Consider the following 71,605-nt stretch of genomic DNA (forward strand, 5'->3'; position numbering starts at 1 on the left):
TCCTTCCCCTCGAGGGCCTCGTCCATTTCCCGGAGGGTGCCGGTGAGCGCAGCCATGGCCACCTCCTTGTGGAGGAGCTCGGTCTTTTGCTGCTCGAGCGATGTGTCGAGGCGCTGTAGCTCGGCGCTCTGCGCCTCGGCTTCCCGAGTCTTCTCCTCGAGCGCCGTCCGGAGCTGTTGCAGCTTAGCAGCTTGCGCCTCGGCCTCCCGGGCCTTCTGCTCCGCCGCCGCCTTCTGGACGTCCCGCTTACCGGTCACCCGTGCCAGTTCCTCCTCCAGCGCCTGCTGACGCGCCTCCAGATCCACCATTTTCGTGTTGGCGTCGATGTTCTTGAGCACCAGCTCGGCGTTAAGTTGCCCGAGCTGGCTCATCTGGGAGTACATCTGGGTCATCTCGGCGCTCTTTTCGCGCGAGATGTCCCTCAGCCGCTGCAGGTGGGAGGCGGGGGTAAAAACATGTTAAGGACGAATTGAATCCGAGCAATTTTCAGGGGAAAGCATTTACCTGGCTGACCTAGTAATCCGCCCCTTGATGGAGCTGGAACGCGCGGTCGAGAGCTTGTAGGATCTCGCGGCCGATGCCAAGCTGCGTGTTCCAGGCCTCCTCCTGCTCTTGCTCCTTGTGGAGGAACTCCGAGGGGAGCCCGGACGGGACGATCGCCCCGAGATGACGCCCCTCGGACGTCCCGCCTCGAGCACGCCCGCGCTGGCCGACGCGAACTCGGCAATTTGCGCGGCGGCGCTAGCCGCAACAGTGAGGTCGATGTCCATCGAATCCCCGTACTCCTCGCTGCTGTCTGGCAGCTCCACCACCGCAGCGCTCCCTTGCGCCGTTGGCACGGGCACCACCGCGATGATACCCTCGTCCCGAGTCTCGGTGGGCTCCGAGACGGGGGGCCCTTCCACCCCCGGTGCCCCTTGCGACGTCTCTTCCTCTACGACGCCCTCGCCCTCAGCCCTCAGGGGCTCGAGGACGAGGGCCTCCTCCTCCACATGGTCGGCGGGGCGCTCCTGCGCCCCCACCCATTTCTCCTCCTGTATCCGGCCGGGCGGCGCTAGCCACGCTGCCCTGGCCGGCCTCAACTTCACTGACTGCCCGGGCGGCGCCGTCCGCGCCGCCTCGGCCGGTCTCCTCGGCGCCGTCGGCATCAGCGGCTGCTTCGGCACCGCTCTGGCCGGCGTCGCCCTCCTCCCCTTGTGCGCGAGCTTCCTGGGCCGCCTGAGTCCCTCGAGCCATGGCCTCCCGTAGCTTCGCGGCCGCCACCACGAGGTCCACGGCAGGCAGGGGCTGCGGTGGCGTGTGCGACATGCTGCGGGCCCCGGTCTTGAGGGCCTTAGCCGGGGCAAGCTGCACCACATCCTTGGCGACGACCCCGGGGCTGGCAATCGAGGAACAACAGTTGAGGACAACGGGATCGAGAAATCAATCAAACACGCAACGGAAACGAAACCCAAGTTTACTTACCCGGATCGAGCACTCATGCTCCGCTTCCTCATGGCGCTTCTTCGAGCCCGCGGCACCATGCCGCCCCTCGAAGATTGCCCCGAGGGCGCACCCCTCGTGTCGGCCTGGTGACTCGAGGCTACCAGCACGGACGACTCCGTGCCTGTCACAGACTCATTGCCTCGAACCAGCACTTGGGGCGCGGGCGTCTCCTCGCCGGCTGTCGGATGGGACGACTCCCGCTCCGCACCCACGAGGGACGTACCCGCCGATGGCTCCGCCACGACCCCTGTCTCTTCCGGCGCCTCCAGCACCCCCTCGTCATCCTCCCACTGGTAGGTCTGCGGGGGGCTCGCACCCGCAGCCGCCCCATCGCCCCTCAGAGCGTGGTCCTCGGCATCCGAGGCCTCCTCCTCCTCCTCCTCCGAGGACTCGAGCGTGGCGGGCCACGGTTTCACCTCCGCGCGAGCAAGCTTGCACGCTTTGTCGTGCTTCGCCTTCCTCTTCCTCTTCCTCTCGGCCTTTGCTTCCGCCGCGTCCTTCTGCCTTTTCATCTTCTCTGCGTGGAGGCAGTTGATCTGGCGTTGTTCCGGGACCGGGGGCTTCGAGGTGCCGCACCTCAATCCCTGCAAAGCACGCACGAGATGGAGTCAGGAAAAGGGAGCCGCGCAAGACACAGCGGGTTCGGAATCAAAACTTACCAGCAAAATGTACCCCGGCTCGGGGCGCATCTTGATCCTCCAAAGATCCTCGGGATCGCGGGGGAACTCTGCCACCGCATACTTTGCCCTCCGGGCGGCGGCGGTGCAGGAAAGCAGCTTGTACGACATCCTCGAGCCTTCAACCTGGCTCCCAGGGGTGAGCTGGTAGATCGGCAGGGCCCTTTCCACGAGAGGGATCACCCTCTGCCGGTGGAAGTTCGCGATGACGGCCGCCGCCGTCAACCCCTTCCTCGTCAGATGCGCTAGCGCGTCGGTGAGGACTTCGAGCTTCTCTTGTTGTGCTGGGCGTGACACCCCCCAATCCCACTTCGGTGGTCGCTCCCGGAGCACCCTGTTGGTGAATGCCGGGAGTGCGCCGCTGTAGTTCTGAAGATAGAACCACCCTCGGCTCCACCCGGCTTTGTTTGTCATCATCTTGCTATGGATGTAGAGGTTCCTCCGGGAGTGACACACGTGGAACGTCAGGCCGCCGGCGCGCGCGAACCACCTCGGTTGGCCCCGCCCGCTCTCGACGAAGAGTTCACCGCGGAACAGGTGGATCCAGAGATCCCAGTGCACCTCTATCCCAAGGTACCCCTCGCAGACGGCGACGAAGACCGCCGCCTGCGAGATGGCATTGGGGCTGAAGTTGTGCAGTTCTGCTCCGTAATAGTCGCACAACGCCCACATAAACTGGCTGATGGGGACGTCGAAGCCTTGCTCGTGGAGGCGCATGAAGCTCACGACGTAGCCTTGCGGGGGCTTCGGCTCGGTCTCGTCCGGGTGCGGGGAAATCCACGCCGGCGCCCCTGAGTCGGAGATCCGCGGCAGCAGCCGGTCGGCGACCAGCTGCTCCTGAACCTCCACGGTGGCGGAGGACTTCCCCCACGGCAACGGCTCCTAGATGTCCGACATCTCTGCGAGTCGAGGGGGATGCGGGAGTAAAGATTCCAAAATGGCTAAGGTGCTCTTTCTCTCTCTCTCTCTCTCTCTCTCTCTCTCTCTCTCTCTCTCTCTCTCTCTCTCCCCCCCCCCCTCTTCCTCCTTCCGCTCTTGGCTGCGGGCTCAGGATGCAGGGGAGGCGGAGAAGGCGTAGTAGGATGAGGGCAAATGGCCAGGTGAGCCCAAACACCCCCTTTCTCTTCGTTTTTATTCACCATGACGGGCGCAGCCGCAGCCACAGCCCGAATCTACCACATTGAATGTGGTAAATTTCGCGGTCACTGATGGCTGGGCACCACGACCGCGGAGTCTCCCACGCGCACATGCAGCAATAACTGCGACACTGTTGACGCTCCTTAGCGCCCCCGATTTATATACCGCAAGCGCACGGCTTCGTGTAGCTTTTCCCTTAGAGTATTCCCCCAAGGTTTATCAATCCACGGAACCAAAGAGACAAGAAACAATCTACTAGCATAGAGATTCCTTTGTGTGAGATGGTGAAAACGAATCTAATCTACTAAAAACACGACAAACACCGAAGGTAGCAAGAGAAAGTTAGAGATAACCAATCTAGATCACCTAGATCATGCATATGTTGTAGTTCCAGCTAGATAAAGTGAAGTAAGATAGATGTGAATCTCAATGAAAAGCCTCTTTAAACCCAAAATCTCCAATCCGATCCCACGATACCCAACCTACTAAGTGGCAACGGCCTGTCACGACACCACCCCTTTCAACAGGATACCCTGAAGCAAGTCGAACCCCCTTTGGTAGTTCCGCCATGAACCTCTAGCCACCATGACTACAAGATCATGCTAAGTGATCTATCTCGATAATAGATCTAGGATGAAGCGAACCCAAAGAAAAGAACGAAATCGAAAGAGGAGAACATGGTCGCTAAACATTCGAAAACACAAATAAGTTCACCATGAATGATTGTACATCACAAGATCACAACCGGGGCCCTACCTTGATCTTGATGATCCTAGCTCCAGAACTCTGACGTGGTTTCCCTTGCAAGGTTCCCACGTCGGCTAGGGCAAACCCTAGACAACTAGCACGACCCTCGGCTCTCCAAGAGGTGTCCCTCTATCTTCTCTGCTCCTTGGCATCGTCTCCCAAATTGATCTCTCCGTGAACCTTGGGGAGGGGTCTTTAAATAGCCTCAGGGAACCCTCGGTCAAAGGGGAGGTCGAACCGACCTAAAAAAGGCCTGGGCCGGCCGGCCCAATGAGCCTAGGCCGGCCGGCCTGGCACTTTCCTTTGCCGGCTCGTGCTCAACTTTCTCCCCAAGCCTCCTGGAATCTTCTAGAGTTTATGTCTTTCACGATTGCACCCCTTTAGACGTCGTTATCTTCGAGATTTCTTCGAGGAGAAGGATAGGATGAAAAATCCTTCCTTAAATATCTCTTTGCTTTGCTTAACCCCGAAGTACCTTTATCTTATCTTGTGGGCTTTGTCTTTTGGGCTTTATTGGAGGGTGGATGTGCATGAACGGGCCTCTAATCATCATGGCCTTCGATCCTTTGTTCAGGCTTTGTCCTTCATCTTTCTTCATGTCATCGCGTGATCGTGGGCCTCGCCATTTCATGCTCCAAAATTGGTCAAAAACCTGCAAAAACGAAGCACCTCCAAAATATATGTGCAAACGCGAAAACGACCAATAATTGGGCCGAGGTTAGGATGGTTAGTGATTTTGATATTAAATTCATGCCATTATCAAAGTTAAACAGGGGATAAAATGGATACTTAAGGAGCGCCAACAGACACGGTAACCGGCGGGCGCGGCGCGACTGTTGCACTATCCCATCCATCAGCCGCCGCCCACGCCGCTTCGTCTGCCCGAGGCTGTCGCCTGAAAAGGCGCGCCCGCACTGCACCGCACGAATCGGGCCACGTCGCCCACCACCAGCGGAAGACCCACGCGCGTGACTTGCGACTTTGCGTCGTTTTCGAATCAAGATGGAATATTCCTTCAGGGGTCCCTTTACCCTCGAAGGAATCACATTTCGAGGCCTTACTGATCAGGGGTTCGAAGCCTGGCCCTTCGGGGGGTTTGACAGGTGCCCCAGATCACCAGAGTCAGGGACTGCAGGGATGTGCCGTACAAGCCACCCTCGAATGCGGAGTTCAAGACATCCTACGCAGTGTTCAAGGCCAGTCGAGGGTGCCTAGAAGGGGGATCCCATCGAGGGAGAGCATCGAGCCCTCGGACCCTATCGAATGGGTCCGAGCCCCGCCTAGCGAACCTTCGCAAGCGCTTTATGTGACGTGTCTATGGACCACGAGCCGACCCCTATCGAATGGGGCACGGACGTCCGCTTGAACAACCCGCTAACAGCTCACCGAAGCAACCATAGCTCGCGGCCCGGGCATGGGTAGCATGGTGCGCTTCACCCCTCTTCCTTGCGGAAGGACGATGAGGGTCGTAATCAAAATCGAGGGTTCCCCTGAACGCCTTCACACAGGCCTAGGCTCGGGGGCTCCTTGCACACCACGGTTCAAACCGCACCCTCGAATAAGTCGACGACTGTCAATTGTGAAGCTCCACGTGTCTAACCAAACCCTCCGCTGTTAACGTGCGCTCTCATGATGGTTAAGCTGAATGCCGGGTCGCCGTACCAGCACTAAGAATGACGAGGCCGGCTGAAAGAGTGCCGATGCCGGCTGAAAAAGACGCTGGACGTCCACCCCGGTGAGGCAACCCAGTGGGACAACGTTTAAAGCCCTTGGACGAGCACAAACTCTCCTCCAAGGCCTCGGGGGCTACACCCGCGGGTGCGCTGACGCGCCCCCGCGAAGGAGACTTCACACATATTCGAGGGTCGTAACTCTCTGTACACCCCTATACCCTCGGTCATCCTCCCCGTAGAGGAGAAAGGGGACTCTATTGCCCGATGCAAATAAAGATTACAAAGGGTTACCGGCGCGAAGCCATAGAAAAATACAAACACATTGCCACCTACGTGGCAATTTTCCCTGTCTTGGGGAGAAGCGAGCGGCGAAGAAAGGCACCGAGCCCTAGGCTGACGCGACGGCCAGGCTGCTAGGGATGCGAGAAGCAGCCCCCAGACCTCACGGGTCCAGCGGGATGCTCTCCTGGCAAGCTTTCTTCTAGCATCTCCTCCACCGAAGACTATGCGGGGGGTCGAGCTGGCGGACAGCACCCTCCGCACCGTCTCCCCGAGAGCAACCTTGTTGCCGGGGGGGATGATGCGAAGAACAGCCGCCAGACCTGGCGCCAGTGCCACGGTCAGGCATCTCCATCCCCCTTCAGGCTAGGGGACATCGCAGAAGCAGGACCCCACGGGCCCAATGCTCTTCTGCTGATCCCACTGAAGCTGAGGGATGGTGCGCACGCCCTCTCCGGTCTTCCCCCACCGCTTGCAAGCATTCTTCTAGCACCGAAGCCTAAAAAAGCCAGGCCACCCCATTTGGGGGCCGGCCACGAAAGGCAAAGGAAAACATTAAGACTTACGCGATGCTGGGGAAAAAAGCAGGGAAGTTGGAGAGGGAGAGGGAACCCCACGACCCCTATTTATAGCTGCGTCGGGCGCCAAGCTTCAAGCCCATCGAAAGGTAGAGGTTCGGGCCGCCCGTGATGGCGCGGCACTCCACAAGCAAAGGATGCCCTCAGTTACCGCACCGAGACGCGACCGAACGAAATAAAGTGATGCTGAGTCCCTGGGCGCTGAGCGGTGCAGCATCGGCTCAGGCCGACTGCCCTCGAACGGCGCGCCACAAAGCAACCAGGAAAGCCGGGGCCAAGGCCCTATGCGCCAGCTGCCAAACAGCGGGCGCCATCGTCGCCTTGGCCCCCCTCAGCACACGGACACGTCTTGTCCTTGAAACAAACAAATAAAGAGGCACGCACCTCGAAGCACTCTCCCCGCAGGCGCACTACCCCGACCGACGAGTTGTCGCATCCGCTGGGCTGGCACCCAGGTGCGCCTAGCGGGTGCACAGCACCGATCGATCACGTCAAAGGGGAAGTCGCCGAACCACCCTTTGGTCGAATCCCCTGACTTGACCAAAGCCTCGGGGGCTACTGTCGGGTACCACGATTAGGGACACCCTAATCGGGGTACTAAGACCGCTCTAAAAAACTCAAACACATGTTAGGCGACTGGGCCCGCAAAGGCCCACGGCCTCCTTCCAACCTGGAAGAAAGTAAAGGACTCAAAGAAGCCCAGCATGCGGCCCATTGGCACCCCCCTCGGAGCCATGGGGCGATCTCTGCCTCGCTCGAGGGCACCCATCGGGACCCTCGACTGCGCCCCGCACCTCCGCCTCGCTCGAGGGTAGCGAACCTACCCTCGGGCAGGCACCTCATCTCTGCCTCGCTCGAGGCCACCCCTCGGCATAAGGGACAAACGGCCCCGCCGCTCAACCACTCGCCGTACGGAGGCATTAAAGGCCAGCCACTCCTCCACGGCTCCAAGGACGGGCGGCGTCGGGCCGCCATTCCCACAGTGGATGTGACCGGGGTCTCATCCGCCGACTTCAGTCACCGCCCCGCCATACCGGATGTTGTAGCAACACTGTGGGACCTGCGACGCGGGACAAGACAGGCTCGGCACTGCTCCCGATTACTATTCTGCCTATACCGGCCATCCAGACCCACCTCCTACTTGGGAAGGGGTTTGGCGACATCATGTGTTTCCCCAGAGAGGGGTGCCCAGCACGCACGGACGGAGTCCCGGACCTCCCCCCTCAAGGGGTCCGGGACCTCCACGTATCCCCCGGACCTTCTAGTGCGCACACCCGCGCTCCGACCAGGGGGTCCGGGACCGCCGCGTACCCCGCTACCGCTACTGCTGGTGCGTGCAGGACCCTGGCCCACAGGGCCCACTGAACGCCACCGCGCCGCATATGGGAGACCATACACCAGCGACTACCATGCCACTTGCGGGGATGGCAGGACGCCGGCACGATCTCCGCAGGACCAAGGACGATATCCAGGACGACTGCGACGCACGCCGCCATGCCCCACAGTGTACTTCCTACAGTGCTCGGCCACTGTACCCCCGCGATTCAGGGGAAAACGACGACTTTCACACTCCCCAGCTCATGTACACCACCCCTCCTTGTGACTATAAAAGGAGGAGGCGAGCTCTGAGGACTCCCCCTCTAGAGGCTGCTGGACATCAGCCACTACGGTCACTTACATTCACGGTCATCTCTATACTCAACTTCTCTTGTAATAGAGACTTGGGAGCTGTCCTCCCTCTCTCGCCTTGCTTGTACCCCCTACTACAAGCACTCTGGGTGCAAGATAATATAGTGCCCACGCACAACCACTTTGCTGGACGTACGGCCCCGCGGCCGGAACCAGGATAAACCGTGCGTTACTGTGTTGCCTCTTGCATCATCATCTGGGACGAGGAAACACGCAGCATTTACTAGTTGGGATCCGGGCCCCCGAGTCGGGACACCGACAGAATTTGTGTCAAGGTAGAGTATGTTATATTGTGATCCAAATTTATTGCACAAGAAAAGGCCGACTTCCGACAGGACGGAGCGGAGCGGAGGCTCGGTAAAGCTGAAGGCTGGGCCGGAGCGTAATGGAGTTATTCTTCGCTGAGTTATTCCTCTTGTAAGCCGCCATTGGCGTTGTAAACACTCATCCGGTATGGTGTACATACCCTTTAGGGTTTGCTCCTCGCTGAGTTATTCCTCTTGTAAGCCGTCGTTAGATTTGTAAACACTCACCCCGATATAGTGAAGATTTGCTGGCTGGCTCCTGTGGTTTTTACCCTTCGCATTAGAGGGGTTTTCCACGTTAAATCCTCGTGTCTCTTGTGGATTGATCTTGCTGTTTTCATCGTTTGTTCGCCGTCGCATCTAACAAGTGGTACCAGAGCCGTGGTTTTAAGTTAGGGTTCCGTGATGGCGTCGATGAAGTATGATCAACCACTGTTGGACTACAAGATGAGGTTCTCGCTGTGGCAAGTCAAGATGAGAGCTATTCTAGCACAAACCAATGATCTCGATGAGGCGTTGGAAGGTTTCGGGAAGAAGAAGAAGGATGAGTGGACTGATAAGGAGAAGCGAAATTACCGTAATGCTCTATTCCTAATTCAGCTTCATCTATCTAATGATATTCTGCAAGAAGTGCTGTAGGAAAAGACAGCTGCAGAATTATGGCTGAAACTGGAATCGATCTGCATGTCGAAGGATCTTACCAGTATGATGCATATGAAGTTGAAGCTGTTCACGCTTAAGATGCAGGAGGGGTTTATTTGGTGTTAAGTCACTTATCTGTCTTCAAAGAGATCGTTGCTGACCTAGGGTTGATGGAGATTCAGTATGGAGATGAGGACTTAGGTCTTCTCTTATTATGCTCTTTGCCAAGTTCGTATGCAAGTTTTCGTGACACCATACTTTTAAGCCATGATGAACTAACCCTTGCGGAAGTTTGTGAGGCACTCCAGTCCAAGGACGAGATGAAAGGCATGGTGCAGTCTGATGGATCGTCCTCAAGTGGTGACGCTTTGCATGTTAGAGGCAGATCAGAGCAAAGATCATCCAGCGACAACAACGATCGTAGCAAGAGTAATGACGGTAGAGGCCGCTCCCAGTCCAAAGGTCCCAAGAAGAAATTCCGTAAGTATTGCAAGAAGAAATCTCATATGATTGAAGATTGTTGGAAACTGCATAATAAGGAGAAGAGGAAAAATAAATCTGATGGTAAGGCTAGTGTCGCTTCTGCTGGTGATAACTCCGAATCAGATTGCCTGGTTGTCTTTGCTGGTTGTGTTGCTGGTCATGATGAGTGGATACTTGATTCTTCATGTTCCTTTCATATCTGCACTAACAGAGATTTATTCGGTTCCTATGAGCCTTTGCAGAATGGTGATTTTGTGCGCATGCGAGATGATAACCCGTGTGAGATTGTGGGCATCGGCTAAGTTCAGATCAAGACCCATGATGGCATGATTCGCACACTTAAGAATGTGAGGCACATACCAGGGATGAAAATAAATCTAATCTCGTTGAGCACACTTGATAAAGAAGGACTCAAATACACCAGCTCAGGTGGAGTTGTGAAGGTATCAAAAGATTCTCTTGTATGTTTGCTGGGTGATCTCAATCCTTCAAATTTATATATTCTCAGAGGTTGTACTTTACATGGTTCTATTTCTGCTGCTGCTGTTACTAATTCTAAACTTAGTAAGACTGACCTTTGGCATACGTGTCTTGGAAACATGATTGAACTTGGTATTGCAGATTTGATGAAGAGAAACCTGCTAGATGGATGTATCTTGAGTGGCAAGAAGTTCTGCGAACATTGTGTCTTTGGTAAGCACAAGAGGGTCAAATTCAATACCTATGTTCATACCACAAAAGGTACACCTGATTATGTTCATGCTGATTTGTGGGGTCCTTCCTGTAAGCCTTCATATGGTGGTGCTCGTTACATGCTTACCATTATTGATGATTGCTCTAGAAGAGTCTGGCCTTATTTTCTGAAAAACAAAGATGATGTTTTTGCTGCTTTTACAGAGTGAAAAGTCATGATAGAAAGGCAAACTAAGAAGAAGATCAAAGTGCTTCGGACTGATAATGGTGGAGAGTTCTGTACGGATGCTTTCGATGATTATTGCAGAAAAGAAGGCATTGTCAGGCATCACACCATCCCGTACACTCCGCAACAGAATGGTGTGGCTGAGCGCATGAACAGGACAATCATCTCGAAGGCTCGTTACATGCTGTCCAATGCCCGCATGAACAAGCGTTTTTGGGCTGAGGATGCTAATACTGCATGCTATTTGATCAACAGGTCACCTTGTATTCTACTCAAAAGAAGACTCCTATTGAGGTATGGTCTGGTACACCTGCAGATTATTTACAGTTGAGAGTTTTTGGCTGCACTGCTTATGCTCATGTTGATAATGGAAAATTAATTAGAGCCTAGAGCTATTAAATGTTTGTTTTTTGGTTATGGTTCGGGAGTCAAAGGATATAAATTGTGGAATCCTGAAACTAGAAAGACTTTCATGAGCAAAAGTGTTGTTTTCAATGAGTCTGTGATGTTTACTGACAGCTTGTCCACAGATGATGCTTTAGTTGAGAAATTGCAGCCACATGTTAGTGTGCAGGTGGAGCTTATGGATGACCAGGAAATTGAAGTTGTTGGTAATGATGTTCCAGATAATGTTTCTGATACTGTTCAGCACTCACCTCCAGTTTCACAGTCTGTTTTGCAGCAAGAGAAGGATCTAGATGTACCTATTACTCTTCGCAGATCAAAGAGGAGTTGTGGACCTCCAAATCGTTTAATTGAGGAGTGTAATCTGATTCATTATGCTTTGAGTTGTGCTGAACAGGTGGAGGATGATAGTGAGCTAGCAACATATATTGAAGCCATTGATTATGTTGATAGGGAGAAGTGGATCTCAGCTATGCAGGAGGAGATGCTGTCTCTTGAGAAGAATGGCACATGGGAGATTGTAAGGTTGCCTAAACAAAAGAAGTCTATCCGCTGCAACTCGGTCTTCAAAAGAAAGGAGAGTTTGTCTCCTAGTGAGCCTCCAAGATTTAAGGCAAGGTTAGTTGGTAAAGGCTTCAGTCAGATTCCTTGTGTTGATTATAATGATGTGTTCTCTCTAGTTGTGAAGCATAGTTCAATACAGACATTCTTTAGTATTGTTACTATGCATAATCTTGAGCTTGAGCAGTTAGATGTGAAGACTGCTTTTTTACATATAGAGCTTGAGGAGGAAATATACATGGATCAGCCAGAAAGATTCATAGTGCCAGGCCAGGAAAATTATGTTCGCAAATCGAAGAGGTCCTTGTATGGTTTGAAACAGTCCCCTTGTCAGTGGTATAAAAGGTTTGATTTATTTATGTTATCACATGACTTTAATAGATCTAAATATGATAGCTGTATTTACATTAAGATTGTTGATGGATCACCTGTATACTTGCTATTATATGTTGATGACATGCTTATTGCTGCCAAGAGCAGAGTAGAAATCACTACATTGAAGAAATTGAGTAGTGAGTTTGATATGAAGGATCTTGGTGCTGCTAAGAAAATTCTAGGTATGGAGATTACTAGAGACAGAAAATCTGATTTATTATTTCTTAGTCAGCATAATTACATTAAGAAGATTCTTCATCGTTTCAATATGCTTGATTCAAAGCCAGTTAGTAATCCTATTGCACCTCACTTTAAATTGTTAGCCGCTCAGTGTCCTAGTTTTGATGAGGATGTTGAATAGATGTCAAAAGTCTCATATTCTAGTGCTGTTGGTTCTTTGATGTATGTCATGGTTTGCACTCGCCCAGATTTATCATATGCTATGAGTTTGGTTAGCAGATACATGTCTAATCCTGGTAAAAAAACACTAGAAGACAATTCAGTAGATTTTCAGGTACCTCAAAGGGATAGTAGATTCTTATTTAAAGTTTTAGAGAACTGATCAGGGATTTATTGGTTATGTGGATTCAGATTATGCTGCTGATTTGGATAGGCGTAGATCACTCACAGGGTATGTATTCACTGTTGGGAGTTGTATTGTGAGTTGGAAGGCTACTTTTGCAGACTGTTGTTGCTATGTATACCACAGAAGCAGAATATATGGCTATTGCTGAAGCGTGCAAGGAGTCAGTTTGGCTGAAAGGTTTGTTTGCTGAGCTACGTGGAGTTGATTATTGAATTGATCTATTCTGTGACAGTCAAAGTGCTATATGTCTCACCAAAGATCATATGTTCCATGAGAGGACTAAGCATATTGATGTCAAGTACCATGATGTTCGTGATGTGATTTCACAAGGTAAATTGAAAGTATGCAAGATCAATTCTCATGATAATCCAGCTGATATGATGACTAAATCAGTTCCTGTAGCTAAGTTTGAGTTTTGCTCAAGTTTAATTGGTTTGACAGCTTAGCCCAAGAGGCTATTTGGCGCCAGAAGTTTTGTTCTTTGTTGTGTCCAGGTGATGATTTGACTATGCTACAAGAAGGAATTTGTCTAAAGGTAGAGTATGTTATATTGTAATCTAAATTCATTGCACAAGAAAAAGCCGACTTCTGACGGAGCGGAGCGGAGGCCCATTAAAGCCGAAGCGAAGGCTGGGCCGAAGCATAGCGAAGTTATTCCTCGCTGAGTTATTCCTCTTGTAAGCCGCCGTTGGCGTTGTAAACACTCGTCCGATACGGTATACATACTCTTTAGGGTTTGCTCCTCGCTGAGTTATTCCTCTTGTAAGCCGTCGTTGGCGTTGTAAGCACTCACCCCGATATAGTGAAGATTTGCTGGCTGGCGCCCGCGGTTTTTACTTTTCGCATTGGTGAGGTTTTCCACTGTAAATTCTCGTGTCTCTTGTGGATTGATCTTGTTGTTTTCATCGTTTGTTCGCCGTCGCATCAAACAGCGACGAGGAGAGGCAAAATCCTAACTCGATTAATTGTTTTTCGGTGAAGGCCGATAGGTCAAATATATAGGAGATCCCACTACCTCGCATCATGATCGGATTTTGAATAATTAAGAAACCGATTAGACTTCCATATCTCATCATCTTAAAGGCCAAGTAATAAAAAATAAAATGGCAAAAAGGTAGGGTTTATTATGCTTATGATGATCTTATAACTTGTATTAAGATTAATTGGTTGCAACCACACAGCAGCAATGAAGAGCTATTCGAGCTCTAGATACGATACAGCGTTGTGCATTCTGATATTATTCTTTTTCTGTTTTTGTTAACTGCGAGCTGGGATTACAACCGACAGTACTATCGACAACATGGATCATTTTTCTACTTTCTGTTAGCTGCGAGCTGGGATTACAACCGACAGTACAAATACAACAGACTTGCAAGCAGAATCAGCGATATCCTAACGGCATGCCATCATCCCATCCCGATCTCAGTGACGTACCACGGTACCAGGCCACCCCTATAAATTGGTCCTCTCGTCTCCTGCAGGGTTCATCCCACCCAAGCCAACCAGAGCCTCCTTGTGCGCTTCCATTTAACAAAGAGCTATGGCGCCATCCAACAAGTGCACGCTGGCCATCGCGCTGCTCGTCGCCTTCGCCGTGGTCGCGCCGCTGCTGCCTTCATCTGCGGCCGCCCGGGACGGCGGAGCAGCGAAGGCCGCCCCGGCTCCGGCGCCATCGGCCAGCGGTGACGCTCCTCTGCACCCCATGGGCTTGATCGATGATATAATCGGCCTTATCCCTGACCTGCCTCTGCCGCGAATACTCCCTTGTCCTCCTGCGTTCCCGATAAAAATCCCGTTCATCCCCTGCCACAACGTCACGGCGCCGCCGCCGCCGGTGACGGAGTGCCGGCCAGGGCTGGCGAAGTACATGCCGCCGTGCGCCAGTTTCCTCACTAGCGACGACAGCAGCGTGCCGTCGCCTCCGAGCAAGTGCTGCCACGTCATCAAACCCTTCTTCGAGGATGGGAGCACGTCGCCTCTGTGCCTCTGCCACGTCGTGAACGGTGACGCCGGCAACCTCTTGCCGGCGCCGGTGAACCACACGCGCGCGACCTCCTTGCTGGAACAGTGTGGCTACGGCTTCACATCGGACAATGTTACCGACATCTGCTCAAATCGTAAGTCTCAAGTTATATATACACACACACATACATAATATATAGCCTAGTGACTATTTATTAGAATGCATAGTAGATTGCATAGTAGATTAGTTAGATCTAATATTATGCCTGGTTTTAATAACAAAGATTAAATACTTTGATGGTGACATCGATTGTTGTGTTAAACGTACAGGTGACTTTATAATCCCGCCGATGGATGCCGTTCCGAGTCCACCACCGCGTCGCCACTGAACAAAGGGTTAGTGTGCTTTAATTATTACTAGTTTGTGATCGAGCCAGTGAATTGGTGCGTGTATCTAACATCCATGTTTTCTTTGGGCATTCTTGGCAGCTGGATCGCCATGATAAGCAGCAGAGGAGAGTTTGATCAATTCTTCCGTCAAGAGTAATAAGAGCTATGGATTGCAGATCCATGATTGTCGTCATCGTAGTATTATATTAGTAGTGTGTTATTAGATATAGGTTAGAGTTAGAACCTCCTGCCAAGGAAGAAATATCTAGATTAGCTAAAGAGTTATTTGTGCCCATTTGTCATAGGGGCAGTTCGTTGTTTGCTCAATCAATCTAATAAGATGGCAAATATGCAGACATTTTTTTGGGATTGATTTTTTTTTGTCCAATATGAGATGGTAATACTATAGCATTTATTTCAGTTATCTGATTATGCTGTATGGTAACCCTCAAATCGCTAATTTGGTTTTATCCCTAAAGAATGCCAGACAACACATGCATGTTCCGAATCCAGTACTACTGAAGCTACTTCAGTTCATTATACAACACAATGACAGAATAACAAAATAAGCTAGTTGGGAGTAGATAATTATACTTCCTCCACTGACAGCGGCCTCTTAATCAAATACGTGCTAGTGAGGGCAGAGCATTAAATCTTTCATGGCCTAGCACGTATTTGGTTGGGACCGTATGATAGCGCTTTGAACACTTTTTTTTTGCCATATATGGTCCTTTACTCCTTTTGTACATACAGCCGTATGATCAGCAATCTGTAATTTCTTATATATATATATAGAAAAGAAAATATACAAGTAGTGAACACGTTATTATTATGCATACCCATCGACCTTATTTTCATCTGTTACGCAGATATATCTCATAACCATAATATACATCATCACCAGCAACAGAATTATTTGCCGAATGCTGATACGGTCTACCAGATCATTTCTGCGTTTTGTTACAGATGCATCTCGAGCCGAGTCAGGGTTAGGGAGTAGGGACGATCTCCAGAAGATTGTACAAGGTTTGTTGCGTTTAAGATTATATTTTTCTATCTCAAAGATCGATCATCACCTTCCACGTAGGTTTTTTTTCATTGTTCGCCACGCTCTACGGCACTAGCCAACAGCCCAAGACAGAGCCTAGTCTCCATTGACGGAGACACCCCTCTCTGTCATCGATGGCGCCATCTGACAAACGCGTCCAGATCTCCTTGCTCGTCGTCGTCTTCGCCGTGGTCGTGCCTGGCCCTCGTCCTTCAGCGGCGACCAGAGTCGGAGGACCAGCCAAGGCCGCCGCTCCATCGCCCAATGGAGAAGCACTCCCTGCAGCCGGCCGGGCTGAGCGTCCCTGACCTGCCATTACCACGGATACTTCCTTGCCCTCCGTGGTTCCCGAGATCCCGTTGATCCCTTGCTACAACGTAACGCCGCCGCCGCCGCCGCCGGCGACGGACCCGAGGGAGTGCCGGTCGTCGCTGAGGAGCTTGATGCCGTGCGCGGGCTTCCTCACCAGCGCCAGCGTCCCGGCGCCTCCGACCGCCTGCTGCGACGGCTTCGATCCCTTCGTCGCCAACCGAAGCAGCGCCCCGCTCCTCTGCCTCTGCCACATCGCCACCGCCGACATCGCCCGGCTTCTGCCGGTGCCCATGAACCACACGCGCGCGGCCTTCGTCATTGAAGATTGTGGTCTCGGCCTGCCGATAGACGCGCTGTCAAGATTCTGCAGAGAAAACAGTGAGTCATATAACTTTTTTTTCTCGTGACGGTAAGATGATCGTGCTTGAGCTGGAGACTAATACCGTTGCATTGAGCAGGAGAGGAAGTGCCGCCGATTGACCCTCCGAGCTGATGATCGAATCCACCATCGGCAGCAAAGCTTAAAGAATCTCCAACGGACGGTATAATCAGTGGCGGATCAAGGATTTTATATGCCGTCAAAAAATTTCAGCTAACCACATGATTTACATAATTCAGCTAAAAACACAAAAATTATAGAGAAATTTGATAATAACATACAAAGATTTAAGCTCAACAAAAAATGTAAATATTGCATAAATTAAATACAAATAGTCTAAACATATTAAGTCCAAAATGTACATAAAGAAAGCTTACATACCTGTAAGAGTTAGCTGATGATGATTAATTCTCAAACAATGCTGCCTAAGCGTATGTATATTCTTATGTGATTGCATGAACTTGTCTACTGGCTATTTGCAATTTGATCGATCAGTAAAATTGCTTGTCTGTCAGTGTCAGGTAATCAGGTTGCTCTAGAACACAGAGGTCACCAACTGTCCGATCCTTAAATGCAGTCTTGTGCCGTTAGATACTTGCATTGTGCTTTAATTTTCATGGTCGCTCCTGTACCGTGAAGGCTTTGGATCACAATAGAGTAGCAGCCTACAGCTGCAGGAGATCGGATCGGAGCCAAGGAGAAGCGTGAGCCATGAGCGTCGCTGCTTGTGCTGCCGTCGGCCACTGCCGGCCGGTCGGCGGCCAGATAATGACCGGACGATGCACACAGCATAGGGAGGCGTCAACAATTGGATTGAATAGGAACCGACGCAAAATTGAAACGTCGCACTCGACGCATCGGCGGCGGTAGAAGTCTGAAGTGCTTTTTTTTTTAACTAAACAGGCTGACTAGTAATACTAGGCTGGGCTAAGCCACAGGGTATGCCGTGGCCTACCTGGCATACCCTGTAGCTCCGCCTCTGGGTATAATCATAGCTAAATTTATAGTTAAATCTTGACTCTCCATTTTACATGTTAATTTAAATTCTTGCCGATAGATGTTTGGATCTTGCAGAAAGCACCTTAAAAATTTTGCAATCAAAACATTTAGGTTTCTAGCCGCTGTTTATGGCGGAGGAGGGTCTGCCCGGCCGAAATCCAGCGAGGAAAAGGTGGGGGAGCAACAAGAGAATGTCAAGGGCTACAGGAGGTGTGCAGCGGGCCGCCGGTCGGGGCACTTTTGCGGCCTGCAGCCATCTCACACCGACGTACCTGAACCTCACCACCCCACTCAGCAGTTCTCATCGGCGGCGGCCACGTCCATCTGGAAAGCAAAATCGAAAAAACCCAGGACTATCTACCTCGTCCAGGTAGGCAACAGCCAACCACCGTACAAAGGGCATCAGTAATGCCGCTGGCCCGCTACACAGCTGTTGCCTATTGGTCTCTTGCCGTGTGTTTGGTTGAAGGTGCGGAGCGAACTTGGTTGGAGCCGACCAACTTTTGGTTTGTTTGGATGAGGGGCGAAGGGAGCGGAGCCGCTCTGGGAGACGATATTCGCTCAAGATGCGGGTTCCCTCCGCCCGTCAAATTTCGAGGGACGGGGCGAACCCGTCTGGGTTCCGTCCGTGCGTCCCGCACCGTTAGTCTCGTCGCTACCGCACCGCCCGTCCTCGTCATCCTCCTCATGCCTGTGGCGCCCGTCCCGACCCGCGTCGCCCGTCCTCGTGTCCTCCTCGCGCCCGCACCTCCCGTCCCGACCCGCGCCGCCCGTCCTCGTCGTCCTCTTCGCGCCCGCGCCGCCCGTCCTCGTCGCCCGCGGCGGCTCGCGACCGCACCGCCCGTCCTCGTCCTCCTGCCCGCGGCGGAGCGCGTCTGTGGCGGCGGAGCTCGCCCCTCGGCGGCTCGCGCCCGCAGCGGGCGAGCTCGCCCACGGCGGTGGAGGAGCTCGCCCCCGCGCGTGGATCAGCGGCCCCGAGCTCGGCCATGCGCGGATCCGGCGGCGGCGGCGAGGTCCGGCGACGGGGGAGGAGGCGCCTTCGGGGGAGGGGAGGGGAGCTGACCGGCGGCGGCGGGACGAGGCGAGTGGAGAGAGGGAGGAGATGGAGAGAGAGGAGACTGACATGTGGGGCCCACTAACGGAGTTAGTGTTGCCATCCAACCCGGATTCCCAATTTCCTCAACCAAACATGTGATGGGTTGACTCCATCCCTAAAATCAGACATGCAACTAAACAATAGATGGGTTGGCTCCGTTCTCAAAATAAGAATCGGAGCCAACCCAACCCACTGATCCCGCAACGAAACACACGGTTGGGGGTGTGGGGGGCGGGGATTGGGTGCACCCCGGACGCATGGAAGCTTTCATGCACTCCTGTCCGCAATGTGCGACACTTGTGCATCCAAACCATTGACAGTGATGGTTGCGGCTCATATTTCCAGCTCGCAGAGATCGGCTCGGCTCGGCTTCAGCGCCGGCTCCCGCACGTGAGCTTGTGCCGTCCGATGGAACTGGGACAGCACCGGCAGAAGCAGAGAGCCAAAAGGGTACGTTTTTTTGGTCAAGATTAAATCAAAACATACATAACATTTTATTCATCTGTGAAGTGTTTGCAACCAATCAACACATGAAAGGGATCAAACAACACAAGTATTCATGAAGCCCATTGATATCGATTTCTACAAATACTCTGCACGCTCATAATTTTACCATGAATCAACACACGTGCTGCTTGCAACCAAACAAAGCAAAAGAATCAAACAACACAAGTATGACTTTTGTTACCCTCACGTGCTGCTTCCGGCCGAGGTGCTGCAGCTCTTGCCGGCGCGTCGTGACCAACTCCGACGTGTTCGACGCCTTGACCGCCGGCGCTACCGCTGCTGCCGACCAACCCGCTGCGCACACGGCCATTGACAAACTGACTTCGAGATGCCTCCATGAGCAGGGCCTAGCCTAGAACAACGAACTGATTAGGGACACAATAGATCAGCACAAGCTCAACCAACGTGATTAAAAACAGAGGACCACCCACCACCTATGAGCTGCAGATTTGAATGGAGAGATGGACGGGAATGGGACGAACCAGGAAGGAGATGAGCAGATCTGCGAGGAGGTTGACGGGAAACCCTCTTCTGCTCCCGGCACGACCGCGCGCTCCGCGGCCTGTTGGCGGCGGCCGCCAGCTGGGAGAGGGGTGGAGTAAAATGAAATTTCTAGGGTTTCAAGTTAGAGTCTAGGGTTTTATAGTGATAAGAGGTATTTGTGGGCTGTAATGGACCTTGGGTTGGGCTACAAATTTAAATTGGGCCGATTTTTTTTGGCCGGTTTATTTTTGTCTCGGGCCTAACCGAAATGGGCGAAATTCGGTGAAATTCGGCTCATTCGGTCCGAATCCCCAAACCTTGCTTCTCGGGCCTCTTGCTATGGTGGTGTAGGGATTCCAGCGAGGAAGTCTGGCGAGATCCATGGAACCACCGGCGAAAACTCTCTCTGTGTTTTTGCTTTTTTCCCTACGGACTCTCTCTGCACCCCTCTTTTTTCCGCCCGTAGCATCAGCGGTAGAATCACGTGCGTGATAGTGTGTTAGAAGTGAATGGATGTGTGTATTTTTCATTGATTGATTATTGCTTATATACAAGACCAAGAGACAAAGGCCCAAGGAACATGTCTCTTCGAGATGACCCCTTCATAAATTGTAACTACCTAATGACATCATTAATCTAATTAATTACTTAATTACAGAATTGATCACTAATTCCTAATTCCTTCATAACACAAACTATCACATATACATAGCAATAGTCAACAAACAGTAAGGGGGAACCTATGGGGTCATGGTTGATATCTTGAACTATTATTGGCCCACGGGTTTTATGTTGGACCGAGTTCACAAAATCAGTCCAGACCAGACGGAATTCGTTCAGGCATGGACTCCAATTTTGTCATGCGAGCAATATGCTAGGAGTTACATGTAATGCCCCAAGTACTGACGGGAATATCATTCAGAACCGACCGTAACATGTAATGCCAGGAGATCGGCTGCGGAAGAGAGAAAGGAGGGAATTGAACATTGACTGGGCTCTGAATTTTCACATTTTATTCAATCCAAATCACCTTGACCAGGTGGCCGATCTCTGGTAATCTGACCATAGGGTACGCACACACTCTCTCTACCAGACATACGGCACAAGAGCTTTGACCCTCGCTGGGAACTCCTCGAACTTGGACACGTACCACTTCCTGGTGGCGGAGCTCCGGCCGGCGAGGAAGACCGCAGAGTCGACGGCCACGACGAGTGCGAACACTGTCTGCGAGATCATGGCGAACCCGAAGAACGTGACGATCTCGAAGAGGTAGTGCGGGCTGGCGACGAGCTCGAACAGGCCGCCCCGGGGGATCTTGTACTCCTTGTCGCCGCCGCCGGCTCGCAACCTCGAGAGGAGGAGGTGGTGGTAGAAGTTGCCGGTGTTCCCGACGGCGAAGACGAGCACACCGGGGTAGAGCAGGTCGACGGCGGGCTCTGGGAGGCCGCGGGTGAGGCGCTGCACGTAGATCATTGCCAAAAGGAATAGGTAGCCGGAGGAGATCAGCAGCGCCGTACCGAGCGGCATGCTCCCGCTGTACCGGTGCACGAAGAGCACCTCAAGCACCCGTTTGAGCAAGTGGGCGGCGAAGGCGGCGCAGAGGATCCGCTCGCGTGCGCCTTCGACGGCACCTGACACGGCGAGGGACACGAGCGCGACGACCAGCGCCGGGGAGTAGAACACGAGCATCCCGGCGTGGCTTGGCAATATGAGTCGCGCGCCGGCGCCGGCGCGCGACGAACTTGGAGTAGGCCAGGTTCCTGCCGAGAAACTCGGGGAGGGCTATGACGACCAGACCGGCAGCGCCCGCCGCCGTCAGGGCCGCGTCGAGCGGCGACGGCGCGTACAGGAACGGCGGCCACATCTCGCCCCGCCGCGCTCCCTCGAAGCTAAGCTGCGGACCGGTTTGCGATGAGGCAGCGGTCGGGGATGGACTAGAGGCTAGGCGTCCGGTGGCGTGTGCTCGAGGAAGGCGGAGAGGTTGGAGCGGCGAGCGGCGAGCTAGATGTGATGGAGATTAAGAAGGAGTCAGGAGACTCACGAGGCAGATTATTTGGCTTTGCAGTTTGCTGACGTGGCTCTGATTGTTCCAACACAGCGTAAAGTACTAATAGGTCAACTCTCTTGGTAGCCCAAGCCTCATTATTATTGGCTGCATGGGATCAAGTCAAACAATCGAAATAAGCAACTAACCAACCGTATGATGGACGGAAAATTCAAATAACTAGTAAAGTGTACATGTGCGACACATGTATTTTAAAATATCTTAGACATTTATCTACTTAACATAATTTACTACTGCGAAAACAATTTGCAGAGACGAATATAAACACATTTCTAGTGGCGGGTTCGATGCCACACTTGTTTCTCGCAACTACAAATGTTGTTTACTGGTGGTGCTAGTAATGCGACCGTCCCTAGAAACTCATTTCCAAGAGCGAGTCACCCTTTTATCCACCCCTGAAAATCCGATGACCTATCCCTGGAAATGAGTTTTACTACCCACCAAAAAATTCACCAATTTATATTTGAATATTCTATTTTCCTATATATATATAACCAGCCACAAAAATAGATTATTCAGTAACCCCATGACACAACTACAGAACAATCCCTTGATTAGGCATTTTGCTTCAGCCGCCATTGGGCCTAGGAGTAAAGGATGCTATTATCCCGGGTCCAACGGCTAGGGGCCGTGCGGCGGGGTGGTGGGAGTGGGGGGGGGGGGGGGGGCTTTTATCCCGGTTGATGACACCAACCAGGACCAAAGGGCACTCATTCGTCTCGGTTGGTGGCTCCAACCACGAAAATCTGCTCGGCCTATTAGTCCCTGTTGGACCCACCAAGCAATCGAGACATATGAGTGTCATTTGGTCCTGTTTGTTACCTCCAACCGGGACAAAACTCCTTGACCCACTTATCCCCCTCCCCCTCCCCCTCCCCTGGTCCAAACCGTTCAGCTCACTTATTTTTGTTGTTCTCGGCTTAGGTCGGGGGAGTTCTTGCTCATTTCCTCAATGATTTATGAAGGCTTTTAATTCCCCCGGCCATCCAACAGCACTAAAAGTTAGGACCTTGTTCCTTTCATCTTTATTGCTTGTGTAGATCATTTCATGATTTAGAAATAGAGGAATGTAAGGCTTTTTAGATTGGAAAAATGTTGGAGTTTTTTTTTATTATACACCATTTGAGCTCAAATGTGGTACTTAAGGTTTGCATATGTAGATGTAATTTACTTGTATATATGGCCATATATTATAAATGAGTGTAGTATTTTTTAGAACGTGCTGAGTATGTATAAATCACCATATGTGGATCTAAATGTGACATGTTAAAATGATTATAGTAGAAATTATAATGAGTATAGTAGAATTTTTTTGTATTACAAATAAATTATTTTGACACTCTAGTGATGTATTTATTTAGGCTCACACTGAAACCATCTATAAGTAAAAAATCTTTATTTCGGAACAAGTATATGTTATCAACCTCGACCCAGCGGTGATGGCATTGCCACTTGGGGCCTACATGATATCTGCGACACTGTGTGTTATAAGGACATCGTCGATCGGCTCGCCGCAGCACCACCACTTGTGATTGATGTGGACGCAATACTTGGCGCAGTCAGCCGGGTGTTGTTGCACTGAAGGCATATTAATGGCCATGCTGCATGCACCGAGTGCTGCGTCTGCATCAACCATATGGGCTGGTGTTGTGGCGAGCCGATCGGTGACGTCCTTGTACCGCACCGTATCGCATATATTATGTAGCCCCCAAATGGTTGTGTCATCACCGTAGTATCGAGGTAAATGATATATACATTTTCTAAAATAAAGATTTTTCTCTAGATGGTTTTTGGATATTGTGCCTGAAACAAAGTGTGTGAACTATAATTGCATCCCAAGGCCCGTCTGGGATGAAGAGTGTTCAGCTCAAACTAAAGAGTGTTAAAATAATTAGGGATTAGAATAGTGATCGTCAACTGTCAACTTCAATGTGAATATGAGTATATTTTGTATTGTAGCTCTATGAATTTATTCAATTTTTTTTTGTATAGTGAGTATGGCTTTGCAACATGATGCAATGGAGCGCCGTGCGTCCGCTCAGGCGTCGGTATGCAATAATCTGAAGCGCATCGGACATTCCCTTGAGTTTTGCCTTGAGGAGCATCGTCTTGGACTTGTTAGTAGTCGTATTTGTCGTTGGATTAAGAAAACATTTCACATCTTCACACTTTCAAAAGTTGATGGTACGGATGACGATCGCAAGTTGATGGCTCGAATAATGCATGGCGCGAAGCATCGGGGATGGTAGAATTTGACCATAATGTGTGAAGATTTCGCGAGCCGGTTCACAAGGCATTGGTCAATAGGCCCCGTGAGTAAAATGTATTAGCTAGTAGCTTATCTTGTATCTTAATTTGTATTGTTTAATTTGTCATGTTGTGTAATAGATTATGTAGAGATCTTTTAATTAAACATGTTGTATGGTGAATTTATTATCCAAATTGTATGATGGATATTTCAGATCTTTTAACTATTCATGTTGTGTTATTAAAATTTTCAGAATTAATTCTTTTGGTTATATTTAATTTATTCGATACATGCAATGAAATATATCCATTTGAATTATGCATATGAGAAATTGTGTTGTGAAATTAGTTCCATTTTCTGAAAAAAAAATACAGATGGACTGTCAATGGTTGTACAATGCAGACTGACGTTCTAACGAGTTTATTGATTGGCTGCATTATTTTTTGGCTGTGGTCGAGACAAACAAGCAGAATGGTTTCATGTGCTGGCCATGCGTATATTACAAAAACAAGAAGGATTACGCCTCTTCAAAATCCATTCACAACCACATTCTCGCTAATGGTTTCATGCCCAAGTATATTTACTAATGCAGTACACTGAAACGAAAAATTACATGACGTGCAACTGTTTATTCAACACTTGTTAGGTTGTAGTAGATTCGTACGATCTAATATTATGCCTGATTAAATACTTGATGATGATGACATCGATTGTTGTGTTAAAAGGTGACAACGTGTTCAAGATCCCGCCGATGGATGCCGATCCGAGTCCACCACAGCGTCGCCACTGAACAAAGGGTTCGTGTTAAAAGCTAAGACAAAACTTATCCCTCACATCACATTGCTGATGACAGAATCAGCAATCGACTGTTATTATTATCCTATCCTTCCGGAATTCACTGGTTCTTGCTGCTAGTTAGTCATGGCCATCCTGCAACCAGACGTGCAGATTTGATCAGAACAGAACTGATTTACACGACACTAATATTTGCTACTAGTAAAAAGATGCAGCTGGCTAAAGAAAATACAGCGCTGGCGTCGACGGTGGTGGGCAGGTCTATCGGAGGCACATCGTCCGCTGTTCATCAGTTCAATACACACACATTCAGCACAGGTCGGTTGGCACACAAGCATATGTATAGAGGTACGGTTCTTTATCTGGCTTACTCAGGTTGCACGCTGCGGCAAGTAACTCGACGCGCACGTCGTGGCCGCACGTGTGGCCGCTCCTTGGCCAGAGCTCCACCATGCGCGCGTGGATCATGGCCGACGTCGCCGTTCACGACGTGGCACAGGCAGGTGACCGTGCCGTAGGCGAACATCGAGTTGAAGCCGCCGCAGCAGGTGGGCTCGGGCGCGTACACGCTCGAGTTGGTGATGAACCGCGCGCACGGCATCGTCCGCATCAGCCACGGCCGGCACTCCATCGGCTGCGGCGGCAGCGGCGGGATGCCGCCGCAGGATGGCGGAGCTGCTTCTGGATCCGCGGCGGGAGCTCCTTCGGCTCTGATCGCCGAAGATGGCTGCTGCAGAACCACGGCGAAGGCGACGAGCACGGCGATCAGCATCAGCGTGTACTTGCTCGATGGCGCCATCAATCGACGCGCGTGTCTCTGAGTCTGAGCTTTGTTTCTTGTGCTGCAGTAGCTTTGTTGCATTCGCGTCGAACTGTGTTGTTAATGTATCTTGTTTCAACGAAGACCGTGGTTGTTAAGGAAACAGTTTCCTACATGGCGGGTCACAATCTTTGGATGAGACACGGATCACCGGCTATTCATGCTTCGAGTCGTCAACGGCCAGGCAAAATTCTGGGAATCTCTAGATGGCTGCACGAGAACATATATGGTGGTGACCCTGATGAGACGCGCAACAAGCCGAAGTACCAGGCAGCCTATGCCAAATTACGAGATGAGATACTACTACAAAAATAATTTGTAGGAATATCTTGATTTTTTTCCAGAGGCGGGTTACACTGGTACAGAAATGGCCTTTGCATTGACGCTTGGCATTTGTCACGGTCACAGTTAGGTCCAGAACTAATCTAGATAAAAGGGCTCTTTAGTACCGGTTGGAGCCATCAACGCGACAAAAAATCTATCTTTAGTCGCGTTTAGTGGCTCCAACCGGGACTAAAGAACCTTTAGTCCCGGTTGGTACCACTAGCCCAGACTAAAGGGTGATCCTCTATTCCTAGTTCATATTACCAACCCGGACTAAAGTACCCTCTATAAGTTAGTTTGAAAGTAAGACATTCCATGTAGAGTCACGTATGTTGCATAGGTGGGGTAGCAAGGAACCTGTGCGTGAGGCAAGATGTTTCGGGTTCAAATCCCACGGGGCGCAAATTTTTTTTAACATCACAGGAACCGGAACTAAAGTCTCGGGCTTTAGCGCGAGTTGCTACAACCGGACCTACAAGAGGTTGCAAACCGGGACTACAAGGAGTTTTTGTACTGGTGTCAAGATGTAACCCGCGCTTACAAAGGGAGCAAGGTTACTTTTGCAAAAAATTGGTCCTCTGAAAATGGCATTTGTAGGGGCGGATGATACCCTCATCCACCCTACAAACAATTTTCATATTTATTTAGTAAACTCGTTTAACTCATAAAATATAGCAAATCACATCAAATAGGTAAAACTTGTACTCTAAAATTATTCTGACATGTAGGACAACAACAAAAAATATACCAAGCACATTTCAGTATATATAGTATTCAAGAGTGTGGCAATACTAAGGTATAGCTTGAGTTGTATGAGATAGTAGTGTGGAAGCGCCATACATTATGGTCTCCACACTGTTAATCATTATATATACTGAATATATTTGTCTTATTTTTATTTGGTTCTATAAGTGACAATAGCCTTGGGTACAAGTTTCATCTTTTTTATGTGATTTTCTATATCCTATGAGTTAAAAAAGTTTTGAAGTATCAAAATTATTTGTAGAGGCGGGTAGGGGTGACACCTACCCTACAAATTGATTTCCAGAGTTAGGTTGCACCACCACCCACCCCTGAAAATCGATTTGGGGGTGGGGTGGGGGGACGCTTCCCTACAAGTGTCTCTCTATATAATTAATGAGGAGGCCGATCCTCCCCCCTCCTACCCACACGCCGCCACTCCTCATCCCTCCTGCACGGCCACTCCTTCCCCTCCTGCACGTGCCGCTCCTCCGCTCCTCCACGTTCCCCTACTCCGACTACAAGAGATGTTAGCTTCCGTGATGAATCAATTATGTCATAAAGGCCATAAAACCTAGCCCAGGCCTAATGTTGATGACAATAAAATACGTCAAAGAAATCGTCATAGATTGAATATGCCATGCCATCTTCAAAACTGTGCTGGTGATGTGGCTGATGATGTGGACACAAACATGGATGCTGACATGGCACTTTTTTAAAATAACATGTGGTCCATTTATTGTTGGCCCATTTGATGTTTCACTGGTCCAATTAGCCTACTAAATTCTGCAATATTTATTTCACCAGATTTCGGCCCACCTTTTTAGAGCTACTTTTCTAGCCCAATAAAAAACATAAAGCCCATATAATAAATATTTCCAATACAAAATTTTAAACAAAATCAAATTAAATTTTTCATCATCCAGAATCTCATTTTCATCAACCAGAATAACAACCGGATCAAACAACAACAATATATGTTCATTCAGAAATTAAAATTCCACCAAATTCATCTAGATGTGTTCATCTAGAATGACCATGGCACTCGCAAGCCATTTTAGTAACAGCACAACCTCCCAGCAAACAACAGCACAAGTCCAGAAAAATAGCACAACATTTGGTAAGAAAATACATCACAAATTCAGCTCAAGAGTGGACCTAACGATTCAGCAATCTCTCAAGTTTCACATCTAGCTCGGCTTGCTTCTTGTTCATCACCTCTCTGTCTCTATTCATCATCTCCATGTCACTGACTATTTGCTGCTATGTCTCCTGCTGTTTCTTTGACAAACCTTCAATTTGTGCTTGCTGGGTGTTGATAATCGAGCGGAGCTCAACATTTACCCTCCTCTCTGCTTCCAGTTCTGCTTGACTGTTTTGTCCACTAGATGTAGGCAGCGCAGACTGAATCCCCACATTTAGAAGGAACTGACTCTTCTTTGTGTTCTCACCAAGCACATCAGCTACAACCTCATCCGTAGACTTGGGTTGTTCACCTTCTATAGTTGTCGACATTGTGTTTTCCATTTGAGTCTAGCAAGCAAGCAAGCAAGAAAGATGGTTATGATCATGAAATACAGATAAAAAACAATGATTTCAAAGAGGACAATTGAATAGTTAGTTATCTTACTATGACTGACTGTACTTGAGGTGTGTAGCCTTTCTTTTTATTGCTGTAGTGGCACTCCTTGAACAAATAAATTGCATTTGGTTCTTCATCCTTGTATTTCTCTCCCTGAAAACATCATTTAGATATAGCTGTTAGATACTTGCTTGCTATGAAATTGGAGCTATAGCGACCTCAACCCTTCGGTGCGTGTTGAATTTACTGTTGCAACTAATGTTCTGTGACTTGGACAAATAAATCTCACTCAACAACATATGTTATGTCCAGCTGCGATAGTTCTGCTATGGCTACGACTACAGTGGTAACAATCAAAGATGCAGGAAGCAACACTCTATTATCAACTCTATTATCATATCTATACCCCCTTGCTGCAGCCACAACCAAAAAAATAACAGAACGGCATGTTCAATATAAATTATTGGCTATTTTCAATTTCTTCCGAGTAAAAGAATGGCAGACTATATGTTCAGTTCATGTTCAGTTGAAAGCATGTTAAGTTCAAACAAAAAAGATAGGGCTATTGTCATTTACTTCCAACTAGTGAAAGCTAGTGACAACATCCATTATGAACCACATTTAAGACAAATGAATTATGCTAGTACATGATGTCATTCTAGAGAGTTGTATGCTATATAGAAAAATACATCCAAATAAATGTACTGCACGTCAACATGGGTAACTTAAAACATTATTTTCAACAAGGACCATATAGCTATGGGATCCAGTAGTTTGATGGAACTTAACATTGCCTCGGTTGGTTTTGTTCACTTGACATGCCTCCTACAATCAAAGACAATGAATCCACTGTTCAGTCACGCATTAGACCTCGGTTTAGGAAGAAATAAAATAGCATATACAAGTAAAAATTTTGATTTTAGGAAGAGACATACCATCTTTTTGGGACTCTTCCATGATTCCACAAGCTCAATCCTCTGTTCATTAGACATGCAAGCGACAGGAGAAGTTCTCCTAACCAGATGCAATGGGAAAGGGTCAAAATACTTCTTTTTCAGCTTGTGACGTTGTTGGCAAACTGCATTCTTCATCATCTTAAGGCAAGCCTTTTTAATTGTAGCATCACTAGTGTCGATAACAAACTTTGCCTATTCAGAAGGAAGGAATTGAATATCTAAAACAGATTAGCGAAGGGTGGTAGTAGATTCTAAAACTCTAGCAAGATTTGACAAACATTCCTGCAAATCTGAACAGATTAAACAACCAGAAAGACCATGGTGTATATGACCTACAAATAGTTCACAAAATAATGGTTCTTCTTGCAAATACATGGTTAAAAGGATCAGAGGATGTACTTGCACGAAGACATCCCATAAAGAGATCAATCAACGCAGGTTGATTTTTGTAGTCCTTCTAGTGCTTCAGGATAGGCACATGGTTTTGGACTGCTATGTTGCATTCTGTTGTCCACTTTGTAGCAACAAACCTTTCATAATGCTCTATAAATTTTATAGACAAAGTGAATCCAAATTTAAAGCTATCACATGAAATGATAACAAATTCAAATTATATTGGTTTTGATTTAAAATAACTTTCAAATGGATCCACCAATGTATTTAAAAATTTATAAGCATGTCACTCTTGACATGATACACAAATGTCTAGTTGAAGCCGAAAGGAGAAAACGAAAGTTTTCACATGAAAAGACAAGTTGTTCAAATCACCATTTTTGAAAATTTCAAATATCTCTTAAACTGAAGGTCAAATGAAAATTTTCCCAACATGAAAGTTGTAGATATTTAAATTCCCTACAACTTCGACATTTACAGTTTTTCGAGTTTCAATAAAAAAATTAGAGAAAACCTTCTTTTACAGATAAGCCCCTGAACTTCATTCTATTCTTGCACTAAGTCCCTCCTCCCTCCTCTCTGCTGCTGCAGCAGCAATGGCCGCTGGCCACCTGGCCGGCCACGCGCTGCGCCCAAGACCGACCAGCTGCCGAGTCTTGCCACGCGCCCCAACCACCCGAGTAGTGCCTCCCCCAAATCCCCTCTTCCCCAGCTTGCACAGGCCACGCGGCGCTCGGTTCCACGGAGCTCGATGTTGAGGCCGGCCGCCTGAGCCACGCGCCGTGCCCTTGACCCGACCGGCCCTCCCTTTGTCGTTAAGGCACCCCAGACCCTCCTCCCATGCCTATAAAAGGCAGGGCCGAGCTTCCTCGCGCGCGCACCCAGACCAACCAGAGCCGCCGCCTCCCTTGTCGGCAAGCTCTGACCTCCCGTGGAGCCACCACCTCGCGCCCCCATTGCCCAAGCCGAGAGCGCCACTGCCTTCCTCACCTCACAGAGACTCCCCACGGTCGGTCCACGCAGTCCCTCCCTCACCGGAACGCCTCCAGACCTGCCGCCGCCCGCCAATGCCATCGGCCGTAGGAGCTCGCCGTGGAGCCCTTACTGCCGGCCATCCTCTGCACAAGCTGGGCACAGGAATGGATTCCCCTCGGAACACTGATGCTCCCAAGCCCAACCGCCCCTTCCCTACCTCACCGGAATTCGCCGGAGCCGAGCTCCCATGGCCGCCGCCCATGTACGTCGCCGGCGACCCACCTCCCGGCCGCCCCCGACCCATCCAAGACCACCATAAGGTGCGCCTCGGTACCCTCTCTCTTTTCCCCCACAAACCTCTCGCTGCCGACGAGCCTGGATGCCAGAAAACCCGGCCACCGCCGGTCCCCTGCTCTGCAAGTCCGGCCAAGGACCGAAATGCAATAGAAAATTTTGATTCCAGGGGTGAAACGGCAAAATATGCATGAACTCTAAACAGTGAACTTGTAAAATAATATAAAATCATAGAAAAATTAGAAAAATGCAAACTAAAATGTTTTGGAATCCTTGGAACGAAATCTACAGCTTCTTTTACAGTCATATACTCAGATTCTGCTTACATGTTTATCTAGATTAAAAGTTAGATTAAATAGCACTTAAATGTTCTAGGAGTTATACACATGAACTAAGGCTGATTTTTAGACACTAGCTACATGCATGAAATATGGGCTCTGTGTAAAATTTGCATGCCCATAAAATAATTGTAGCTATAGGTTTTACTTAGATCTTTTTCTAGGCTAGGAATAAATGCTACATTTTGTTCTTGATGTTTCAATACATATCTTCAAATGAAACTTTTTCAGTATGTTTTAGATACTAAAAGAACAGTATGCTTAAAGTTTGAAAGCCATCACAACTCTCTAGCTATGGTTTTGATTTAATCCATGATTAATAGTACTAATTCAAGATATATAGTTCTAGTGCTTGGAAAAGTTTGAAACTTGTACCAGATATAAATTTTGTGTAGTTGAACATGCTAGTAAATTTTGAACTTCAGATTCCTTATCCAACAGAAGTTGCATACAAGTTCTTGCTCCACTAGATCTACCCTAATTATTTTATTTCTCATGTTTTGCTATAGATATTACCATGAAATTTTTTCCGTGATCTAGGAGTACCAAAATAACCTTAAGGTGCAAGTTTGAATATTTTTGGAACTGTCTAGATATATCTGTGATTTAAACCATGTTTAGTGCCATTAAATTGTGATAAATAATTTCTGTTCCTAGAAAAATCTTATTAATTGTGTAGTACTTCATTTTGATCACATGAACATGTCTGCAAAGTTTGAAATCCATATCATGAGTAGAATAGGAGCTATATTTTGTTCATGCCTCTACATGCTTATGTTTGTCTTTTTTGCCATGATCAGTATATACCATTGTTGCTCATGATTTTCATGGTAGAACTTAGTTTCCACACCATAAATCGGTACAAAAGTTTTGATATGTTTTACTCTAACAAAATTAGCTCAAATGTTTTGTTCTTGTGCTCATGTTAGGAAATACCATGCTAAATTTATTAGTGGTAATAAATTCTGATATTTTTACTGAAGCATGTTTATGTTTAGATATAGCTCTGGTAAAATTTTGGTACACAGAAACTCTAAAGAACTCTCGGTACAATTTAAGTTAGCTATGCACATGCTTGTTTTGTTAATTTGGTTACTGCTGTTAGATGTTCAGTTAAATCCTGGAAAAATTACAGTAAGAATAATACTATTTGTAGTAGTTCCTGTAAAAATTTGATCCCCAGAAACATTAGGAATCATTTTGTACAAATTATGGATGTTCTTAACATGCTAGCTTTTAATCATTTTTCAGGCTTACATGTGTTACTATTTTCTACTGAAATTTTTACTGTAGGCTGAAATTGAAGTCTGGTACATTGTGTAAAAATATGAGCACCAGAACTTGCTTAATTTGCTTTGGATAAATAAAACTTGATTAATGTAGCCTTATCTTTACTTATTTACTATGCTCTATACATTGCACAATAAAATATGAAAATTTTACAGTAACATGAACACCAGATTTAGAATAAAATTGTGAGAATCAATACTTGCATAGTTAGTTCTATATAAATAGATCTTTGTTCTAGCAGTGGCTGAGTAATTCATTTTTCATGTTTAATTGACTGCACCAAATGAGTTGAAAATTATTCAATAAATGCTTTGTTCAGAGAAGTACCTTGTGTAAAAATTTCAACATCAGAAACTATGTATAACTTCAGTTATGAACATTACATTGTTTCTTTAATATTAATTAGGACAAGTACATTTTCTGCACATTGATAAAATGGAAAAACAACAAACCCTTGCTTTATGAGTTCATAAGATAAATAACTACTCTATAAATGATTACCCAAGAATATATAAATAAGAAACCTTATAATCAAAAATTGTGCTTTATTGGATTACCACTTTATAGTGAAATATCTAAAGTAAATGGACTCTAAACACAACTCATGAACATGCATTTGCATATAGATGCGGGTATTCTCATCGACTGAATGAATGAATTGCTGCCGGAGTCCGAGAAGGATTATTGTGAAGCTCAAACCAATCTAACTGAATTGCTAACTGAATTTGCTGAAGACCCGAACCAATGTTCGGAAGGGCCCAAGGCTACTTTTGACAGTGCCCAAGAAGGCAAGCCTCGGTGCATAATTCCATTATTTTCTGCGTTATATTCATCTATCTATTCGTATATGTTGTAATAATTTATTTGCGCATTTATGTTCTTAGGTGTTGTTCAAAAACCATAGATGCATGTTTCCCTAGGTATCTATGTTTGTTATCCGGGTCTTTTTCTCGACTAGTTGCCCCGCTAACTAGGAAACGATAGAAGTTGAGTGGTTTCCTACCTCTCGCGAGAATATAGGAGTTGACTGACTTTACCTTCCGCTGAAATATAAGGACAATGGGCGGGGTTGTGTATTTGTGAAACCCCGCTGGTGTAGTTGAAATTGGTTAAGGTCGCGGTGTGTGGCTTATTTCGTTAAGCGTTTGAAAGTACTAGCCACATGCCGAGAAATATGGTAATCGGTAAGTTTATGTAGATTGGACCAGTGAGTGGAACGACCTTGCACCCTCTTGGTAGAAGTAGGTTTTATTTTTGTCCGGACGTATGGGTGCAGAGTGGTCAGACTCTATAGTCGGGGAGGGCGCCCCGGATCCACGGACTGGAAAGAAAGGGGAAAAGTAGCGTGGGCGAAAGCGGTGTCAATCCCCATGCGTGTGCGTTAGGTTCCCCTGGCCAGATTGAAATTCGATTCGGAATCGTCCGCCTCTCAAGGCATGAGACTGCTTAACAATTTCAGTCACATAGAGTAACAAGTGGAACATGATGATGATAATACTGCTAGTTTTTTAAATGGTTGCTCTACCATATTTGTGTAGAGTTAGATGCAAACTTAGAACGGTTAATCCAACTAGAATATGACAAAGTTAAAATCTGAAAATAAGGATGAACTCATAGAGGCGTTTTTGGCAAAACAAACCCCACAAATCAAAAAGTCTTGCATGTCTAGTTATCGGACTATGGTATATCCGGTGACGGGTAAGTCTTGCTGAGTATTAGTATACTCAGCCTTGCTTGTGGTATTGTTTTTCATGTACTAACTTTGAGGATATGATTGCGAGTCTGACTTGGCCGTGTACTTTGCCTCCGGCCTGGTCTGTTGAGTGGGATGGCCCTTCAGCTGGTACTGACCATCCTCCCACTGAGTGACGTGTTTCGTATAGGCTTTATCGCTGCGTCACATGTTTCGCTAGATATCTTTTACTGCTTCCGCTGAGACTATGATACTTGAATAAATTGGAGTAGTTGGAACTCTGTAGTACTTTACTATTCTAAACATGGTTTTGTAATAAAGTTACTTTCCGCTACAAACTCTGAGATGTATGAGATGATCTGTGTTGTAATCTCTGGGCTCACCTTCATGTGGGTGTTGTCTGTGCGATCCTGGAAGAGCGTGTGTCGGATTGCTATTCCGGCCAGTCCGCCAGGGTTGTACCCGGCGGTAGATTTTCAGGATGGGGATCTCAGGACCAAGAGCTCGATGGTAACACGAAGACGCAGGGACTTAGACAGGTTTGGGCCACGATGAGCGTAATACCCAAGGAAGGTATGCTCGGGTTGTTTTACAAGGAAGGAGATTGATTAAGGTCCCTAGATATCCAGGCTTCTATTTGGAGCCTCTCATCCTGATCTACTGAAGATCCTTTCTGCGCACAGCCGAGTCCTGTACGCCGAGTAGTCATAGCCGAGTCACCGAGTAGGCTAGCCACCCGGGTTCGGGGGACCCCACTCGGCAGGGAGGTACATAGATCTACCTCCGTCAAGCCCCCGAGTGCTGGAGGGCCGAGTTGAACTTTGTAGTACTGAATGAAGTCCTTCGGTGCTCATTAAGAATGTCCATTGTTGTTGTAGATCCAGGACGGGATGCGCCCCTGAGCGCACCCGTTGGGTGTAGCCCCCGAGCCTCAGAAGGTTTCGGAGAAGCATTTCGAGGGTCAAAGAACTGATCTTTATCTCTTGTCGGTCCGAATGCCTGAACACTCAGCAAACATTTTTGTTGCACCGATCCCCTGAGGGTACCAGTCCTTAGCTACCTCAAGATAGCTGTAACTTGTGAATCCAACTCGGTTCCCTGACCCTGAAGCCCTGGTTTGAGTCTCTGAGACTTTCCAAGTGATTCCGGCGTCCAGGACCCGAGGACATGATGGGGTCATGGGGACACACTGGGTCGTCACGGTGTCCGAGCCCTGAGGCCCTGGCTGGGTCACAGAGACACGCTGGGTCATAAGTGGCGCCCAGCCCCCAATCAGGGTCGCTGGCGGAGTCATGGAGACGCACCGAGTAGTCACGGCGTCCGGGCCCTGAGGCCCTGGCTAGGTCACGGAGACACGCTGGATCATCAGTGGCACCCAGCCCCTGAGCAGGGTCACTAGCAGAGTCACGGAGACGCACCGAGTAGTCACGGCGTCCGGGCCCTGAGGCCCTGGCTGGGTCACGGAGACACGCCGGATTGTCAGTGGCACCCAGCCCCCGAGCAGGGTCGCTGGCGGAGTCACGGAGACGCGCCGAGTAGTCACGGCGTCCGGGCCCTAAGGCCCTGGTCGTGTCACGGAGACACGCCGGGTCGTCAGTGGCGCCCAGCCCCCGAGCAAGGTCACTGGCGGAGTCACGAAGACGCGCCGGGTAGTCACGGCGTCCGGGCCCTGAGGCCCTGGCTGGGTCACGGAGACACGTCGGGTTGTTTCAGGAATATTCGAAGCATATTCGCATTACGGTAAAAATCCAACTGTTACCTCTCCGCGCGGATCTGACGCGCCTGACAGAGGAGCGGGGCTATCAGGGGCAATGGTAAAAAGAAAGTTACTATTTATCCCGCTCCGTCCGCCATAAGATTTCTGGCCCGATCTAATCCGGCCATTGATTTCGGATCTGCCTGTTGTGTAGCCTCCGATATTTAAACAGGGGAAGCTGCGCGGCATGGCCATCCTGTTCCCGAGCGCTCCAGAGCATTCCGCCACCTTGCCGACTCAGCTAGTTTCCAGAGCTCTCGGCTTTGCCGTTCCTCGCGATTTCCATCCCTTTCTTGAGCTTCGCCGCCATTGCCATGGCCGCCACACCTGCTACTTCATCATCTTCGACCTCGGGGAGCGCTGGAGATGCTCTGCCGCCTTCATCGTCATGGCAAAAGTGTACGCTCCAGGAGAGCGACATCCAAGACATGGTGGAACGCAGCATCCTCCCGGAGAAGCAGATCTCCGGGTGGCGGTGTTGCTACGGGGAGGAATTCCCGTCGGAGGACACGGACCAGACAGTCGTGTTCAAGTTCTTCTATGAGAAGGGCTTCGCGCTGCCCATGGGGGCCTTCTTCCGCGGGCTTCTTCACTTCTACAGGCTCAAGGTAACACATCTCTAGCCTAACTCGATCGCCCAAATCGCCATCTTCATTCACCTCTGCGAGGGGTACTTGGGGATCGCTCCCCACTTCAACTTGTGGCAGGCTCTGTATTGTCTCAAGGGGCACCCGTCCAACATTCGCCGGAACGTTGTGGGCGGGGCCACCTTCTCGCTACGCCAAGGGAGCGTCTACCCCGACTTCGAGCTCTGCAACACCAACAAGGGATGGGCGCGGGAATGGTTCATGGTGTCGAACCCGGCGCCCTGCCTCCCGGCACGCACCGGCCGCTCGCCGGAATGCAAGGTGTGCTGGGAGGAGCCGCCAACCACCGAGGAGATAGCGCAGGTGGAGCACCTCCTCAAGCAGATCGCCGACTTGTCGGCGCAAGGTCTAATAGGGGCCGCGGTGGCCCTCTCCTTTTGCAAGCGGCTCACGCAGCTAATCCAGGAGAGGGTCTACCCAGCCTTCGAGTACTTGGGTCGTCAGGACCCAACCCGGGGACAGGAGTGCAAGGTACCCCGGGAAGAGATCCGGGACAAGGGCTGCCCAAAAACCCTTTGCCTGAAGCGGCCAATCGACGCTGTAAGTCTTCTTGAACCTTCCGAGTTGTTTTGTTTATTTCCGAGTTGTTTCGTTCGTTTTAGCTCTATTTTTTCCGACTGCACCCGTTGGGTTGTGACACAACTCGGATTTTTTGCAGGCCAAGGTCTTGGAGTACTGGTCCCACGCTCCTCTGCCTGAGGGGGACCCTGGCAAGGATGCCGCTGCCCCCGCCGAGCTGCGCCAGCTGGCGGAGGAAGAAGTGGAGTTCTCCTCCGACTCCTCCGTGGGGAGCAAGTCGGAGGTGGAGATCACCGGAGCCTCGGGACCGCCATTATCGACCACCCTGAGGACGAAGACACGCCGCGCCATGAAGAAGATCCCGCTGTCAAAGGCGGGATTGACGGCAGCATAGAGGTCGCTGAGGAGCTCGACCCCCAAGGGGACGAGCAACATCCGGGGAGCGTCGGTGCCCCCAGCTGCTGCTGCAGTGAGGTCGGCATCGGTCGGCCCCCAGGCCGAGAAGGAGGTGGCCCAGGGACTGGGCCAGCTGCGTGGGGAAGTGACGCCCCCACGACCCAGTTCTGGGGCTCAGCCGGCCGCACCGCTGAAGCTCAAATTAACGCTACACCGGAGCGGCGTGTAAGTTTCTGGATCTGAGTAGTGATTCTTGCTTGATTTTTCTTCCTTGGAGCTGTGTTGAGTGCCTTTTTCGTTGATGTAGGAGGGCGTCGCTCAGCGGCACTAAGAGGAAAGTGGAGGGGTCGTCCACTGAGGGCGGCTCCAGTGAAGAGCCGCGCCTGCCGCGATGAGGAGAAGAAGAAGGAGGAGGCCAGCAACAGGGTCTCCCCTCCTCTCCAAGACGTGGAGATGCAGGACCCACCCCATGATGAAGGGGCGGTGCACGTGGTGGTTGAGGCCCGCGAGGTCCCGGCCATTGAGGTGGCGAGGACCAAGGAGGTCCCAGCCGTCGAGGCGGAGAGGACCCAAGCCGAGCCCTCCGAGGGAGCTAGGACCCCGCCGGCGAAGGAGGAGGCCGAGGAGGACGAAGGCGAGGAGGGACACGACAGTGTCTCCGGCAATCTCGTGACGTGCACCAAGCTTGCCCAAGGTTTGGTCGAGGTAAGTCTCCTGCCTCGCTCTTAGTGAAGCCAACTTGTTCTTTGTAGGTGTCGTCTTGTAATGCCGAGTTGTCCTCCAGGCTCTAGTCGAGCTGTCGGAGCAGGCCGCCCAGGAACTGGCTGAGGGAAGCACCGCCATCGCCCGAGTGGCGGGGCTCGAGGCCAGGGTGGCCGAGCTGGAGGCGCAGGGCTGCTGGTTGGAGGCCGAGACGGTGAAAGCCGAGGAGGCTCTACGCAATGAGAAGCACGGTAAGGAGTCAGGCCAATGTCTGCCGAGTCCTTTTTTCACTGTTTTCCTCTGGCTTGCGTTTTGTTTTAGAGCTAGAGGCCTGCACCAAGGCCAACAAGGAGCTGCAGAAACTCCGAGAGGTGGCTGAGGCCCAAGAGGCCGCCACCGAGGAGAAGCTTCACCTGGAGCAGCAGGCTCGATGAGGTACGATTCGAAAATCATACGGCTATTTGTTGTCTATCATTTCTGCGGCTTGGGCTGACCCAGCCGGGTGCTTTTCTGCAGAAGCGAAGGATCAGGCGGCGCAGGGCCGAGCAACACTAGATCGCCTGAGGAGGCTGCTAGAGGCTCTACTTGGGGCGTTCGAGCCCGAGGGCGTGGCGGCGGCCGAGGGCCTGTCTGAGAGGCTGGAGGTGTCCTGTGGCAGACTAGAGGCCTTCGTCAAGGGAGCTGCCAGGGATGCCGTGCAGCACACACTGGGGCTGGTGAAGTCCCATCTCCTGGAGGCGGATCTGGATCCGGTCGGAGACGGCGTCCCTGAAGAATGCTCCGTGGCAGATTGGGAGGCCAACCACACCGCTGTCCTAGAGATCGCCGAGCGCATCGTGGCCGAGCTGTAGGCTGCCGGCCTCCAGGAGTTTTTGTTGTTTATTTTGCTGCAAGAAGAGTTGGTCAGGATGTATCGACTTAGAAACAATATTTATGTAAACAATGTTTATTTTTATTTGCTTTTAAGTTATGCCCACGGTCCGAGTTCTTTTCTGAATTTGCTAAGTAAGTGGAGAGCGGACTCTGAGCCATTAATAGCGCTTGAGACCTGATCATCAATGTGCGCGATGAATTAGGGTGACATAGAGTGGCTCCAGAGCGTACTCGGCTCTGTTCATTAAGAGCGGGCCGGGTTGTTCTTGTCCGACTGGTCGGACTCCGAATGGGGGTTGGCTGGGTGGCCGAGACACAGCCCCCGAGCGTGTTGGTAACGACTTGGTAAAGAACGAGAGCAAGTAGAATGTGATGTATAAAGTGCAACGAACTTTATTAAATGAGTAGATGGATACATAGCTTTCCATTTTCTGTGCTTCTATGGATAGAAGCGGCGTAGATGCTCGATATTCCATGGGTTGTCCACGTCTGTACCGTCTTGCCTTTGTAGGTGGTAGATTCCAGGAACCACTATCCCACTGACGACAAAGGGCCCTTCCCAGGGGGAGGACAGCTTATGAATGCCGGTAGTCGACTGGATTCGTCGTAAAATCAGGTCGCCAACGTTGAAGTCTCACTCATGAATGTTGTGATCATGATAGCGCCGGAGCTGCTGCTCATATCTTGCGTGTTGTATGGAGGCCGTCAGGCGGTGCTCCTCTGCCGAGTCGATGTCATTGCATCAAGTCGATTCGGCTTCGTTTTCGTCGTAGTTCTGGATGCGCGGAGCACCAAAAGCTATGTCCGATGACAAGACTACTTCAGAATCATACACCATGAAGAATGGAAAATAGCCGGTGGCCCGGCTTCTCTGTGTGCGGAACCCCCAGACTACTCTGGGTAGTTCTTGGAGCCACTTTGCACCATATTTTTTAATCGGATCGAAAATCCTGGCCTTCAGTCCTTGGAGGATCAAGCCGTTGGCCCTCTCGACTTGGCCATTGCACCTGGGATGCGCTACAGAGGTGTAGTAGACCACCATGCAGCTTTCTTGGCAGTAGTCCCAGAACTCGGAGCCTGTGAACGAGGTACCCAGATCGGTAATGATCCGATTAGGCACTCCGAAACAGTGTGATATCTCCTCGATGAACTCGACTGCCTTGGCTGCTGTAGTGGTTGTCACTGGCTTGACTTCGATCCATTTTGTGAACTTGTCGATCGCCACGAATAGGTGGCTGTATCCACCGACGGCCATCTTTAAGGGTCCCACCGAGTCGAGTCCCCAACAAGCGAATGGCCAGGAATGCGGTATAGTCCTTAAGGCCTAAGCCGGGACATGCTACTGCTTGGAGAAGAACTGGCACCTGGGACATCGCCTGACGATGTTTCGGGCATCGGCCAGGGCTGTGGGCCAGTAGAAGCCTGATCGAAAGGCCTTCCCCACGAGGGTAGAGGCGCTCGCGTGGTTGCCGCAGACACCCGAGTGGATATCGCTAAGGAGTCAGACTCCTTCATCCTGTGTGATGCATTTGCACAGGGTTCTTGAGGATGCCGAGTGCCTGAACAACTCGGTTCCCATAACGACATAGTTGCTGGATCATTGTGCAAGCTTCTCGTGCTCCTTTCCCTTTGGGTAGCTTTTGTTGTTCTTGATGAAGTCGATGATGGGGTAGCGCCAGTCGGTGTCAAGAGACAGAACCTGCTGCCCTATGGCCGGGACCAAGTCGGGCTGTGTGGGAGGTTCCTCTTCCATCTTGACTGTGAGGCTGTTGAGTGCTTGAACGAATACGCTAGGTGGTACAATGGACCGCTTGGATCCGAGCTTGGACAGAACATCCACCGCCACATTGTCATCCCTGGGGATATGGTGGAACTCCAGACCATAGAACTTAGCTTCGAGCTTCCTGATCTCCCGGCAGTAGGCATCCATTTTCTCCTTGGTGCATCCCAATCTTTGTTGACTTGCTGTATAACGACTTTGGAGTCACCATAAGCCAAAAGACGCTTGATGCCAAGTGTGACAGTGATCCGGAGACCATGGATGAGAGCTTCGTACTCGGCAGCATTGTTGGTAGCCTTGAAAAGTAACTGGAGGACGTACTTGAGTTGTTCACCTTTGGGGGAGATGAAGAGGGCTCTAGCATCGGCTCCATCACGGTTGAGGGCGTCATCAAAGTACATGATCCAGTGCTCGGATCTGGTGTCGGGTGGAAGATCTTGGATCTCGATCCATTCAGCGATGAAGTTGGCCAATGCCTGAGATTTGATTGTGGATCGTGATGTAAACTCAATCGTGAAGGCACCGAGTTCTACTGACCATTTGACGACTCAGCCATTGGCGTCCCTGTTGTGTAGGATGTCGCCGAGTGGATAGAAGGAGGCCACCTTGATCTTGTGTGCCTGGAAGTAGTGCCGAAGCTTCCTTGACGTGATGTGAATGGCGTACAACAGCTTCTGCACTTGGGGGTAGCGTGCCTTGGACTTGCCGAGTACTTCGCTGATGAAGTAAACCGGTCGCTGCACCTTGTAGACGTGACCCGGCTCGTCTCGTTCGACGACCTGGACGGTACTTACCACGTTGGTGGTGGCGGCGATGTACAGGAGGAGGACTTCCCCGTCTTCTGGTGCTGTTAGGATAGGTGGTGAGGTGAGAAAGTCCTTGAGCTCCTAGAATGCTTTGGAAGCATCGTCATTCCACTCGAACTTGTCGGACTTCTATAGAAGTTTGAAGAAGGGTAGGCCTCTATCGCCGAGTCGGCTTATGAACCTACTCAAGGTGGCCATACACCCTGTGAGCTTCATCAGGTCCTTTTTGCTCCTGGGAGGCTTCATGAACCTGATGGCGTTGACCTTGGTGGGATTAGCTTCGATGCCCCGGCTACTGACTATTAAGCCGAGTAGTTTTCTGGACAGGACACCGAACGCACACTTGGTCAGGTTGAGCTTCCATTTGAATTTTCTGAGATTTTCAAATGTCTCGGAGAGATCCTCAATGAACTGATCATTACATTTTGTCTTGACGACGACATCGTTGACATAGGTCTCGGCGTTGCGCCCGATCTGCCCCTGGAGGCATCTCTGATTTGGCCTTCTGGTATGTGGCGCCGGCATTCTTGAGGCCGAACGTCATGGTGTTGTAGCAGTAGGCCCCGAAAGCAGTGATGAAGGACGTCTTCTCCTGATCTGACTCCTTAAGGGATATCTGGTGGTACCCTGAGTAACAGTCAAGAAAAGAGAGGAGAACGCACCTGGCCGTCGAGTCGACGACCTGGTCGATGCGTGGTAGGGGAAAGGGGTCTTTAGGATAGTGTTTGTTGAGATTGGTATAGTCAACACACATTCTCCATTCTCCATTTTTCTTTTTTACAAGGACTGGGTTTGCTAGCCAATCTGGGTGTGTGACTTCTCTGATAAAACCAGCGGCAAGGAGCCTGGTTACTTCCACCCTAATAGCCTCCTTTCGATCCTGCGCGAAGCGGCGGAGCCGTTGCTTGACGGGTCTCGCCTTCGAGTCAAGGTCTAAGGAGTGCTCAGGCTCCTCCCTTGGGACTCCCGGCATGTCAGATGGATTCCATGCGAAGATGTCCCAATTCTCCTAGAGGAAGGAGGTGAGCGCGCCTTCCTATGCCGGGTCGAGGCTGGCCCTGATCACAACGGTCTTGTGCGGCTCATCGTCCCGGAGGACGATGGCCTTGGTCGCCACGGCTGGTGCGAGCTGCGACTCGGAAGTCAACTCCTTGTCGGGGATTTGCTGCTGGTCCGCCGGGAGGTTCTTTGCTGCCTGGGCAACAAAACCCAAGTTCCTAGATCATTCTAGGGTGTCAGAGAGCTCGATGTTCTTAGCCTCGCATGCGTAGGAGCTCTGCAGATCTCCATAGACCGAGAGGACCCCCTTTGGAGCTGGCATCTTCAGGAGAAGATACGTGTGATTGGGGATCGCCATGAACTTGGCGAGGGAGGGTCTTCCCAGGATGGCGTGGTAGGAGGTCTCGAACTCGGCGACCTCGAAGTTGATGTACTTGGTGCGGTAGTTGTCGCGGGTGCCGAAGGTGACCGGTAGAGTGGCCCGGCCAACCAGAGTCAACCCGGCTCCAGGGATGATGCCGTAGAAGGCCTGGTCAGATGGCACCAGGGTGGTCATGTCGTAGCCCATGCTCTCCAATGTGCTGGCGAAGATGATGTCGAGGGCGCTGCCGCCGTCAATGAGTACTTTGGCCAGGCGGACCTGGCTAACTACCGGGCTGACCACGAGGGGGTAAGCACCCGGCCTGGGTAGGTGGACCCAGTGGTCGCGACGGTCGAAGGTGATCTGCGTCTCTGACCACCGCAGGGGTTCAACCGGGTGTTTGAACACCAGGTTGACTTCACGATCATCCAGCTTGAGCTTGCACCGGCATGATGGCTTGCTGGGGCCGCCGAATATGAAGTTGACGGCCCTGTCTTCTTCCTGGAAGTTCCCTGGGGAATCTTCCCTCTGCTCGTCGTCGTCTCGCTTGGGTGAGTTGCGCTTCCGTGGGTGTGCCCGGGTGGTTCTGGAACCACTTGGCCTGTCGCGGTCGTTGTGGCAGGGTCGCTTGGCGTCGTCGTCCTTGGTGACGCCATTGGAGAGTGCTCGACACTCCCGGGCGGTGTGGTTCGCGTCCTTGTGCCAAGGACACTTGCCATCTAGGAGCCGATCCAGGTCCGATTGGTTGAGGGTGGAGCGGAACTGGGACCTCCTGGCGACGGTGTTCTTGGGGCCACGCTTGCGGTTCCGGTTCTTGGACGACTCGGCATGGTCGTGTTTCTTCCCGTGGCGAGATGGACGGTCATCGCGTCGTCGTTCCGGGCGGTTGTCCCGCTGGGAGGGACGCTCAGAGGAGTTGTTCTTGGTCTTGTGCCGGCAATGAGCTCGCTCGGCGTCTTCCATGTCCGCGTGCTTGTTGATGACCGCCATCATGTCGCCAACGGTCTTGGGGTTGCTCTCGAACATCTTCCTCCATAGTTCGATGCTATGGAGGCCTTGGTGGAAGTGGTGGATAACATCCCTGTCATTAACCTCTGTAATGGTATTACAGTTAGCGAAGTACCTCTTCATGTAGTCGTGGAGAGACTCGTCGAGTTGTTGGATGATGCTGGCCAGATCCCATCTGGTTTTGGGACTCGGGCAGGATGCCTGGTAGTACTGGACGAAGGCACTGCAAAGATCTTGCCAGCTGTTGATGGAGCCGGCGGGAAGTGCTTCAAGCTAGTTGAGGGCGTGGCGGCCCATCATGACTGGGAAGTAGGCAACCATGATATCGTTGTCGCCGCACGCAGCTCGGACGGCGATGGAGTAGGTGCACAGCCACATCTTGGGGTCCAACTCGCCGTCATACTTCTCGATCCCGGTTGGCTTGAAGGTGGCGGTGTGGCAGAACCACCTGAATTATCCCGGCTCAAGTGTGCAGGCCATCACCATAAAGGCAACACCGGCTCAAACGCACTTCAAACGGAACAATCCTTGGTCTGTCGGGTAACGTCCCGATACAACCACCGGTTCTCGGATCGAACAAGCATACCCCGCACGAAGGCGAGTCCAGAGATATTACAACCACAAGTTTTACATTACAGGCATAAAAGTTATTACAAACCAGTTCTAAAGCATTATTACAAGATCAACCTTAGTAAACAGTTATACAAGCCATAACTTAAGTTCAGAGTTTAGACAGCGGAAGATAAAATACGACGGCTACAACACGTCGCAAAAGGATACCAGGCTAGCCCAAGCATGGTATCACTCGCCATAGTCATTGCCAGTCGAAGACGTGTCCCACTCTACGGACCAGCCAGGAGGCAACGAGCAAGGGTAGGTCAAGCTAGCGATTTGCTCCTCAAAACTCATACCTGAAAAGGTTTTCAACAGCAAGACTGAGTATTCTAATACTCAGCAAGACTTAACCGTCAACGGGTCTAAGTAGCCCACTATAGCTAGACTATGCAGGGTTTGTGAGGCTCTGGTTTTCCTTTTTGCTGAAAAGCAATAAAGAGTAGGTCCTTACTTTCAAGTTTTAGCTTTCAAGATTCTAGTTGATTTAACCATTCTATGTAAGCAACTACTATCCAAACATGGTAGAAAACTAAGCAAACAACAAGATTGATAAATAATATTGTTGCTCTTATTACTCTGTGTGGCAAAGGGATCAAGCAGTCTCATATCATCGTGAGAGGCGGACGATTCTGAATCGAAATTCAACCTTGCAAGGATAAACCTAGCACACACGTCTGGAACACCGTCGGGTCGTTCCCAAACAACCGTTGACCTTTCTTTCCGGCTTGTGGATAGGAACACTCTCCCCGACTACAGGGCTCCAAGGTCCACCCTTCTACGAGGTCCACCCTTGTCCCTTGAAGTCGCTGTGTTGCGCAACATAAAAATAAAACCTATCCCTAAGAGAGAGTGTCAGGTATATCCACTCCCCAGTCCAATCGGCTACTAGGCTTGCCGCGTACCATATTTACGGCATGTGGCTAGTACTTTCAAAAACTTAACCACCGCTACCACACACCGCGACCTTAGCAAGTTCATCAATACAGACGGGGTCTCACCAAAGGTCATGATATCGAACACGACCCCGTCCGTCGTCCTTATATTGATAACAGAAAGTAAACAAGTAATTCCTATAAAGCTCGCGAGTGACAGGCAATCACTCGACTTTTACCGGTCCTATAAGCTTAGCAAGTAGTCGAACTCAAGTCTAGTTTTCAGTACATAGGTTCCTAGGATCATGCATCTAGGGTTTCAATTCAAATCCTAAGAACTGTAAATGCACAAGCAAGTAATAACAGTAAATGATATTAATTTGAAGTATAGGTTATGTCCGGGGCTTGCCTTCTCGGTAGTCGCTAGCTAACACAGCCTGGGGTTCTTCCGAACTTTGGTTCGGGGCTTCAGTTAGTTCAGCTGCGTTCACCTGGACTTCTGGATCACCTCCGTCAAACTCCGGGATCAACTCGTACGTCCCGTCCGTCAACGTAGTCGTATCTATATGAAATGCAAAAGGTGACAAACTTATAAACATACTCCTGTCATGGTAAAGTTGTAGGCTAACAACTGGCAATCAAGCATAACACATGGGCAATCGTTTATAAAGTAGTTAACTATCAAACCTAACTACACAAGGCATCATGATCAACAGCACAAATGATGTTGACTACTCCATAAACAAGCGGGGGGTGGTTTTCTATAACAAACAAAACATAGTTTGCTAATAAATCAACTACTCAGAGTAAAAACAGTAATAATTTCTGCCAAAATTACACTAAACAGAACATGAACAATTTAACCTACCCTGTAAAAATCATGCCATAACATCTAACCATTTAATCAGAACAAATCAGTCATTCAGACAGCACATAGAACAAACTTGAATTATACATGTCAAACTAGAACAAATAAGAAGCTCAAAATTTAACAGGAGATCTACAAAGAAATTAGCTAGCTACTGTGAATTTTTCATGATTTTATCTACAAATAAATAAACATGAGAAAATAAACAAAACATAACAACAGATTAGCAAGATTCATTTTTAGCTCCTGTTCTAGCCATGAACTGAGGCTCAAACTTCCTGGACAACCTAAGATGCTCCAGAAGAACATGTAGAAATATTTTCATGATTTATTACGAAAATAAACTAATTACCATAATTAAAGTCTATTAAACAAGGATTAAATCAAATAAATAGCTATACATGAGAACTGAGCACGAAATTTTTATAGCAACACTATATACATATGAGTAAATCACCATAAAAATTTCATTGCAATATCAGGCTTCAAACAGTAGATAAGAAAAAGATAAAAACAACAAATATATATGCACTAGTAACACAAATCAAAATTTTCAGCAAAAACTTGCAACTAAAGCCTAACATATTATGGTTCTACTGCCTAGAGATCTTCAAGAGGATTCCGAAACATCAATATTTTCTATTTTACGAATTTCCTATGAATTGATATTGAATTTCAAAGTTCACTGAAAATCATCACAAAGAAGTCCCTAGAGCACTATTCACATGAGTCTTGAGCTTCACAGACAGCCCCCTGGACTTTTCCAAATTCTAACACGGGGTCCCTGGCCGGCAAACAAGAACAGAGCAGGGGGGCACGGCGTTTCCCGGCGAAGTCCGGCTCCGGTGGCATGGGGAAAGTTGGGGAACCGCTAGAGGAGGTCGAACCGCACCCTCTGGGGCTCGTGGCGCGATGAGAGATGGTCGGAGAAGGCGGATCGACGGAGGAGGGCGGTCTGCGGCGGAGAGGACTCGACGGCGAGGGGGTTCCAGTGGTTGAGGGTGGGAGAGAAGGGGCTGGGGAGCTACGCTGGGTCGAGGCGAAGCTAGAGGTGGGGTCGATTTGGGCGGAGCGGCTGTGGAGGCGCGGCTCGACGACGGGCTGGAGGCTCGCCGGCGTTCGGTGGAGCGGCGGCGGCGTTCCGGGGTGTCTGAGTGGGGAGCAAACGAAAGGGCGAGGGGAAAAGCTTGCGGGGCTTCTTGTAGTGCTCTTGCGCGCGTGAGCTGGGGTCCTGGGGCTCTATCCTGGCCGGGCCACGGCGGCGTCGAGGTGGCGGCCGGCGGGCGCTCACTGGGCGCGTGGCGCGGGAGGGAGAGGGCCAACGCGACGCCAAGGATCGGTGGAGGGGCTTCGGCATGACGCGTGGGCAGCTCGGCAAGCAGGAGGTGGCGCGGGGGCGGCCCACGGCGGCAGGCGGCGCTGGACAGCGGCGGCGCAGAGGAGCAGAGCAGGCAAGCAGGCTGGAGAAGAAGATGAGGACTATTTTGCAATTTCCAAAAGTTCCAGGGGCCAAACTGTAAACAAGCAATAACTTTTAAATCAGGGCTCAAATGCAAAAGTGGCCAACATAAAAGTTGTTCAGTTTTTCAAGATCTACAACTTTGATGTTGTGCAAAAATTTATTTGATCAAAGGATAGAGAGCTAAATTTGAAAACATAGAAGGGAATTTGAATTTAAAGGAATTTGTCTTTTTCAATGAAATTTCATTTCAATCTTGGGCTGATTTGAAAAGTTCCCTGCCATGTAATGATTACACCACATTTTGCAAAAACACCCTCCACAAAAGCTATAATTTTACACCCAATTCAAATATAACTGCAGAAAGGACCTTGCATAAAATCATAATTACACATATAACCTTTTATAATTACAAAAAGGTCCTTTTTCAAGTAAACTAAGCACAAGATGCATACAATGAGTGCAATTTGATTGTGCAAACACCTAGGGTGTTACAGCCTTCCCCCCTAAAAAGGAATCTCGCCCCGAGATTACAGGAAGACTAAGAATGGAAAGGTTTGATACCTGGATTTGTTCTAAGAAAGTCGGGAAAGTTTCTTTGGAGAAAATTTTCAGTCTCCCAAGTAGCTTCTTCCTCGGTATGATGATTCCACTGAATCTTGTACATTTTAACTGTCTCCCTTCTAGTACTTCTTTCTTTGGTGTCAAGAATCTTGATTGGATACTCCGTGTAAGATAGATCGGATTCAATCTCGATATCTTGTGGTTCAAGGATCTCAGTAGGTACCCTGGTGCACTTCCGGAGTTGTGATACATGGAAGACATCATGAATGGTGGCCAACTGAGAAGGAAGACGAAGTCGGTAGGCAACTGGTCCACAAGTTTCAATAATTTCAAATGGTCCGATGTATCGGGGTGCTAGTTTCCCTTTTACGCCAAAGCGTTGAACACCTCTAGTAGGAGACACTCGCAAATATACGAAATCCCCTACCTCGAATTGTAAAGGATCTCTTCTTTTGTCTGCATAACTTTTCTGTCTTGATTGGGCTGCTTTGAGATTAGTCTGGATAACTTTGACTTTCTCCTCTGCCTCAGAGACTAAATCTGGCCCAAAGATTTTGCGTTCTCCAGCTTGTGACCAACTCAAAGGAGTTCGACACCTTCGTCCGTATAACGCTTCAAATGGTGCCATTTGCAAGCTGGATTGATAACTATTATTATATGAGAATTCTGCCAGTGCTAGGCATTTGTCCCAGTTCTTGCCATATTGAATAGCACATGCCCTCAACATGTCTTCGAGGATTTGATTGATTCGCTCCGTTTGCCCATCAGTTTGTGGATGATAAGCTGAACTACGAATCAATTTTGTTCCAAGAGATTCTTGCAATTGCTCCCAGAAACGTGCAATAAACTGAGCCCCACGATCAGAAATGATCGTCTTTGGAACTCCATGCAAACGAATAATTTGATCGAGATAAATCTCTGCATACCTCTTGGCAGAATAAGTTGTATGCACTGGAATAAAATGAGCGGTCTTGGTTAGTCTATCAACGATTACCCAAATAGAATCATGCTTCTGAGAAGTGTTGGGTAAACCGACAATAAAATCCATACTGATGTCCTCCCATTTCCAAGACGGAATGGGTAAAGGTTGGAGAGTACCAGCTACTTTCAAGTGACTAGCCTTAACTCTTTGACAGACATCACACTCAGAAACATATCTGGCGATCTCTCTTTTCATTCGAGTCCACCAGAAATTTTGTTTAAGATCTTGGTACATCTTTGTACTACCCGGATGAATCGAAAACTTCGATAGATGGGTTTCGTCAAGAATTTGCTTTCTAAGTTGATGATCCTTGGGTACAACAAGTCGAGATTCAAACCATAAAACTCCTCGATGATCCACTCGGAAACATTTGTACTTTGCTTCACCTTGGGATAACTTTTCCTTGATGACCTTTATACCCTCATCATGTAATTGTGCCATGATGATGCTATCATGAAGTGTAGGCTCAATAGATATATGGTTCAAACTTCCTTGAGGTACCATTTCTAAGTTCAACTTCATCATTTCTTGGCATAGAGTTTCATTGAATGGCTCTACAGATAGACAATGGCATTGTGACTTGCGGCTGAGTGCATCCGCAACCACATTAGCTTTTCCTGGATGATAGTGCACTTCTACATCATAATCCTTTATCAATTCTAGCCAACGCCTCTGTCTCATGTTGAGATCAGCTTGGGTGAAGATATATTTGAGACTCTTATGGTCAGTGTAAATATTACAATGAGTTCCCATAAGATGATGTCTCCAAAGCTTGAGGGCGTGTATAACAGCTGCTAACTCCAGATCATGTGTTGGATAATTCTCCTCATGATTCCGGAGAGCTCTTGATGCATAAGCAATAACTCGGTTTTCTTGCATAAGCACACAACCAAGTCCCGTACCAGAAGCATCGCAATAGACATCAAAAGGTTTGGTACTGTCCGGTGTAGCCAGTACTGGAGCAGTAGTGAGTCGAGCTTTGAGAGTTTGAAAGGCTTCTTCACATTTGTCACTCCAAACAAACTTCACTCCCTTCTTCAATAACTCCGTCATAGGCTTGGCTATTCTGGAGAAATCCGGGATGAATCGACGATAGTATCCAGCTAAACCAAGAACACTGCGAATTTGATGAACTGAAGTTGGAGATTCCCAATCCATCACTTCTTGTACTTTAGTTGGATCAACAGATATACCATCACTGGAGATAGTGTGGCCTAAGAATTTCACACTGTCCAGCCAAAATTCACACTTGGAGAATTTGGCATAAAGATGATGATCTCGTAATCGTTGAAGAACGATACGCAAATGCTCAGCATGATCTTCTTCATTCTTGGAGTAGATCAAAATATCGTCAATGAATACTACGACGAATTTATCCAGCTCCGGCATAAAGACTGAATTCATCAAGTACATGAAATATGCTGGGGCGTTGGTAAGACCAAAAGACATAACCAGATATTCATAAAGTCCATATCTGGTCGAGAAAGCAGTCTTTGGAATATCACAAGGCCTGATCTTTATTTGGTGGTAGCCAGAACGAAGATCGATCTTAGAGAAAACCTTGGCTCCAGCTAACTGATCAAATAGGATATCAATGCGGGGAAGAGGATACTTATTTTTAATAGTGACCGCATTGAGTGGTCGATAATCAACACATAGCCTCAAGCTGTTGTCTTTCTTCTTCACAAACAGGGCTGGACATCCCCAGGGTGAAGAACTTGGACGTATAAAGCCCTTGTCAAGAAGGTCTTGGAGTTGGACTTTCAATTCTGCTAACTCATTTGGAGGCATTCGATACGACCTCTTAGAAATAGGGGCGGTACCGGGTTGAAGTTCAATAACAAACTCGATATCTCTATCAGGAGGCATTCCAGGCAAGTCATCTGGAAATACATCCGCATACTCCCACACAATAGGGATATCTTCAAGTTTAATTTCTTTTGTAGCATAAGCACAAGAGTTGAAGCACTCTCGTTGTGGTAGATAGAGTATGGTGGCTCCTTGATGTGGTGAATCTATCTCGACAGCTCGGGAAGAGATATCTAACAGTACTTTATGTTTAGTCATCCAATCCATACCCAAAATAACATCCATGCCTTCTAAATTCAACAAAATCAAGTCTGTCTTTATCACTTTACTACCCAACTTAAGGGGTACATGTGTAGTGATTTGATTGGAAGCTATCTTCCCACCAGGAGTTGTTATCATAAAAGACCCCTTAGTATGGCAAAAGTCCAATCCTAATCTTGCTCCAAATTTGGCACTTATAAAACTATGCGTTGCACCAGAATCAAATAATATGACTGCGGGTTTATTGTGGATAGAGAAAGTACCCGTCATAACTGGTGCTCCTTCTGGAAGGTCTGCGAGAGTGGTGAAGTTAACTCGCCCTTGCCGGACTTGTAGCATCTGCCTCTTGCCCTTGCCCTTGTTGTTGTTCGGGTTGGAGTTTTGCCCTGGATTATTCCTTCTAGGCTGCGGACAATTCTTGGCAAAGTGAGATGTACTGCCGCAGTTGAAGCATCGATTATTACCATTCCCACTATTGAATTGTGGGGCATTTGGCCTTGGGCTAGATTGCTGCTGCTGCTGCTGTTGCTGTTGCTGCTGCTGAGGCACTGGAGGTCTGAATCCTCCTTGCTGCTGAGGCGGCCTAAAGACAAGTCTGCCCACTGGGGCATTTCCCTGTGGAGGTCTGGGTGGAGTATTTTGCACCAGACGATACCTCGGTGGCTGGGCACTCGAGGGTCCTGTGGGTGCCTTCCGCTTCTTCTCAGCACGATGGGCAGTGATGCAGTCCTCTTGAGTAATTGCTAGGTTGACCAGCTCATTATAGGTGTTGGGCTGAACAAGGTTCAGGCGTTCCTTGAGCTTGGTAGTGAGGCCACGAAGAAAACGGTCACGTTTCTTGGCATCCGTATCAGCATGATGGCCCGCATATTGGCACAGGTGATTGAAAGTCTGTGCATATTGAAGAACAGTGCGGGTTCCTTGATTTAGAGCCAAGAATTCATTCAATTTTCTCTCTATCAGTCCCTCAGGAATATGATGTGATCTGAAGGCAGTTCGAAATTCCTCCCAAGAGATGACATGCTCAGCAGGCTGCATCTCACAATAATGATCCCACCATATGCGTGCAGGACCACGAAGTTGTTGGGCGGCAAAGTGGGCCTTGTTGGCATCAGCACACGGTACCGCTAACAGAGCAAATTTGGAATTGATAGTACGAAGCCAAGCATCAGCATCTAGTGGGTCATCAGTTCGGCTGAAGAGTGGAGGTTGGGTACCAAAGAACTCCTGGTAACCCGCAGGTTGAGCATCCCGACCTCCATGATATTGGCGGGGCTGATTTTGTTGCCCTTGGACCAATTGACGAAGCAGCTCAGTCTGCATGGCCATCAACTCGTGCAGATTCGACGGTGGTGGCGGTGGCTGCTGAGATCCACTGCCACTCTCACGGCCGAAGCCTTCAGGCGTTCCACGAGTTTGACCAACCATCTGTAATTATGGAAGACATCCATTAGATACATTTCTCTTGCTCCCAAAATCAATGGTAAATGCAGTGATCAAACATTGGATATCAAAATTGAATCAGCAGAATTTAACTAAATGCGGTGTAGCATAATATGCACAACACATGTTTGTACAACCCACAAAACTCAGAATTGGTCAACTGTTAGATGGCTTCATGCTCCATCGTATTGATACTCAACGCTGAGAGCGAAAGGGTAAAGAAGCTAATCCAGCAATTCATTCTTCGCCGTTCTGTGCTACGCGGCTAACCAACGGAGATCATAGAAGTGATTGGACTAAAATATAGTCTCAAAGATTCATAGGCTAAAATTTGATGAGCACACATGCCCCAAAACTTGCAACATCAATAACATTCATCAAACGGCCTAGAAACGCATAAATGAAGTGATGGGCAAATAGGAAGATCATGATTTTCAAACAGGTAGTCGCTACTTATATTACATCCAAAGTAGCCTTTTTCATACAACCTAGCATCATACATCCTTACCACATATAATACAACAAGTGGTACTCCTCCCTAGGGCTATTTTACATCATCTTCTCTATGTACAAATGCTACAATAAGAGAAAACACAACTATCTAGGACAAGTCTAAGACGCCTAGAAGTCGTCGAGATTGCCCACAGAAGAGGCACTGCCAGAAGAAGAGTCGTCCGGCTGAGGGTTAGGCTCAGCAGGTGCGTGCTCCGAATCCAAGTCAGAAACTCCCTCAATCTCCTCTGGGTCCTCTTCTGCTGCTGCAGGCTCGGCTGGAACATCTAGTTGCTCCTGGAGCGCACCAATATGGGCTAAAGCGTCAGCCCAATCTGCTTGAAGCTCATTCACCTGCCCCTGAAGAAAACCAATAACTGTGTTGCGCTGCTCTATCTCAGCACCATGCTCTAAAGCCTGATGCTCAAACTATGCAATGGCCTGATCCCTACCAGCAACGGCATCCTGAAGTCCCTGGATCTGAGTATCCCTCAAACGAAGACCTCGCTGGAAGGACTGGGCTAAGTCTAGCACCTGCTCCATATGTCGCTGCTGAAGTATCTGGTAGTGAGACTGCGCATTCATATATCTGACTACTGCCTGAATAGTCTCCACAGCTACATCTCCAATTAAGTGCCCAAAGTGTGTGGCCCTGAAGAGCCACTCTGCATTACCAGCACTGACCGCTGGAAACAAACCAATCGGATACGCAGCTACCTCCTCAGGATGGTGCTCACAAAAAGTAGTAATAGCTCTGAGGGCTGCCGTCTCAAAAGCATCAACCAAACGATATCCCACCACCTCAATATCAATAGGTGGCCAATCCAAGGTGGGGTGCTGAGGAATGGTCATGGTAACTCTGTTCTTCTGAATCCCATCCTCAGAAAACTGGCGTCCCGTGTACTGGGGTGGATCTGGGTAGTGAAAGATACGAAGTGAATCCCAAAGAATCCTCGGAAAACCCTCCCAGTACAGACAGTCGGTATGAGCATTTCCTTCCTCATCCCAATTCATCTGAGGACAAGCCGCCATCTGAATCAAAAAGGATTCAAATGTGAGTAATGTGATTATCCCAAGACTTCTCAAATAAAGCTTTAAGAAGACTGCGGTAAAGCAAATGTGATCCTAATTCAAAAGATGACATGGTTCCAAACTCAGAAAATAACAAACCACAATCGGTACTGGTTCATCATTTGAGATTCTAAGGAATGAAAAGATCCTTATAACAACAAGATGGGGCTTAGGATGAAGGCATGACTCAAAACCCTATTTTTCATCCAAGGAAACCTAAGCATTTAACAAGCATGCTACTAAAATCAAAATTCAACTCACTCATGATTTAAGCACACTAACACTTATCTATGAGAATTCATACTAGAAATTCCTTACAAAGCTTAGGTAACAACTTCAAACACTAAGAACCAATTCAAACATCAACTAGATATGCATGCACGTCCTGACCGTCCTCACAAGATAAACAATTGCCAACTATTGTTGGGCTTACGTGGTTAGCACGGTGGCATACATAAATACGGCTCTCCCTATATAGCTAGTCGATACATTCTAACCATTCTTAACTTATCGAATCGCGGTTAGTGTACCTGCAGAAGATTGACAGAACACATATATATATCCAATGAACCTTTCATGCCAGCACTCATGAAAGCATCCCCAAACATTACCACTCACTATAGAAGCGGCAGCCATACAATTCCCGCCGTATGGCCAACGTTAACATACGCTACTCAGAAGCGTATTCACAAGTTCCTTTACTCCCAATATAGTCGACCGAGATCGATATATTGGCAGCAGCTCAAGTAGGCCACTGCTTGAGCACAGCGTTCGGTTCGCATCGCCGACGGGAAGGTCAGACTCCCTCAGCTAACTGAGCACACTTTACTTCCAATATAGTCAACTAATAGTCGGTATATTGGAAGCACCTCAAGTAAGCCACTGCTTGAGGGCAGCGTTCGGCTCGCATCACCGACGGGAAGGTCAGACTCCCTCAGCTGACTGAGGATCCTTACCTTCTTACCTCAACGTAGGTGCGTCGTTACAAGAATTAAGAGTTGCTTGTGAGTATGGTTTGACAAAATGTAAAGTGCTGGAAGTCAGATAATATAAACCATACATAAATAACCACCTAGTAATTCCCAGTAAATTCCCTAGGACTTTACGTTCTATGCGCAACCCTTAACGAATCCAACGTAGTTTTCCGAAATACCTTGTTGTTCCAATTTTATACGGAAAACGATTTTTAAGGTTCCAACACCTCTGGTGTATGCTTGCAGCTCGGATACCAGCTGTGGCAGAACCACCTGAATTATCCCGGCTCAAGTGCGCAGGCCATCACCATAAAGGCAACACCGGCTCAAACGCACTTCAAACGGAACAATCCTTGGTCTGTCGGGTAACGTCCCAATACAACCACCGGTTCTCGGATCGAACAAGCATACCCCGCACGAAGGCGAGTCCAGAGATATTACAACCACAAGTTTTACATTACAGGCATAAAAGTTATTACAAACCAGTTCTAAAGCATTATTACAAGATCAACCTTAGTAAATAGTTATACAAGCCATAACTTAAGTTCAGAGTTTAGACAGCGGAAGATAAAATACGACGGCTACAACACGTCGCAAAAGGATACCAGGCTAGCCCAAGCATGGTATCACTTGCCATAGTCATTGCCGGTCGAAGACGTGTCCCACTCTACGGACCAGCCAGGAGGCAACGAGCAAGGGTAGGTCAAGCTAGCGATTTGCTCCTCAAAACTCATACCTGAAAAGGTTTTCAACAGCAAGACTGAGTATTCTAATACTCAGCAAGACTTAACCGTCAACGGGTCTAAGTAGCCCACTATAGCTAGACTATGCAGGGTTTGTGAGGCTCTGGTTTTCCTTTTTGCTGAAAAGCAATAAAGAGTAGGTCCTTACTTTCAAGTTTTAGCTTTCAAGATTCTAGTTGATTTAACCATTCTATGTAAGCAACTACTATCCAAACATGGTAGAAAACTAAGCAAACAACAAGATTGATAAATAATATTGTTGCTCTTGGGACTCCCGGCATGTCAGATGGATTCCATGCGAAGATGTCCCAATTCTCCTAGAGGAAGGAGGTGAGCGCGCCTTCCTATGCCGGGTCGAGGCTGGCCCTGATCACAACGGTCTTGTGCGGCTCATCGTCCCGGAGGACGATGGCCTTGGTCGCCACTGCTGGTGCGAGCTGCGACTCGGAAGTCAACTCCTTGTCGGGGATTTGCTGCTGGTCCGCCGGGAGGTTCTTTGCTGCCTGGGCAACAAAAACCAAGTTCCTGGATCATTCCAGGGTGTCAGAGAGCTCGATGTTCTTAGCCTCGCATGCGTAGGAGCTCTGCAGATCTCCATAGACCGAGAGGACCCCCTTTGGAGCTGGCATCTTCAGGAGAAGATACGTGTGATTGGGGATCGCCATGAACTTGGCGAGGGAGGGTCTTCCCAGGATGGCGTGGTAGGAGGTCTCGAACTCGGCGACCTCGAAGTTGACGTACTTGGTGCGGTAGTTGTCGCGGGTGCCGAAGGTGACCGGTAGAGTGGCCCGGCCAACCAGAGTCAACCCGGCTCCAGGGATGATGCCGTAGAAGGCCTGGTCAGATGGCACCAGGGTGGTCATGTCGTAGCCCATGCTCTCCAATGTGCTGGCGAAGATGATGTCGAGGGCGCTGCCGCCGTCAATGAGTACTTTGGCCAGGCGGACCTGGCTAACTACCGGGCTGACCACTGAGGGGGTAAGCACCCGGCCTGGGTAGGTGGACCCAGTGGTCGCGACGGTCGAAGGTGATCTGCGTCTCTGACCACCGCAGGGGTTCAACCGGGTGTTTGAAGACCAGGTTGACTTCACGATTATCCAGCTTGAGCTTGCACCGGCATGATGGCTTGCTGGGGCCGCCGAATATGAAGTTGACGGCCCTGTCTTCTTCCTGGAAGTTCCCTGGGGAATCTTCCCTCTGCTCGTCGTCGTCTCGCTTGGGTGAGTTGCGCTTCCGTGGGTGTGCCCGGGTGGTTCTGGAACCACTTGGCCTGTCGCGGTCGTTGTGGCAGGGTCGCTTGGCGTCATCGTCCTTGGTGACGCCATTGGAGAGTGCTCGACACTCCCGGGCGGTGTGGTTCGCGTCGTTGTGCCAAGGACACTTGCCATCTAGGAGCCGATCCAGGTCCGCTTGGTTGAGGGTGGAGCGGAACTGGGACCTCCTGGCGACGGTGTTCTTGGGGCCACGCTTGCGGTTCCGGTTCTTGGACGACTCGGCATGGTCGTGTTTCTTCCCGTGGCGAGGTGGACGGTCATCGCGTCGTCGTTCCGGGCGGTTGTCCCGCTGGGAGGGACGCTCAGAGGAGTTGTTCTTGGTCTTGTGCCGGCAATGAGCTCGCTCGGCGTCTTCCATGTCCGCGTGCTTGTTGATGACCGCCATCATGTCGCCAACGGTCTTGGGGTTGCTCTCGAACATCTTCCTCCATAGTTCGATGCTATGGAGGCCTTGGTGGAAGTGGTGGATAACATCCCTGTCATTAACCTCTGTAATGGTATTACAGTTAGCGAAGTACCTCTTCATGTAGTCATGGAGAGACTCGTCGAGTTGTTGGATGATGCTGGCCAGATCCCATCTGGTTTTGGGACTCGGGCAGGATGCCTGGTAGTACTGGACGAAGGCACTGCAAAGATCTTGCCAGCTGTTGATGGAGCCGGCGGGAAGTGCTTCAAGCTAGTTGAGGGCGTGGCGGCCCATCATGACTGGGAAGTAGGCAACCATGATATCGTTGTCGCCGCACGCAGCTCGGACGGCGATGGAGTAGGTGCACAGCCACATCTTGGGGTCCAACTCGCCGTCATACTTCTCGATCCCGGTTGGCTTGAAGGTGGCGGTGTGGCAGAACCACCTGAATTATCCCGGCTCAAGTGTGCAGGCCATCACCATAAAGGCAACACCGGCTCAAACGCACTTCAAACGGAACAATCCTTGGTCTGTCGGGTAACGTCCCGATACAACCACCGGTTCTCGGATCGAACAAGCATACCCCGCACGAAGGCGAGTCCAGAGATATTACAACCACAAGTTTTACATTACAGGCATAAAAGTTATTACAAACCAGTTCTAAAGCATTATTACAAGATCAACCTTAGTAAACAGTTATACAAGCCATAACTTAAGTTCAGAGTTTAGACAGCGGAAGATAAAATACGACGGCTACAACACGTCGCAAAAGGATACCAGGCTAGCCCAAGCATGGTATCACTCGCCATAGTCATTGCCAGTCGAAGACGTGTCCCACTCTACGGACCAGCCAGGAGGCAACGAGCAAGGGTAGGTCAAGCTAGCGATTTGCTCCTCAAAACTCATACCTGAAAAGGTTTTCAACAGCAAGACTGAGTATTCTAATACTCAGCAAGACTTAACCGTCAACGGGTCTAAGTAGCCCACTATAGCTAGACTATGCAGGGTTTGTGAGGCTCTGGTTTTCCTTTTTGCTGAAAAGCAATAAAGAGTAGGTCCTTACTTTCAAGTTTTAGCTTTCAAGATTCTAGTTGATTTAACCATTCTATGTAAGCAACTACTATCCAAACATGGTAGAAAACTAAGCAAACAACAAGATTGATAAATAATATTGTTGCTCTTATTACTCTGTGTGGCAAAGGGATCAAGCAGTCTCATATCATCGTGAGAGGCGGACGATTCTGAATCGAAATTCAACCTTGCAAGGATAAACCTAGCACACACGTCTGGAACACCGTCGGGTCGTTCCCAAACAACCGTTGACCTTTCTTTCCGGCTTGTGGATAGGAACACTCTCCCCGACTACAGGGCTCCAAGGTCCACCCTTCTACGAGGTCCACCCTTGTCCCTTGAAGTCGCTGTGTTGCGCAACATAAAAATAAAACCTATCCCTAAGAGAGTGTCAGGTATATCCACTCCCCGGTCCAATCGGCTACTAGGCTTGCCGCGTACCATATTTACGGCATGTGGCTAGTACTTTCAAAAACTTAACCACCGCTACCACACACCGCGACCTTAGCAAGTTCATCAATACAGACGGGGTCTCACCAAAGGTCATGATATCGAACACGACCCCGTCCGTCGTCCTTATATTGATAACAGAAAGTAAACAAGTAATTCCTATAAAGCTCGCGAGTGACAGGCAATCACTCGACTTTTACCGGTCCTATAAGCTTAGCAAGTAGTCGAACTCAAGTCTAGTTTTCAGTACATAGGTTCCTAGGATCATGCATCTAGGGTTTCAATTCAAATCCTAAGAACTGTAAATGCACAAGCAAGTAATAACAGTAAATGATATTAATTTGAAGTATAGGTTATGTCCGGGGCTTGCCTTCTCGGTAGTCGCTAGCTAACACAGCCTGGGGTTCTTCCGAACTTTGGTTCGGGGCTTCAGTTAGTTCAGCTGCGTTCACCTGGACTTCTGGATCACCTCCGTCAGACTCCGGGATCAACTCGTACGTCCCGTCCGTCAACGTAGTCGTATCTATATGAAATGCAAAAGGTGACAAACTTATAAACATACTCCTGTCATGGTAAAGTTGTAGGCTAACAACTGGCAATCAAGCATAACACATGGGCAATCGTTTATAAAGTAGTTAACTATCAAACCTAACTACACAAGGCATCATGATCAACAGCACAAATGATGTTGACTACTCCATAAACAAGCGGGGGGTGGTTTTCTATAACAAACAAAACATAGTTTGCTAATAAATCAACTACTCAGAGTAAAAACAGTAATAATTTCTGCCAAAATTACACTAAACAGAACATGAACAATTTAACCTACCCTGTAAAAATCATGCCATAACATCTAACCATTTAATCAGAACAAATCAGTCATTCAGACAGCACATAGAACAAACTTGAATTATACATGTCAAACTAGAACAAAGAAGAAGCTCAAAATTTAACAGGAGATCTACAAAGAAATTAACTAGCTACTGTGAATTTTTCATGATTTTATCTACAAATAAATAAACATGAGAAAATAAACAAAACATAACAACAGATTAGCAAGATTCATTTTTAGCTCCTGTTCTAGCCATGAACTGAGGCTCAAACTTCCTGGACAACCTAAGATGCTCCAGAAGAACATGTAGAAATATTTTCATGATTTATTACGAAAATAAACTAATTACCATAATTAAAGTCTATTAAACAAGGATTAAATCAAATAAATAGCTATACATGAGAACTGAGCACGAAATTTTTATAGCAACACTATATACATATGAGTAAATCACCATAAAAATTTCATTGCAATATCAGGCTTCAAACAGTAGATAAGAAAAAGATAAAAACAACAAATATATATGCACTAGTAACACAAATCAAATTTTTCAGCAAAAACTTGCAACTAAAGCCTAACATATTATGGTTCTACTGCCTAGAGATCTTCAAGAGGATTCCAAAACATCAATATTTTCTATTTTACGAATTTCCTATGAATTGATATTGAATTTCAAAGTTCACTGAAAATCATCACAAAGAAGTCCCTAGAGCACTATTCACATGAGTCTTGAGCTTCACAGACAGCCCCCTGGACTTTTCCAAATTCTAACACGGGGTCCCTGGCCGGCAAACAAGAACAGAGCAGGGGGGCACGGCGTTTCCCGGCGAAGTCCGGCTCCGGTGGCATGGGGAAAGTTGGGGAACCGCTAGAGGAGGTCGAACCGCACCCTCTGGGGCTCGTGGCGCGATGAGAGATGGTCGGAGAAGGCGGATCGACGGAGGAGGGCGGTCTGCAGTGGAGAGGACTCGACGGCGAGGGGGTTCCAGTGGTTGAGGGTGGGAGAGAAGGGGCTAGGGAGCTACGCGGGGTCGAGGCGAAGCTAGAGGTGGGGTCGATTTGGGCGGAGCGGCTGTGGAGGCGCGGCTCGACGACGGGCTGGAGGCTCGCCGGCGTTCGGTGGAGCGGCGGCGGCGTTCCGGGGTGTCTGAGTGGGGAGCAAACGAAAGGGCGAGGGGAAAAGCTTGCGGGGCTTCTTGTAGTGCTCTTGCGCGCGTGAGCTGGGGTCTTGGGGCTCTATCCTGGCCGGGCCACGGCGGCGTCGAGGTGGCGGCCGGCGGGCGCTCACTGGGCGCGTGGCGCGGGAGGGAGAGGGCCAACGCTACGCCAAGGATCGGTGGAGGGGCTTCGGCATGACGCGTGGGCAGCTCGGCAAGCAGGAGGTGGCGCGGGGGCGGCCCACGGCGGCAGGCGGCGCTGGACAGCGGCGGCGCAGAGGAGCAGAGCAGGCAAGCAGGCTGGAGAAGAAGATGAGGACTATTTTGCAATTTCCAAAAGTTCCAGGGGCCAAACTGTAAACAAGCAATAACTTTTAAACCAGGGCTCAAATGCAAAAGTGCCCAACATGAAAGTTGTTCAGTTTTTCAAGATCTACAACTTTGATGTGCAAAAATTTATTTGATCAAAGGATAGAGAGCTAAATTTGAAAACATAGAAGGGAATTTGAATTTAAAGGAATTTGTCTTTTTCAATGAAATTTCATTTCAATCTTGGGCTGATTTGAAAAGTTCCCTGCCATGTAATGATTACACCACATTTTGCAAAAACACCCTCCACAAAAGCTATAATTTTACACCCAATTCAAATATAACTGCAGAAAGGACGTTGCATAAAATCATAATTACACATATAACCTTTTATAATTACAAAAAGGTCCTTTTTCAAGTAAACTAAGCACAAGATGCATACAATGAGTGCAATTTGATTGTGCAAACACCTAGGGTGTTACAGGCGGGCCATTGGATGGCTCGAAGCCGGTTGGAGAAGGCGGAGAAGCCGTCGAGGTCATTGCCGGGTTCGTAGTCGCGACGTGGTCGTCGCGGAGGGTTGTTGCCCCATCATCCGTGGTTCTGGTGGTCGGCGCCGGGGACGCCGTGTTCCTCGTCGTACCGGCGACGTCACTCGCGTTCGGCGGCATCGCGTTCGTGATGATGGTTGTTGATGTGCGGGCGCAGATCTTGTTGGTTGAGCTGGATGCGAAGGTCGTTCTGGTTGACCTCCTCTTCATAGTCGCCGTGGGGTCGTGTCGAGTGATGACTCGACTGGGCACGGTAGGCCGAGTTGTCCTTGCGCAGCTGTTGGGCTTGCGTGGCAGCCACGTGCAGGCGGGCGCGAGCCTTGACAATCTCAGGGGTCTCCTGGAGGCCCCCGAGCACCTGGAATACTGCGGCGAGGTTGGCCAACGATGTGGCGAAGACATCTTGGCCGTTGTAGTCGAGGACGAAGTCAACGTCGAGGTTACGGGGCCGAATCGGTGAGTACCGGTTCCTGGGGTTGCGGCGATCGGTGTTCTCCATGTCACTCTCAGACTGATGGATCGCCGCATCGTTGCGCCTCATGTTGGCGCGGAACTCGTTGCGGCGTAGTCGTTGCGCCCTCTCCTCTTCGCCGATGAGCGGTTGGGCGGGAGGGTGAACGAAGTGTCTTGGAAGCCGAGCTCCGCTCCTGAAGCTGAGTCAGATCGGATCTGACCCAGGGTAGCCTGGTCGGAGAGTCGCACTCGGATATGATCCGAGTACATTGTTGCGGCGTTGCGGAGTCCGAAGGGGACCCGATCCGGGTCGTTGTGGTGTCGAAGCGCGTTCTCGCCGAGTTTAATGCACTCGGCGATGGATCTGCTGACTTGATCTATCTGGAAGATAAGATCGTCAGCAGATCTAGCAGGGCGACGGGTCGCACTTGTTGGCGCTCCTTAAGTACCCATTTTGTTATACAATTAGGAGAGGTTTTGGTAAATTCTTCGGGATGATTCATGTACTAACCCGCCACTTGGCACCCGAACTTGACCGTTTTCGATTTTGTCTTGGATTTTGGAGCATGTTGTATTTTGGCAGGAAATTGGACATTTTCGGAGATGTTTCGACGCATGGTCACAACTGGTCTAAGATGAGGAATAAGTAGAAGAACCTGCACGCGAAAGATGGAGCCGAGAGGGGCCAAAAAGAGCCCAGGCCGGCCAGCCTGGAGCCCTTTAGGCCGGCCGGCCTAGCCCGTTCCGAGGCCCAATCGGCCTCAATTTTCTTCAGCGCGAAGTATTCGTCAACCCTAGCCTGTGTTTTACCAAAACCACCGACCATATCCGCCTATAAATACCCCGAAGCCGCCGTCAAAGAGGAGAATCAAGAGGGGGATCAGAGAGGAAGCATCCAAAGACGATTTCCACAGATCCATTCGAGTTAGACACAAGAGAAAGGTGACATCGGAGACCTCATCGTCCCTCGGCGCCGCTGCAAGTTGGAGGACAGCAAGGGATCCATCCCTTGCCGGAGATTTCGTCACCATGATCGACTACGCTTCGCCTTGCTTCATGGGGTAAAGTCCTCGCTTGTTCATGGGGTTGTAAGGAGATCTTGAGTTGTAATTGCCGAATCCTTTATGAGATTGATCTATCACGATTCTTATTGATGATGCTTTGATGCTTAATAGTTCGCGACTTGGCTTTGGGTTTGCTTTGCTCTTGCATGGTTTACTTAGATTACATCAACTATTGTGTTCTTGTTGATTCGTTACCGGTTATCCTCTTGTAGTGACAGTATGCGGGAGGGAAAGGTTTTGATCTTGGAACACACCTTTCGTAGATTAGATCCGTTCTTCTTTGCTTGGCGATTACATCTCTAGTGATCCTAGACCCTATGGACAAATGCTCTTCATATCTTGTGCACACACCTATCATTGCTCAGTAGTCTAGATTAGATTAGACTAGATTGGTTAGATTAGATCTATTTCACACTCAATCACTCAATATAGATCTTTTACCAACATCATTAGTGCTTAGTTAAGCATAGTAATACACTTGTTCTGTGGATTGATAAACCTTGGGGGAATACTCTAAGGGAAAAGCTACACGATCCGTGCGCTTGTTGTACATAAATTGGCGCTCTAAGGAGCGTCAACAATCTTTTCTGGCGCCGTTGCCGGGGAACAAGCGATTTTGCTACGTTTAACTTTGTATTAATTTTGTTGGTTACTAACACCTAACCTTTTCCCTAGAAAATTTTTGTTTTTTGTTTTTGTTTTGATTGTTTAGATGGCCCATCTCATTCAACACGTGGACGAAGGAGAAAAATCACTAAGGGATTATGCAAGCCCGCGATCGGAGGACTTCGACATGCGAAAATCAGATTCGGTGTTGCGAGCCACCGAGTATGAGATCAAGCCTCAAATCATCAAGATGGCGGCGGCAAACCCCTTTAGAGGAGATGAAATGGACCACCCATATAGACATATCAAATGGTTCACAATGCTATGCAACACGGTACAACAAGACGGAGTTCCGCTAGCTTGGTTTAGATGGAATCTTTTCCCATACTCACTTGCGGAAGAAGCGAGAAGATGGTTTGCACTTGCATCCTTCGAGGTAAAAGGAAATTGGGATGACTTGATGAAGAAATTTTGCGAGCGGTTCTTTCCATTAAGCAAGGTTCAACATATTCGGAAGCAAGTGATCAACTTCGCGCAAGGAGAAGAAGAAGGGATAGATCAAGGATGGGATAGATTCAATGGATTGATTGAACAAGGACCGAAGCTCGGATTTTCCGGTGATGTACTCTTGCATACCTTTTATTTTTCCCTAACCCCCGAGTGCATGCAATTTGTTCAAATGTGTGCAGGAGGAGATCTAATGGAGAAAACACTCACGGAAGCCGCCCAACTCCTACAAAAAATCAGCAAGGGTGCGGCCATGCGAAGAGATTTTGAAAAATGATGTTCGGCAAGCTCCGAGGAAGAATCTCAAGTGCGGGTGCTTGCTGGAATTTTCAGAAAAGAGACAACGGAAGTGAGGAAAGAACAACCGAAGCATGGGAAAGTCATAGAGACAAACCACGATGAAGAAGCATCGATCTGGAGTGCAACGAAAGACGACCCGGAAAAGAAAGGAAGAACCTTGGGCACCGCCAAATCGCTAAGGGAATTCTAGCAAATGGATTGGATACCAATTGACTTCAGAAGATTGTTCGACAAAGCAAGGCCGTATCCAAATCAGCGAGGAATGGCGAAGGTGATAGCGGAAGACTTTTCGCCGGATAATCACACAGGATATACATTTGGCAAGGAATCGGCCGGTGATATTATTTGGAAACTTTTTGAAGAAAAAGAGGAAGAGATTGACTTGGACGACGTGCTGGAGGTCAAAAGGATCATGGGAGTGAAATCGGAATCATCACCCTACGCGCACATAACCCAAGTATATGCGATTGGAAGCGATCAAGACGAAGGTAATCCATCACCCACACCTTGTGTTGATTGCATGATAGACGGAATAAAATATTGCAATGTTTTATGTGACGTTGGCGCCCATGTTAGTGTGATGAGTTCCGAGGTTTATGCTATGCTTTTTAACGAAACACCGAACCTAGATGCCACAATCATTAAATTGATCATGGGAGATGGTAGATTAATCAAACCGCTAGGAGTGCTTAGAAATTTAAAAGTTACTATGGCGGGTAAAGATATTCCTACTGACTTTTTTGTGATTAATGCTAGTGATGATGAACATGAAAGTATAATCCTTGGAAAACCCTTTCTCAAATTAGTAAATGCTATTCTAGATGTTGGAAAAGGGACTATCACTTTAGATCTAGATGGAGAGAAGCGCACTTTCGAATTTCATTCAAAACCGTCTCGTGCTTCAACTCTACCTCTTGATAACGAAGGGGTAGAGAGCATTCGTTTCATTAATTCTTCCAGGGATCCTCTCCAACGCGCTTTGGGGAATGGGGATGCTCAAGATGATCAAGATGGAGAACTAGTGGAAACAATGGAAGAGTTGAAGCCGCAACACGTGAATTTGGAGGAAGAAAAATTTGAAGACATTGGAGAATTAGATCAAGAAGAGGATGGTGCGCCCGATGTTGAGATGAAGCCGCTCCCCAAAGGATTGAAATATGAATTTTTGGGAGATGGCAAGACTTTTCTGGTGATTGATAGCGACAAATTGAGCCCGAAAGAGACGGAGAAGTTGCTGAATTTATTAAAGAAGCACAAAAAGGTGATCGGCTACTCGATTAATGACTTGAAAGGTATTTGCCCCGCTTTTTGCACACATCATATACAACTCGAGGAGCAATACAATCTGGTCGTAGAGCATCAAAGAAGGTTGAGCCATGCTATGTGTGATGTGGTGAAGAAGGATGTTATCAAATTGTTGAATGCCGGAATAATATACCCCGTGCCACATAGTGAATGGGTAAGCCCCGTGCATTGTGTTTCAAAGAAAGGAGGACTCACGGTTGTGAAAAATGAGTGTGACACCCTAGGTGTCTGCACAATAGTGTTGCATACCTTTTATACATCATGTGCTTGTTTTGCTTGAAAAAGGACCTTTTTGTAATTATAAAAGGGTATATGTGTAATATTGATTTTATGCAAGGGTCTTTCTATAGTTTAATTTGAATTGAATGTGTGATTATAACTTTTGTGGAGGGTGTTTTTGCAAAATGTGGTGTAATCATTACATGGCAGGAAACTTTTCAAATCAACCTAAATTTGAAGTGAAATTGCATTGAAATTGACAAAATTCCTAGAATTCAAAATCCCTCTTAGGTTTTCAAATTTAGCTCTTGAATCTTTGATCAAATAAATTTTTGCACAACACCAAAGTTGTAGATCTTGAAAAGTTGAACAACTTTCATGTTGGGCACTTTTTCATTTGAGCCCTATTTTAAAATTTATCTCTGCTTTACAGTTTGGTCCATGGAATTTTCAGAAATTGCAAAATAGCCCTTTTCCCTTTCCTCTAGCTCCTTCCTCTGTTTTCCCCGCCGCCGGTGCTCTGCCGCGCCGCCTGCCGCCCCGGAGCCACCTCCAGCTTCGCTGCCGCCTCACGTGGCATCCACGCGTCGCACTGGACCTCCTCCCACCGCCCATTGCCTCGCGCTGTACCTCTCCAGCCCGTGCCACGCGCCCCAGTGAGCTCCGCCGGCTGCCACCGCAATGCCGCCGTGGAGGGCTCTCTACAGTGCCTTGGGCTCCCATCTTGCGTGCGTCTCAGCACCCCTGGAGACCCAGCATCGCAATCCACTCGCCCTCTCACTCGCTCTCTACCCCGAACCCGCAGAACATCGCCGCTGCCCCACGTGAACTCCGACGAGCTCACCCCCACCGCGGAGCCGCCATTCCAGAGCAGCTCCACCCCTACAGCCCCCACCAATAGCTTTGCCTCGTCCTAGCGCCGCTCCTCGACCGCTTCTCCTCGTCCAAACCCCATGGGAACCACCCCGTCGCCGTAGCCGAGCTCCGCAAGCCGCCGCTCGCCGTCGACATCCACTTTCCCGACCACCCCAGCCTCGATTCCAAGCACCAGGAGGTGCGCATCGACCTCTACTCCATTTCCCCCAGCCCAGCCCTCGCCGCTGGTGAGCCTAGGCGCCGGTAAAGGCCGGTCAAACCCCGCGCTCCTCTCTGACCATAGCCAAGGACCCCGTGTTTGAATTTGAAAAACCCCAGGGGGCTATCTGCGTTGTCAATGACTCAGTGGAATAGTGCTATAGGGACTTCTTTGCTATGTTTTTCTGTGAACTTTGAAATTCAATATAAATTTGTAGAAAATTCATAAAATAGCAAATCTTGATGTTTTGGAATCCTCTTGAAGATATCTGTGCAGTAGAATCATAATATGTTAGGCTTTTGTTGAAAGTTTTTGCTGTACAAGTTAATTTATGTCACTAGATACATAAAGACTAGATGTTTTATCTTTATCTTAACTGATGATTGAAGCCATATCTTGTAGTGAAATTTTTATGGTGATTTACTCATGTGACACTAGTATTGCTATTTATTTGATTTAATCCTTATTTAGTAGACTTTATTTATGATAAATAGTTTCTGTTCATGATAAATCATGAAAATATTCCTGAGTGTTCTTCTGGAGTATCTTAGCTTGTCCATGAAGTTTGACCATCAGGTCATGATTATAACAGGAGCTAAAAATGAATATTGCTAATATGATGTCTGTTTTCTTTATTTTCTCAGAATTAATTCTGTGTAGATAAAATCATGAAAAATTTACAGTAGCTAGTTCATTTCTTTGTTGACCTACTGTTAAATTTTGAGCTTCTGATTTACTCTAGTTTAACCTGTATAATTCTAGCTTGTTCTAGCTGTTGTCTGAATGAATGTTTTGTTGTGAATAAATGGCTACATGTTTTGGCATGATTTTTACAGGATAGCTTAATCTGTTCATGTTCTGTTTAGGGTAATTTTTACTAAATTTATTTCTATTTGTGCTTTGAGTTGTTTATTTATTAGCAAACCATGACTTACTTGTTATAGGAAATCACCCCCACTTGTTTATGAAATTAGTAAACTTCATTTGTGCTGTTGATCATGATGCCTTGTGTAGTTAGATTTGTTAATTAACTACTCTATAAACGATTGCCCATGTGTGTTTATAATACTGTTCTTGCATTACATATAGATACGACTACTTTGTCGGACAGGACGTACGAGCTGCTCCCAGATTCCGAAGGAGGTGATCTCGAAGCTCAAGCGAACACCGCCGTACTAACTGAAGACCCGGACCAAAGTTCGGAAGAGCCTAGGGCTGAAATAGTTAGCGACTACCGAGAAGGCAAGCCCCGGACATAACCTATATTTCAAATTAATACCTTTTACTGTTATTATTTGCTTATGCATTTACAGTTCTTAGGATTTGAATTGAAACCCTAGATGCATGATCCTAGGAACCTATGTACTGAACACTAGACTTGAGTTCGACTACTTGCTAAGCTTATAGGACCGGTAAAAGTCGAGTGATTGCCTGTCACTCGCGAGTTTTATAGGAATTGATTGTTTACCTTTCTGTTATCAATATAAGGACGACAGACGGGGTTGTGTTCGATATCATGACCTTATGTGAGACCCCGTCTGTGTTGATAAACTTGCTAAGGTCGCGGTGTGTGGTAGCAGTGGTTAAGTTTTTGAAAGTACTAGCCACATGCCGTAAATATGGTACGCGGCAAGCCTAGTAGCCGATTGGACCGGGGAGTGGATATACCTTTCACTCTCTCTTAGGGATAGGTTTTATTTTATGTTGCGCAACACTATGACTTCAAGGGACAAGGTTCGGCCTTGGAGCCCTGTAGTCGGGGAGAGTGACCCTATCCACAAGCCGGAAAGAAAGGTCAACGGTTGTTTGGGAACGACCCGACGGTGTTCCAGACGTGTGTGTTAGATTTGCCTGGCCAGGTTAAGAAATTCGATTCGAATCATCTGCTTCTCACAGTTTGGGACTGCTTGATCCCTTTGCCACACAGAGTAATAAGAGCAACAATATTATTTATCAATCTTGATGTTTGCTTAGTTTTCTACCATGATTGGATAGTAGTTGCTTACATAGAATGGTTAATCAACTAGAATCTTGAAAGCTAAAACTTGAAAGTAATGACCTACTCTTTATTGCTTTTCAGCAAAAGGAAAACCAGAGCCTCACAGAACCTTGCATAGTCTAGCTAAAGTGGGCTACTTATACCCGTTGACGGTTAAGTCTTGCTGAGTATTAGAATACTCAGCCTTGCTGTTGAAACCCCTTTTTCAGGTATGAGTTTTGAGGATCAAATCGCTAGCTTGACCTATCCTTGCTCGTTGCCTCCTGGCTGGTCCATAGAGTGGGATACGTCTTCGACTGGCAATGACTATGACGAGTGATACCATGCTTGGGCTAGCCTGGTATCCTTTTGCGACGTGTTGTAGCCGTCGTGTTTTATCTTCCGCTGTCTAAACTCTGAACTTAAGTTATGGCTTGTATAACTGTTTTACTTAAGTTGGTTTTGTAATAATGGTTTAAACTGGTTTGTAATTATTACTATGCCTGTGTTGTAAAATTGTGGTTGTAATATCTCTGGACTCGCCTTCGTGCGGGGTATGCTTGTTCGATCCGAGAACCGGTGGTTGTATTGGGACATTACCCGACAGACCAAGAATTGTTCCATTTGAAGTGCATTTAAGCTGGTGTTGCCTTTATGGTGATGGCCTGCGCACTTGAGCCGGGATAATTCAGGTGGTTCTGCCACAATGAGAAGGAACAATTGATACCGCAAAGAACCATCACGGGATGGAGGATGTGCATCGATTATAGAAAATTGAATAAGGCAACGAGGAAGGATCATTTCCACTACCATTCATTGACGAGATGCTAGAAAGGTTGGCAAAGCATTCACAGTTTTGTTACCTTGATGGATACTCGGGATTCTTCCAAATACCTATTCATCCGGATTATCAACATAAGACCACATTTACTTGCCCGTATGGAACTTTTGCATATCGGAGGATGCCTTTTGGATTGTGCAATGCGCCCGCTTCTTTTCAAAGGTGCATGATGGCTATATTTTCAGATTTCATAGAAGAGATTATGGAGGTATTCATGGATGATTTCTCGGTGCATGGTACTAGCTTTGAAAATTGCTTGGCTAATTTGGAGAAAGTTCTTAAAAGATGTGGAGAGGTTGATCTTGTGCTTAACTGGGAGAAGTGTCATTTCATGATGAAAGAAGGAATTGTTCTCGGTCATGTTATCTCCGAGAGAGGGATAGAGGTGGACAAAGCAAAGATAGAAACTGTGGAGAAATTGCCACAACCTACGGACATCAAATCTTTGAGGAGCTTCCTCGGTCATGCCGGATTCTATAGGCGGTTCATAAAGGATTTTTCAAAAATCACCAAGCCATTGACACAACTTCTCCAAAAAGATGTGGAATACACCTTCGATAGTGATTGTCTTCACGCCTTTTTAATAACTCAAGCAATCCCTCATAAGTGCTCCTATCATGCAACCTCCGGATTGGAATCTACCTTTTGAAATCATGTGTGATGCAAGCGACTACGCCGTAGGAGCCATTCTTAGACAAAGGAAAGAGGGGAAGGTAAATGCTATCTACTATGCAAGCAAGACTTTCAATGAAGCCCAAGTTAATTATGCAACAACGGAGAAAGAATTGCTTGCCGTGGTATTCGCCTTCGAAAAATTCAGATCATACATAGTAAATTCAAAGGTGATAGTTTATACCGACCACGCGGCAATCAAGTATCTCTTGTCCAAGAAAGATGCTAAGCCACGCTTGATTCGATGGATCCTATTGCTACAAGAATCGATGTGGAGATAAGGGACAAGAAAGGGGCGGAAAAT

General features: G+C 48.4%; 3 protein-coding genes and 1 pseudogene across 3 annotated transcripts; all 4 read right to left on the reverse strand.

Annotated features, from left to right (window-relative positions):
- Positions 1 to 15,716: 15,716 nt before the first annotated feature.
- Positions 15,717 to 19,832, reverse strand: LOC120659962. The gene is made up of 4 exons (XM_039938263.1): positions 19,717 to 19,832; positions 19,416 to 19,581; positions 16,697 to 16,773; positions 15,717 to 16,617 (listed from the first exon to the last, which is right to left on the reverse strand). Exons 2-4 carry the CDS (start codon positions 19,570 to 19,572, stop codon positions 16,312 to 16,314), a joined length of 540 nt encoding a protein of 179 aa, XP_039794197.1. The 5' UTR covers positions 19,573 to 19,581; positions 19,717 to 19,832; the 3' UTR covers positions 15,717 to 16,311.
- Positions 19,833 to 20,706: 874 nt separating this feature from the next.
- Positions 20,707 to 21,696, reverse strand: LOC120658765 (3-oxo-5-alpha-steroid 4-dehydrogenase 1-like). The gene has a single exon (XM_039936965.1). The coding sequence runs from the start codon at positions 21,404 to 21,406 to the stop codon at positions 20,804 to 20,806; it is 603 nt and encodes a 200-aa protein (XP_039792899.1). The 5' UTR covers positions 21,407 to 21,696; the 3' UTR covers positions 20,707 to 20,803.
- Positions 21,697 to 24,945: 3,249 nt separating this feature from the next.
- Positions 24,946 to 25,644, reverse strand: LOC120662473 (annotated as a pseudogene).
- A 17,102-nt stretch (positions 25,645 to 42,746) lies between these two features.
- On the reverse strand, positions 42,747 to 44,201 carry LOC120662474. Its single transcript, XM_039941614.1, has 2 exons — positions 43,128 to 44,201; positions 42,747 to 42,905 (listed from the first exon to the last, which is right to left on the reverse strand). Exons 1-2 carry the CDS (start codon positions 44,199 to 44,201, stop codon positions 42,747 to 42,749), a joined length of 1,233 nt encoding a protein of 410 aa, XP_039797548.1.
- Positions 44,202 to 71,605: the final 27,404 nt, after the last annotated feature.

Source organism: Panicum virgatum, chromosome 2N (assembly GCF_016808335.1).
Source record: "Panicum virgatum strain AP13 chromosome 2N, P.virgatum_v5, whole genome shotgun sequence".
NCBI classification, from domain to species: Eukaryota; Viridiplantae; Streptophyta; class Magnoliopsida; order Poales; family Poaceae; genus Panicum; species Panicum virgatum.

Coding starts and splice junctions, on each gene's coding strand:
- LOC120658765 (XM_039936965.1), bottom strand. CDS start 21,406: ATGCTCGTGTTCTACTCCCCGGCGCTGGTCGTCGCGCTCGTGTCCCTC.
- LOC120659962 (XM_039938263.1), bottom strand. CDS start 19,572: ATGGAGGCATCTCGAAGTCAGTTTGTCAATGGCCGTGTGCGCAGCGGG. Junction 16,774..19,415: donor GCCGGAAGCAGCACGTGAGG/GTAACAAAAGTC, acceptor AGATTCTTTAAG/CTTTGCTGCCGATGGTGGAT. Junction 16,618..16,696: donor CTCTCCTGCTCAATGCAACG/GTATTAGTCTCC, acceptor TTTTCTCTGCAG/AATCTTGACAGCGCGTCTAT.
- LOC120662474 (XM_039941614.1), bottom strand. CDS start 44,201: ATGAAGAGGTACTTCGCTAACTGTAATACCATTACAGAGGTTAATGAC. Junction 42,906..43,127: donor CCAAGTACATCAACTTCGAG/GTCGCCGAGTTC, acceptor TTTGTTGCCCAG/GCAGCAAAGAACCTCCCGGC.